The sequence below is a fragment of the Vespa mandarinia genome, unplaced genomic scaffold, assembly GCF_050613455.1.
Source record: "Vespa mandarinia isolate Hongniang unplaced genomic scaffold, ASM5061345v1 scaffold_47, whole genome shotgun sequence".
In the NCBI taxonomy this organism is placed as follows: Eukaryota; Metazoa; Arthropoda; class Insecta; order Hymenoptera; family Vespidae; genus Vespa; species Vespa mandarinia.
Genome location: NW_028197181.1, coordinates 304,998 through 377,086, shown reverse-complemented (window position 1 = coordinate 377,086; position 72,089 = coordinate 304,998). Strand labels below are relative to the sequence as shown.

Genomic DNA, 72,089 nt, shown 5'->3' with positions numbered 1-72,089 from the left:
CGTAGGGCCTAAAATGGAACCGTATGGGACCCCACAATGCACCTGTCTTCCCTCGGCGAGTCCATGTCTGCCTGTATGTTATGGCGCGTTTGTCTAAATAACTCCTGATGATACTCACCAGGCAGCGTTGAATGTTCTTTCGTTCCAACGCCCTAACGATAACGGCTCACGTTAAGGAGTTGAAAGCGTTAGTGATATCCAGACTCACAAGAAAAACCACTTTCCTGTCCCGCGTCGATGCCTCAACAGATTTTTTTAACAACGAGGACGGCATCTACAATGAATCCGCTCGTCTTAAATCCTTACTCTTATTACTCCCGTGTCTGAGGCTCCTCTAAATTGCTGTTGATCCGGTCAACAACTACACGCTCGAATAGTTTCCTCAGTTCGCCAATCAGTCTTATGGATCTATATAGATTCGTTGTGTCCGACGGCGTATCCCGTTTCTTTTTGATCAGGACTAGCCTCGCTATGTACCATGCTATCGGGAAACTTCCCGCCCTCAAGCATGCGGAGAAGCATTGTGCCAACCATATCCCAATGTCTGTCACCCTAGTTCGAACATCCACAGCCGTTACCTGTTCCAGGCCAGGATCCTTCTTCCTTTTCCTTTCCTCGAGGCAACCCAGACCTCCTCCGCATTTATAGTCATATCTGAGAGTGTAAGTTCCCGCGGCTCATCAATTGCAAGTCCTCCTCAGAAGAGTTCAGAGAGGATATTCCCCAGTACCTCATCCTCCAGTGTTATAGTTTCTGGTGGCACACAACGCCAAAGTTTCCCTAAGACCAATTTGTGCGGACATCCCCATAGATCATTCTCTATTCAGTCTATCATGTTCCTCCAGGAGTGGCTACATTACTTACCCTAATCTTTTCCCCCACGCGTCCCTTCGGGGTTCCAGGCACCGAACTATTTCCACCATGTTCTCCTTTTTTCTGGCTCTGGAAAATTTCATTACTGTCTAAATCGCAACACCCCTAAGATTCGCTATTTCGTCCGACCTCCAGTGAGTACATTTACTACACCGGGTTTGTACCCTCAACCGAGACATAGCCATGTCGCACGCATGATTCAGAATAAACTGTGCCCTCTTCACAAGTTTGTCTGCACAATCCGCACAGGCCGCATTTTACCAGCACAAAGTTCCACGGGTCCACTCCACTTAAATGTGAGCCGCATCTAATCTAACATATTAGTGATCCGACAGGTACTCAGCCTCAACCACCTACCAGTTCGAGAGGCGAAAGCCAACTACCGGCACGCCCCACATTAAATATATACCGCTCGACAACTTTGGTCGAACGCACGTGGGATAGCCAACCCAGATCAGCAGACCCATGTTTATTCTGTCGGCCCAGAGCAACTCTTCCCTACGGTTACTCCAACCTTCTGTATCCTTTCTGTTGATGCGGGCATTGATATCGCCAACCTCCAGCGCTGGGAGAGCGAGGATTGTTCCTAAGAGGTCTTCGAGCTCATCAAGTAGATTGCAAAACATTTTAATTCTCTCGCTGGGAGGTAAGTAGACCGAAACTACCAACGAGTCCCTCCATTTTACAGTTACGTAAGATATCACCGTCGCAAAACGCTACAGGTTCTTTTACATTTCCCACAAGAAACGCGGAGAGTGAAGTCTGTCCTACGGATGAGAGGTCTCCTAGAGGCCCCTCCAATCCAAGAGGAACCTACCATAGATCAGCAATAACCGGAATCTCCACTCTGTCCGCGCGCATGCACTGTGCTAGTAAGTCCTGCGCACGGCGATGATGGTTGGTCTTCTTCCGGCTGGCGTCTGCACAAACAGGACACTCAGGTTTATCTGTGCATGCCTTGGACAGGTGACCCGGTTACCCACATATATAGCATAGGTCTGTCCTAGGCTTTATGGCAAGACACAATACAGCACTATGTCCTCGCGCCAGGCACCTGTGGCATCTGCTGGGCCGCTGCCAGAGTCCGTGTACTCTCACTGATGTCCAACCCACGTTTATCCTGCCTTTCTCCAGGACCGCCCGTATGACGGGTACCAGTGCCGAGACTGACACTAACCAATGCTTCATCTTCTTTCTTCACTGCGCGAAACGCCATCTCTTCCCCCTTTACCTGCGGCCGTGCTCCCGCAAAGGTTCAGAGTAATTTTCTCCCTCCTTTAATGAATCCAGGGGGGATGCTTTCACTTCACACCTCTGAACGCGTCTCGTTTTCCAGCTAGTCACCTCATCAAAATACTCTTGCGGGATTAGTGCCTTACTCACACTCACCTGTTCCGCAAGTGGTCGAGTGGTATTAGCACGGAATCTTGGGCTTTTGAGTGGTACACCAGCTGAGGTCGTGCTCTATTCGATTTATGCTGCCGTTGCTGTTGGTTGCTGTTGCTGCCGCTGCGGCTGGAAACTGCAGCCTCCGTCAGCAACTTCACAGACTCGATTACCTGATATATTTCCGGAGTCGTTGTTTGGCTCCTCTCATCCAATGGGATTGCCGAAGTTTTCATCTAATCTTTATTGAGATGGGCAAGTTCAATCGTCAACTCACTATTTAGCAGTACCAAGGCCCTAAGTTCTGCCTTTTACCGCGCCATGCCATCCTTGGTTGATGGAGGATTCCCAGCTTATATTCGAAGCTTTTTCATTAAGGTTTCATTATGTTTAGCACAACATTATCGGATCGTTTCATATTTCCTGAAACGGAGCCTTTAATATTGGTGGATTTTCACCTCTCATTATTGGTTGCTAAAGTATTCTTCATGGCCAGTTCTAGTAGCCAGCAAGTCTTTACCTGAGACAAGTGGATCTCTGCCAGTACTTCCTTGTTCCACTGAACAATGATTTCCCATAACTCCTCTTCCGCTGAGGAGTAGATAACGGGCCTCGTACGTTTGAGCGTTCTCTCCATGATTGGAGATTTCAAGCCGGAGCGCTGCATGCACTCCACAACCCTGATGGTCCTTTGTCACTCCTCCATGTGGCTTTCTTCCCTTCCTATCTTTCCTGGCGAATTAGAAACTCCCCACGCCAGGTCAACTACCTGTGGTGCCCTTCCTGATGCAGTATCCGTAGTTCGGACCTACTTGCATATCCCGGGGCTTCTGGCAGAAACTGTTGACAACGTCGGGTGGCTTGCTCTACCACCACCGACACCGCCGAAGCGTGGGTATCCTCCCATGTCCGCTTATACATTTAGCTCTACTGTACATTATAATAAGGTAGTAGTAGTGGGATGCCATCTACCCAAATGAAAGGAAGGGAAAAGGAAGGGAAAGGTTGGGAACGGTAGGGTGGTGTGCTAGAGAGAAGGAGAGAAAGAATGGAAAAAAATATGACAAAAGAACAAAGAAAGAAATGGCCGTACATGCCCATGCATTCACCATTCATACAGTCCCTTTTAGTCGCTTCATACGACAACCGGTGTAAATTGAGGGCCTATTCTACTACCCCCTACCCACAGGGTCATGCATTACTTTCCCCAGACAAGGCGAAATATATCCAAATCCTACAATCGAATTGGTTAAAGAGGCACCGGCATAACTTTCCCTCGACTAGTCGGAACATTTTCAAGTCCAACTGTCGGATTGGTGTAGAAGACAATCGCATAACTTTCCCCCATCTTGTAGTAATATTTCCAAATGCGAAGGCAGCGTTGGTTCGAGATCATTCAAATGAATTTCTAACGACTCATTTGTATATTTCCAAAACTGACCTCCACATTGGTTCGAGAATAACTCGTACAATTTTCCTTCAACTATTCGTAATATTTCAAATTCCTGTAGCTGCATCGATTTGAGAGGCACTTGCATTACATTCTCCGACTAGTCGGAATATCTCCTACACAAGCGGCCGCATTTCTTTGAAAGGCTCTCGCATAACATTCCCGGAATAGTGGAAGTATTTCCTAGTACAACCGTCGGACTAGATCTAGAAACTATCGCTCAAATTTCCCTTGAGTAGTCGTAATATTTCCAAGTCCGATAGATGCATTGGTTAGAGAATAACACGCATAACTTTCCCTCGACTAAACGGGATATAACCATTCCAACTGTCGCATTGGTTTCAATGTACCTTGCATAACATTCCCTCGACTGGTCGGATATTTTCAAGTCCGATAGCTGCATTATTTCTAGAGTTACTCGCATATCTTTCAATCGGATGTTCGGAATATTTCCATGTCTGACCATTGCATTATATCTAGAATCATTCCCATAACTCTACCCGACTTGATGTACTATTACCAATTCTGACAGGTGAATTGGTTCGAGAAACACTTGAATAAATATACATCGACTAAAAGGGATATTTCCAAGTCCGACCTTCGCATTCATTCCAAAATAACACGCGTAACATTATCACGGATGTTCGTAATATTGATATTCCAATAGCTGCATTTGTTCGATTGGCACTCGCATAGTTTTCCCAAACAGGTAGAAATATTTCCAAGTCCGACCGTCGGATTAATTCTAGAATCACTCGCATAACTTCCCCACATCAAGTCGGAATATTTCCAAGGCCGACAGCCGAATTTGTTCGAGAGGCACGAGTATATTATTCCCTGACTCGTCAGAATAGTTCCAAATCCGATAGCCTTATTTGACTGTGATGCTCTCGCATAGCTTTTACCGACAAGTAGGATTATTTCCACGTCCAACAGAGGCATTGGATAGTGAGGCACTCGCATAACTTCTCATCGACTAGTCGAGAGAATTCAAGGTCCAACAGCCACATTTGTTCGTGAGGCACCGGCATATATCTCTTCCGACTAGTCGGAATATTTCCAAGCCAGACATTCGCATTGTTTACAAGACTCTTGCATAATGTTTCCTAGATTAGTCGGGATATTTCCAAGTCTGATATCCGCATTGGTTCGAGAGACACTTGCCAAACTTTCCCTTGTCTAGTCGGAATGGTTCCAAGGTTGCCAGTCGTAATGTTTTGAGGGGCACTCGCATAACTTTCCATTGACATTTCGGAATATATTCAGTTCCATCAGCCGAATTTGATCGTGTCGATCTCGCATAACATTCCCTTCGACTTGTCAGAATATTTCCAAGGCCGACAGTCGTATCCGTTCTAGAGGTACTCGCGTAACACTTCCTCGACTGTTCGGAATTCTTCCAAGTCCGATATCCGCATTGGATCTCGCATAAAATTCTCTCGACTACTGGGCATATTCCGAACACCGACATTCGCATTTGCTATAAAAGTTACTCGATTAAAGTTTCCTGGATAAGCCGAATGTTTCCATTTCCCATATTCGCTTTGGTTGAATGGTATTCGCATTAAGTACCCCGACTATTTCCTAATCTCACAGCCGCCTTTGTTCGTGTGGCTCTGGCATAAATTTCCCTCGATTAGACGTCATATTTCCATTTCCATCAGCCGCATTTTTTCGGGAGTAACCTATATAATAACCTAACATAACTATCGCAGTGTAGTCCGAATAATCGGAATTCCATTGTCGCCAGTCGCATTGGTTTACCGGCTGCCGCATATCTTTCTTCGTTTAGTCTACACATATGCGAGTCGAACAGCCGAATTGGTTCGAAAACTAGTAGCATAACTATCCCACGAGTGGTCAGAATATTTCCAAGCCCGACAGTCGCATTAGTTTGCGAAACACTCGTATAACAGTCCCACGACAATTCGTGATATTTTCAAGACATCGCCACATTGACTCTATAGTCATTAGCATCACTTTTCCTCGACTATTCGGACTATTTCCTAGTCCGACCGACGCATTAGTTTTATAATCACACGCATACATTTCCCTCGACTAGTTGTAATATTTCCAAGTCCGATAGCTGCCTATGTTCGAAAAACATTTGCATAACTTTCCCATGACTGGTCGGTATATTTGAAAGTACAACAGCCGCATTGGTTTGAGAGGCAACCTTATAACTTTCCCCAGGCCGTTAGGAATATTTCCATCCTCGACAGTCGTTCTAGTTCGAGAGATACTCGCGTAACTATTCTATGTTTAGTCTAATTATTTCCGAGCCTGTCTGTTGCATTAGTGCACTAGTTTCCCGCATAGCTTTGCATCAACTATTCGTGATTTTTCCAAGTCCGACAGTTGCATTAGATCTAGATTCATTCGCATAACTTTCCCTTTACAAGTCGGAATGGTTCCAAGATCGCCGGTCGTTATGTTTCTAGAGGAACACGCATAACTTTCCATCGAATAATACTGATATCGAAGTCCGTCATCTGCATTTGTTATAGAGTCGTTCGCATAACATTTCCTCGACTTATCGGTATATTTCCAAGTCCAACCGTCGAATTCGCTCCAGAATTACCTGCATAACTTACCTCAACCCGTCGGAATAGTACTAAAGCCGACAGCCATAATTGTACGAGAGGCACTCACATATCTTTCCCCGATTCTTCGGAATATTTCCAAGTCCGACAGCGGTATTTGTTCGAAAGGATCTCGCATAAATTCCTACGATTATTCCGATTATTTCCAAATCCTACAGCCGCTTTAGAACGAGAAGCACTTGAATGTCTTTCCTTCAATTATTCGTAATAATTCCAAGAACTACAGGCGCATTGGTTTATATGTCGCTGGCATATCTTTCCATCGCCTGTCTGTAATATATCCAAGATCGACAGCTGCATTGGTTCGAGAAGAACTTGCACAACCTTCTCCGAATAGTCGGCATATGTCATGTCCTACAGAAGTATTTGTCCGAGAGGTGTTCGCCTATATTACTATCTACAAGTCGTAATATTTCCTTGTCAGACAGCCATATTGGTTCGAGAAGGACTTGAATATCTTTCCCTCGACTTGTAATATTACCAAGAACGACCTTAGCATTGAATTACATGCCACTCGCATATTTTTCCCATTTCGCATAACTTGTCATCGACATGTCGTGATATTTCGAAGTCTTACAGTCGCATTGGTTCACAAGATACTCGCAAATCTTTCCCTCGAATTGTCGTAATGTTTCCAAATGCGACATCCACATTGGTTCGTAAAGTACTCGCATAACTTCCTCTCGACTAGCCTTAATATTTCCAAGCCTGAAAGTCGAATGGGTTCACAAAACAATCGTATAATCTTCCCTTGACTAATCAGGATAGTTCCAATTCCGACAGTGGCTATGGCACACAAGTCGCTCTAATAGCGTTCCCTTTACTAGTCGGGAGGAATCTAAGTTCGCCTGTTACTTTGGTTCGAGTGGCAGTCGCATTAGTTTCCCTTGACTCGCTGTTATAATTCCTACCCAGACAGTCGCATTGGTTCACATGATAGACCCTTAATTTTCCCTAGACTTGTTGAAATGATCCCTCAACCGACGTCAGCATTGGTGATAGAGGCACTCGGTAAAAGTCCCCGAACCCTGGGAATATTCCTTATACCGTCAGTCGCTTTGGTTCACATGTCACTCGTATAACGTTTGCTCGACTGGTCGGAGTGTTTCCAAGTCAGACAGACGCTTTGGTACGATAATTATTCGTATAAATTTCCTATGACAAATAGAGAGATTTCCTAAACCAACCGTCGCAATTGAGCGAAATGCACACGCATAATTTACCACCACCAATCGTTATATCTCAATACCGACAGCCTGAATAGATCACAAATCACTCGCATAACTCTACCTCGATTAGTCGGGATATTTCAAAGTCATACAGCCTCAATGGTTCACAAATCACTCGCATAACTCTCTCCCGACTAGCCGGGGTATTTCAAAGTCACACAATCGTATTAGTTCAGAAGTTGCTGTTATAAATTCCCTCGACTCATCGGAATGTTTTTAATTCCGACATCCGCAATGGTTCTAGAACCACTTGATAACATTCCCTCAACTACTGGGATTATTCCAAACACCGACAGTCGCTTAGGTGCACAAGAAACCCGCATAACATCCCCTCGGCTAGACGAGATATTACCAAATCCGATCTTAGCAAAAATTCACTTGCATATCTTTTCCTCAAATTAGAATCTTTCCTTGTCCGTCAGCCTAATTTGTTCTAATTTCACTTGCAGAAATTTCTTCGACTAGTGGGAATATTTCCAATTCTGACGGTCGCTATTATACTAAATGACTATAAATCCTTCCTTTGACTAGACGAAATCATTGCAAATCCGTCATCCGCTTTACTTCGAGAAGCACTCGCATAACTTTCCAGACTATTCGGCTTATTTCCATGTCCCATATTCGCATTAGTTCGAGAGGCACTCTCGTAAGGTTCCCTCGACCTTTAATATTATTCCCAATTCCGATAGCCGATTTGGTTCACTATTTAATCGAATAACGTTTCATCTTCTAGTCAGAATGTTTTCAATACCATCAATCGTTTTGTTTCGAGAAGTGCTCGCATAACATTCCATCGACATATACGGTTATCTCAAAATAAGTTGTCGCATTGGTTTACAAGATACTCGCATAATTTTCTCTCAAGTAGTTGAAATATATCTAGGGCCGACATCCGCTTTGGTACGAGAGGAACTTTAATAACTTTCCTACGACTGGTAGGCTTTTTACCAAGGCAGACTCTCGCATTTGTTCGAGAGGACCTCACATAACTGTCCCGGCGTAGTTGGAAATTTATCAAGTCCAGCTGGCGCTTCGGTTGGAGAATCACTTGTATAACTCTCCCTCGACTATTCGGGATATTTCTAAGTGACAGTCGCATAGGTTCCAAAATGACTCGCACAACTTTCCCCATCTAGTCGAAATAATCCAAATCCGACAGTCCTATTATTCGGAGAGACACTCTCGTATAATACCCACCAATAGTAGTAATATTTTTAAGACCGACAGCCGCATTATGTCTAGAGTTACATACATAACATTCCTACGCTTAGTCGGTATACTTCCAGGTCCGATAGCAGCATTGGTTCGAGAGACATTCGCATATATTTCCCTCAATTTACCGGAGTATAAATATTTCAAACATATCCTTTGGAGGACAGTACACTCGCATAACTCGACCTCGTCTAGTTGGAATATTTCCGAGTCTGTCAATCGCATTCGATCACATTCCACTTGTATAACTTGCCCTGGACTAGATGATATTTTTCGAAGTCCAAGGGTGGTATTGGTTCCAGTGGTACTTGCATTACTTTCCCTATTCTTGATTGAATATTTCTGAGTCCGACTGTTATAACGGATCTCATGTCACTTGCATACGTTTCCCCTGTCTAGTTGAAATATTTCCAAGTTAGACAGTCGCATTGGTTCACAAGTTGCTCGCATAATTTACTTTCGAGTACTCTGGAAATTTCCATGTCAAATATCCATATGGTTTCAAGAGTCTCTTTCATAATTCTCCATCGACTAGCCTGTACATTTCAGGGTACACCGGCCGCTTTGGTTCAATAGGCAATCGCATGACATAGCCTCGGCAAGTTGTAATATTCACAAGTCGGACAGCCATACTTGTTAGAGAGGCACTTGCATAACTTAATCCCGAACAGACGCAATATATACAATTCCGACAGATGTATTGACTCGAGAAGCACTCACATATCTTTCCATAGATTAGTCATGATTTTTCCGTGTCCGACTGTCGCATTGGATCACAATACACGCATGACTTTTCCTGAACTAGTTGTAATATTTCCAGTTCCTATAGCCGTGTTGGTTCGAATGGTTCTTATATATCTTTCCCTCGATTAGTAGGAATATTTCGAAGCCCGACGGTCGCTTTGGTTCATATGTTACTCGCATGATATGTCCCTCGTCTGAGTGGAATTTTTACAAGTTCCACAGCTGCATCGATCCCATAGTCACTCATATAAATATCCCGAGACAAGTCTGAATATTTCCAAGTCCAACAGTCGGCTTGGTTCAGAAGTGTCTCGCATAACTTTTGTTGGTCTAGTTGGAATACCTCCAAGTCACCCAGTCGCATTGTTTCTAATGTCACATGCATATGATTCCCTGTACTAATCGGAATATTTCTAAGACCGACAATATTAAAGTTTCGAGAGGCACTCGAGTAACTGTCCCTCGCTTATTCGGAATATTTCCAAGGCCGACAGTAGCAGAGGATCACATCTCACTCGTAAAATTTCTCCGGCAATTTGGAATGATTCCAATTCCGGCAACTCTATTTGTTCGAGAGTCACTCGCATAACATTCCTTCGACAAGTATGTATATTTCCAAGTCAGACAGCCGCATTTGATAGCAAGTTATTCGCATTTTATTCGTTTGAATAATCGGAAAATTTCAAAGTCCGACAGCCGCATTGCTTTGAGAAACAATTACTTAACTCGAACCAGAGTTCTTTAATGGCAGTGTTATCAACTAATGGGCTTCTGAGGAAAAAACCTAGTGCTCTCTAATAGTAGCACTTAAGTCTAGCTTGGAGTGGAGAAGAACGCGTTGTCTAAGATCTTTGGTAAGAATACTTTAAGTTCTAGTGATCAGAAAATGGAGGGGGACGTATAAACCTTTGCTTTCATTAAGGTACTTAGGCGGAAGGACTTGAAGAAGAGGAGAAAGTTTATGTGATAGCGTACTTTGCCTGAAACGTTTATGTTAACTCTCAGGAGGAAAAGAGAGAATTTTTCGCACATTACATAGTGGATGCTCCATGAATAAGACTTAAAGAGAGAGTAAGGAATGAACAATGCCCTCCATCAGAGAACTTGAGTAGGAGGATGATGGAAAGAAGTGGGAACAAAACCAAGGACGATATGCTCACATGTTTTAGTAAAGAGTCTTTTATGACAGGACTTAAAAGAAAAGGGATTAGTGAATGAGTGTATGAGTGAATTGTATCATTGTACTTTATTGGGACAACTTTAAGTGAAGGTGCTCGAGAGCGGGAGAGACATCAATCTAGCACGATAAGTGATGAAGTTACCTTAGGTGGAGCTACTAATAAAAAAAAATAGTGACAATTAATCAATAATTTTCCATAGGGATACTTAGTTACGAGACTATGGGAAAAGGATATTCATTTGGTCATTGTCCCACGGTTAGAATACGTTGTAGAGAAAAGTGTATAGAAAGGGTAGAAAACATATCTCCAACGTGCTCTAGTAAGTGACGTTGGGCATGAGAGTCTGGAGAAGGAAAGTGTGGTTATTACTTCCCATTATCTGAGTGCTTAACCAAGGCTCTCCATGTGAGAGGGTTTAAAGTGGCCAGAGGGTGCAGACAGTCAAGGTAATTTAGTTGGTTCTCTAGAGAAGCACTTAAGGGGAAAAATAAAAGCATAGTTAGTGTCATTGTGAAACTATTTTAGGCAACCTAACCTCAACGGGTAAAATGCGAAAAGAGCATCTTAATGAGATTAAATGTAGTGGGGAGTTCAGCAAGGTGCTTTCATATGGAAGATTTGGAGGTAGGAGCATAACCTAAAACGTATATGCGGTGTGCTTTAGAGTGTGTCTTAGATGTTTCGTTATATAGAACGATCTTATAGGGTTGGAAGGAGATCATTTAGCTGAGGTCTCTAGTTGGACAATCATAAGTGAGAAGAATTTATTGAGGGAAGGAACATTTCATCGAGGCGTGCAGAATATGTTAAGGAGTCTTGGATGGAAAGGGGAACATAACCTAGCGAAATGTGATCCAGTTTTTAGTCATATTTCTTTTAATGACAGGACTTAGGTGATCGGTAATAATGGGTATGAATGATTAAGGTGGACTTGTAAACGTACTTTAGCGGAGGGGATTTGTGTATGGATGAAGAACATAATTAACCTGATCTATGCGCCATAATAATGGTGGCCCAATAAAACGCCTTTTGTTTTAAATATTTATTTATTCATTCATTATTCATTATTAGGTATTCGGTCATGCAGAGGACCCCACCATCAGTTTGGATGAGCTCCATTATGGCTCTACTATCGCAGTTCCGTACTTTGAGTAGCTGAAAAATTCGAATTTCGGATAACGGAATATTTAATTACTTTTCCCGTGTGACAAGGACTGTGAAGCCATGATTGGTTTAAGTATGTTTCTCACGCTTCTAGTTTTTAAGGTTAGGAGTTAGCATGTGGGCATATAATCGGTTAATGAATAATGTGCATTCGTACCACTGCAATTTTTCTTGTCCAATCACCCAGCCTATAGCAGTGCAGCGTGAGTCTATTTACAAAGCCAGATCTGTATTGGAGTTTAGATCGCCAGGTGGCTCTACATTCGTCCATAAAGAATGAATGACATACACTACTGAGTAATCAAACAAGCGAAGTAAAGTAGCACACCTTTCATTAGTTATGCACTAACTAAACGATCACCACTATTGATTTATATATCTTTTAGGCCTCTGCAATTTGAATAACTATTTGTTTATGAACTTTGACCGGCAAGCGGCGTGGATTGGAGAATTTTGACAAAAACGGGGAAAGCTCGGCGATGCATCATCCTTCCCATATCACAGCCATGATGGAACTTGCCCAAACCGTACATTCAGGATTATCCGTGCACGTCTTGGCCAAGTGGTCCCTCTTCCCACAAAAATAGCATAGGTCTATTCTAGGACTTGTAACCGGGCACATTGACTTAACATGTCTTTGCGCAAGGCTCCAGTGGTACTTGAGGAGCCGCTGCCTGAGTCCATACACAGTAACCGATGGCCACACCACGTTTATTCCGCCCCTCTCAAGGGACGCCCGGATGACGGTCATCGAGGTCGAGACAGTGGTCTCGCCAAGTCTGCCCCTGCCAATCCTTATCTCTCCTACCTTAATGAGGTTAGGTTTGTTTGATTGCATCTCCAGCTGCACGTTCCTGATGACGGTCCCGTTAGCGGCCGCATCCATTCCCACCAAGCTTTTGGTGCTCGTGCGTAAGGGCGCACTCCAGGGACGGCACTCTTCAAGGCCTCCGCCACCAGGTCGGCCTTCTCGTTTGTCTCCTTGATTAGTACCTGCCATATAAAAGCACCCGTGAGGCCTCTTCTGCACGGCATGCTGCCGATCCCCAGGTCTTTGAGGTTGATCCCCTCCGTGGCCCAAGTGCATGACTGTACGTCTCCTCGATACAGAATAGGGAAATTGCAGCCACTTCTCTTTCCATTTGCATCCTCTTCTTCCGTCGTTGCGCAAGTCTCCTCCCTTTCTTTCTAGTCCTAGGGGGCGCCTGACCCCGCAAGGGTGGATGGTCGTTGAATACATGCTTTTATGTAGCCAGGGAGAGTGCTTTTGCTTCCCTCCTCTGGTCCCGCGTCTTCTTTCGGCCGAGCACCTGCACAAAATCATCCTGCGGGGTTAGTAACCTAACTGTACTTTCCTGCTTCGTAGTGGGGCTAGTGGACTCACCACGGAGTGTGGGGCCCTTGTGTCGTCCACCAGCCACAGTCGCTGCTCCACTCAACGTCTGATGCCGCTGTTGTTGCTGCTGTTGTTGTCTCTGCGGCTGCTGCTGAGGCTGTTGCCGTTCCCGCTGCTGTTGTTGGTGCAGCTGTTGCAGTACTTGTTGCAGCTGCTGCTGCTGCTGCTGCTGAACTTGCTGCAGCTGTTGCTGTACACTGCGGACAGCCATCGCCACTGCCTTCACCGACCCATCTGAGTGGATTGAGGCCGGGGTCCTTTCCTTGGTTTTCGCAACCAAGGGAGTCTCCCTCTTCCTAATTATTTTCTTGAGGCGGTTGTTCTCCTCCGAAATTTCTTTATTGCACAGATCCATGGCTCTCAATTCAGCCTTCAGCTGCTCAATTGTATCCTTCGCCGACGGAGGATCATTTCCCCGTGTTTGGAGCCTTAATTTTAGGATCTTGAGCCCCTCTATAGTTATTCTATGGGTTCGTTTCATGACCCCCGAGATGTCTTCCTTCAGGTTGCGACATTTCAACCTGCCGCTTTCGGCTACTATGGAGGCTTCTCTCAGCGTATCGATCACCCTACCAGTCTCCACCTGAGACAAGGCAGGGGTCTCTGCCGGTCCTCCTTCTCCTAGCACGGGTCAATCTACCACAGACTTATCCTCCTCGGACGAATACACCGAGTGCCTGGCACGCTTAGCCTCTCTGTCTCCCTTCTAATGGTCAGGCCGGATATCCCCATGCCCTCAGCGTCCCTGGCAGCCTTTTGCCTCTCCTCCAAGTGACATTCATCCCTACCTACACTTCCTGGCGCATTAGATATGTCGCAGGCCAGGTCGCCTACCTATGATGCCCTTCCTGACGCTTTATCCAGAGATGGGACTAGGTTGCCTACCCCAAGCTCCTGGCAGTTTTGGTTGACGACGGTGTGTGGCCTGCTCTACCACCACCTGACACTGGCGTGGCATGGGTATCCCTCCCATGGCGGATTATCACACTGGTCGTACTATCCATATTTTTTTCTTTAATGGATGGGAGCCATGCTCCACAAAGGAAGGGAAATGAACGGAAGAAAGCAAGAGAGAGAGAAAGAGTAGAAAATAATGTGACAGAAGAGTAAAGATAGGAATAGCCATACGAAAACATTCATACACCATTCATACAATCCCTTTTTGTCGCCTCATACGAAAAGCAGGGTATGCTGTGGGAGTATTCTGACCCTCTACCTACGGGGGAGCCCTGACGCAACCCTGACGCAACCCTGACGCAACCCTGACGTGGTGTCAAATACAATAATTAAATAATTCATATAAATAGGATGAATGTCGCAGAACTGGAAAATGATAATTTTTATGAATAGCCTTTTCAGATTACCACAAGTCATTTCAGATTACCACAAAGTGATGGAAAATAGATGTAAGAATTTCAAAGTTATTACAAAAAATTTACAAAAATAGCCACAATGGGGTGAAAATACAACTGGTATGTAACAAGTTTCACGAGCGGCTTCAATCGTAGAGTTTCCACCATTGCAGATAAGTTCCTTATTTCTGTTCTTTTTTATTTTTCAATGATTTGGACTGAATTAGAAAATATTTGAATTTAATGTTATTGGTGTCGATAAAAATTGCATGGTCGAAAGCAGTGGGGTGATGTTAGCAACATTACTCACTATTTGTTTCGGATTTCCTTTCCTTGTGTTGCCTTTTATAAACTTTCCTTTGTTAGATCGGACGATAATAATTCAGTAGGATGTTACGTCATTTATTCGTTGTTCTATTTCTTTCATTTAAATTTCAAATCACTATATAAACTATTGTCCTCTTATTATTATTCATAATGAATTCAATTTTGATCTTTGTTTACTATAAAAGGAAAATGATAAATGAAGACTTCTCGTCGTATAGAATTATATGTCACAATTCTCTCTGATTTCTCTCATAGTAATGAAGGAACTAAGATAGTTGATAAAATTTATCAACTTAAAAGGTGATTCGAATATTGTACAGATTTATACGGTATCCGACTTGTTGATATTTGTGTCTTGTCACGAGACTATTAGGTTAGTTCTTAGTTAAAAATTTTTAAAAGCTATTAATGAATTCTTGCACGAATAAGTGTTAGTGCACTTATATTTGTTCTTGTTATGTGTATCGCTTAATTTAAGATCACTACAATATTATTTTTTATCGATTGGGGAAATAAATGTCTCTCTAGTATAATGAATTTCATGTTATCGGGTAATTAAAATCGTACTACAATAACTTCACGGATTTTTGAAGTATTCTTATTAAATATCGATTCTCATGCGGCTTTTGAATTTTCATTGCAATGATTTTCCTTTTATTCTTCCAATCAATGAGATAAAGAAGAGACGGCACCCGAGCGCCGATAAGGGTAAGAAATGTTTATTATTCCCTTTTATTTCGAATAGTTATTCGTTTAATTCTTCTATCGTCAACTGAACCTTGTTAGAAAATTATGTACGCAGTAAACGGTCATGAACATCATAAATTAATTATATCTTAATTTTTATTTTTACTAACTACACAATTACAACTAACTGTATAAATGGTTCATTTGTTGATATAATTTAAATATATTGCATAGTGCATGTTTAGTTCTCTTTTAATTAATCCTCATTATAAAAGTTCTTTTATTTTTTTTATAATCTGTACGTAAAGAAACGATAAAATGTCCAACAATTATAATATTGTTTTTCATCTTTCTAAATTGCATCTATTTATGAGATTTAATGTGAATTAACTAACATTGAGCAATGCTTATACAGTGAGTGACAAAATTATTGAGACACCATAGTTTATTTGAATAAATCGATATAATTTCAATTGTTCATTATTAAAAAATATTTTTTTTCCAATTATGTATCGCCTATTGTGATTAACAAGCCTAATCCAATTTAATGTATCTATATTCAGCCATTTAACCATTTCGTTAAAACGGGAATTACATCGATTTCAATAAGCAGAGACAGTTTTAATAGAAGAAGGTGAGCTCAAATTCAAGATGGATGTGATAGAAAGGGATAATCAAAACTTATCTAAGAATTATAATTAGGCAAAACAATTGACTGTAGACATGACATTACCGAAATGAAAATTGAATAAATTAATTAGCAAATTACAAATGAAAATGATATTTATCACAAACGAAAGATAGTTATAGATATCAAATGGATTTGTATGATAATAAATAATCATTATGACAATAGCAATGACATGCATGAGAGAGATCTGGCATTAGAATGTTCTATCGAAAAACGCAGGTTTCGAGACAATTCAATCGCTTCATACAATGCCGATGCAATAAAAGTAAATTATGATTTATGTTATGATTAATTCGAAACTTAGTAGCCAAGTTAGAATCAGATCTGGAATCTGTAAAATAATCAAAAGGAGGAATGCAATAAATTAAGAGAAATGATCGAATATTTAAAATTAGAAATGGAAAACCAAGCTTTGAAAGGTGACTTTAACAGTAATCCTAGGAGGTTATACTTTATCATAAATCTTGCTGCAATAGAAGAACAGCAGGCAGAAGATGAACAACAGTTCATATTACGTATGCTTGAACAACTGAAAGCAAAAGTTACTTCAGGCGTTGCTGAAACAATAGCATCTCCGGTACAAATAAAGAATTTTTATTATATCGTCAATTGTTGCATATTATTATACTATTAAACGTATCATTTAATGTGCTTGTAGATATTTTGTTATTTAAAAACTGCTGAGGTTAAGCAAATTAATGCCATACAGAGCACCGAAGTAATGACATAAATATCGTCTCAAAAACCCCTTTAATAGGTCTTCTCAAGGATATAGGTAAATGTGTTATCGATTACTTGGTCAGAGAGTCGACAGGACTCAAGATGGACGTTACAAATTGTCCAGTCAATACGCCGATTCGCACGATAAATTTTTCATATTTCACGTTGGAAGGGTAGGAGATGATTGGAACTCTATTTTTTGCAAAGATGACAAAAATCATGAATTAATTTTAATTATATCATAATCTTCATTTACGATTCATATTCTTTTTCGAGAATAAGAGAGCTATCTGAGCCATTGTCTAACGCCTCGCAAGATACCTGATTTCGATTACATGATTCTGAATAGTCATAATATGTTTCTCTTTCGATATTATCTAAAGGTACCGAGGATTCATTGCGTGTTTCTTTCTCTAATCCTGACTATAGATCATTTGAATCAATTCATCTGCACAAATTTTCTAAATCTGTAGCATACGAACGACTACAGTACAACGATTCGCTGGAATAACTTTCATTTGATTTACGAATGGATAACATATGTTATCCTTCTGATTTCTTCATAATGGATCGGCATTTGTGTTCCCGTCTTATACAATATTTTATTAGTGTATTCTATTAATTTTAATTAGGTTAATTTTAGTGTTGGTTCTTTGAAAAAATTTAACCAGATCAATGATTCCATGTCTATCGTAAATTTCCGATTGTATAAATAAAGTCGAAAATAATATACATCATAAACAATCGCCAAATATTTTCTATTTATAATGAAATAACATTTCTCTATTCTGTTTAATAATTTCGAACAATACGAATTTGGAAAGTCTTTCCTTATAGACCCAGGAATTGAACTATTTGCATGGCATATACTGACCCATCCGTAGTCACATTAAATTTTCTATTGAAGTTAGAATAGTGGAAAACTGATTTCTTACTTAGCGCATCTAGGAGAGTAACAAATGAGTTACCCTATCTTTTGTTCTGATTGAATGTTGACTCTTTCTTTAATAATACGGTTGCTATTTCCGATAAAACTGTGATAAAGCTACTGTAATATCCAGCAAGACCTAAAAATTGGGGATAATTTTTAATATTTGGTGGACCATGGAATTCTCTGATCGTTTCAAGGCTCTTTGGATCCGGGATAACTTCACATTACTTCCTGACATGGCCTAAATATACGAATATCCTTTTTAGGAATATACAATTATCTGGTTGCTGTTCTTTGTCGATCGAATAACATATTAAACTTAATATCATGTTTAACTTAATTGCATAACTTCAAATTGTTTTGAGAGTAGGTACATATTTACATTAATTAGCAAGGTATGTGATTTTAAAAGACGGAAGGTTAAAGAAGAAGTTTTGTGACTTACAAATTTTTCCTCGCTGTTTTACAGAGACATTGTAAAGAAAACTTATGACATTTCCACCGAAGAAAATATACAAATTGCATCGAAAGAAGAATATGTACGTTCAGCGTAAAACTCTCATTATGTTATATGAGAATCGGATTCCTATCATCTAAGTCGATATTCTACCATAATTCGAAATTGATCTAGATCAAAAGTCCGTCGCTCCTGGAAAGTTATATTCTCGACCGACGCTTACCACGTTGCAAGATCGTAAAGAAATAAAAAGAAAATTAGTAACAAGTGGGTATGCGTTATCTAACGATAGGAGAATCTATCTGAAAAGGTGAATCTCGATCGCTTGGATAGAGAACGTTCGTGTTTTGAAAAATGTTGTGTTTTCGAAACTAACGATATGTCCTGAATGATCATCGTAAGACACTCTTGCGCGCATTATAAAGAAGCGTTTGAACACGTAATCGTAAAATTGTACAATATTTTTTGAAAATTATGCTTTACGAACTTTTTTATATTTTTATTGTTAATATTAATACACATACACAACACGAATTTTTTATATTCGTTTATGCTCACGCCATTAAGCTATATAATTACTCTTGACTTCTTGGATCGAAGTATATACTCGATTTAGCGTTGATCGTAAATGTACTTCCCTCGTTCATTATACAACCAACATTATTTTCTCGATGAAACTCGCGCATACACGGCGCCAAAGCTTAATTAACCTCCATCTGGAAAGTCATTTGGTCGATGTTGTGCGTGTCAATAGCAAATAACGCGTGCTAATTTCTTATGCAAATGTAAATTCTATCGCGGAATGAAAGTCATTGCAGGCTAATAAAAAAAGATAGATCATGAGTATAAGTATATAGAAAAGAGATAAGAATAGAAAAAGGACATAACAACAAACACTGTCATAAGGTAAAATCATTTCGCGTTGGAAACGAAAAAAAGCTCATTTCTCATTTCGACATTTGCTTTTGCGTAACGAATTAAAGCCGGTGAATGGTAGTATATAAAGGAAGTATATATTTCAGAGATGATTTCTATGATAATCAGATCTATCCCACTGTTCGTTAACTCATCGTAGATACTAGTGAGCGCATACCTAATGACGTATATGCCTACACATGCATGAAATGAATTTGCGGCACTCGTGACTATTTAATTCCGCTATTAAGATGAATGTAATGATTCGCAAACATAACACGAATCTACCAGTAGACAAAAGCTTTCATGAGATGATAATAAAAATAGCCTTTTTCCATTTCTATTTTCGCACTCGATCGAAAATGGCTCAAATTATAAATAATAGTTTTCAGGAATTCTATATAGACAATATAGACTGCATATTAAATAGATTTTTATGAAGATGGGCTAAAATGTACTTTATCTTACAGAGAAGTTTATGATCGAGAAATAGTCGCAATATCGTGCTGATAGAACGAAAATAAATTTGCCAACGATAAGTTGATATCTGCAATAAATTTGGAAAACTTAGTAAGATCATGTACAATTTTAGAATGACTGAAAGAAAGAAGGAGAAAGAGAGTTAGAGAGAGAAAGTGAAAGATACTACTTCGTTCGGCCTGGAATAAACTAAGAAAATTGACGATGAACATACAGAAATAAAAGAAAGAGAACGGATTCGAATGTATACAAATAGATTCCATTTTGCATCTTTCTTATGCGAAGGGCTAGTATCTTATTTCGGTTAAGAAATAACGATGAGACAACTATTCAATAAAAGTGGCAAAGCCAAAAAGAAGAAGCAAGAAAAAGTTATGGTAACCGCATGCATATTGAATGCTCATCCCACGGTTACTCTGTAGTTATGACATTCAAATAAAGTTTAAAATGACTAATACAGGATTATCTATCGTGATAGGTTACATATTGGCCGTATTGAGAATAAATCGCAAAAGATAAAGAAGGGAAAGGAAATCAGTTATATCGAGTTCTTGGCCAGAGGTGGAAATTACAAGTGATTAACAATGCGAACCTACGATGTCCTAAAGGTTTCTCTCTCGCTTTAATTTTTCCTTTTTTACTTGGCACTTCCTTCGCATTTATTAGTTTCGTGGCACTACTTTACGTTTCCAAGCCACATTAAAAGATGCAAGAACAAAGTTCAATAATCTAAAAAAAGTAAAGTCGGTTTTATTACCGCTAGTCATGTGGGAAATGAATGTAGTGCTGTTCATACTGCTAAAACGCTAACGACACTTTTACTTTCTTCCAAAGACGAGCGTTGAGTCAAAGTCAAAAAATTGAAAATCGACTTGGTGAGATCTTTAAGAATATATGGATTACTCTGTGTTTCTGTTTAATACACAACTGTGCATTTCATGGGAAAGTAATTAATTGCGCGATGTCCGGAATACATTTTCTCCCTCCTTACTGCCGAAATGTTGCATCTTCATTTTTGTATATTGCGTATCGTTTTCGTAGGGACTAAAAGAAATACATGTTCATGCACGCGTCCGATCATCATTGTATGAAAATTTATCGCCTACTTCATCTTCTTTAAGCGTTGATGTATTATAGAAACGCTTGAATATAGAAACGCAAAAAAAAGGAAGAGAGAGACGGAGAAGGAAAGAGAGAGATTATTTACATTCCGCTTTTGAAATAGTATATGCATTTAATAGTAAGTTTAAATTTAATTACTTTTAATATGTATCCAATAGTTTTATTATTTAACTATTTCTCAATTTTATTAAGGAATATTTCCATTCACATAACAGTTTCAGAATGTTTCTAAAATAAATTCTTCTTCATTAATTTTAATTGTTTTCTCTCCTTTTAACTATTTTCAGCAATTATGCAAATATAAGATAATAATAAAAAGATAAATATAAATATAAATATAAAAAGATAAACATAAAAGAAAGCAATGTACATGAGGAGAAAGTTGTGTTCTGGGCTATACCAATAATGAAAGTAACAATGTTGAATTCTTGGATCGATAGATACATCTGTAATATTTCTTTCTCTTTCTCAGAATTATCTTTTCGCTCGAATATAGAGAATTAGTTTTTCCGTACTTTTCATTTCTGTTCAAACTATCTGTTCTTCCCTCTATCTATCCATCTAATGATCCATCCATCTCTTTCGCTTAGGATAGCTTGAATGAGAAGGGATGAATGACCGATACTTTCATCTTAAATTCATGGTGGCACCCCGTGGGTTCTGTATTAAGACATATTATACGGTGTACTCCGTCAGTTACTTCACGTGTACCTGAATGCATGATTGACCAGCACCCCTCAATCTTACTTATACGTTCGTGATTTGTATACCGACCTTCTCTGTTTTACTCTTCCCAGCATCCAAGAAGCTATGTGGGAAATTGTGGGTAAGAAAAAGAAAGTGTTGGTAGGAGGGCGATGGAGCAGAAAGATGGTAAGAAAATACTACTCGACGTATTCTCCTCTAATAGCAACAACAAATTTCATTAGCGAAAATAATTATTTTTTTTGAGTTGGGAAGTGAAATACCTATGTTTATTTCAAATAAGAGATTGAAATTTGCGAATTCATCTATAGGTATGGTGAATAAAATCATCATCGCTTATAATAGATAATTTAACAATTGTCATTACGAGAGAATACTATTTAACTTAACGTGCCTGCTTTTTGCGTGCAAACGTAGACAGTATTATTTATTGTACTTGTAATATATGTTCAATAAACGTTTCTGTATCCACTTACTTCAAGTCCTTGTATTCTCATAATTCTATGTTTTCACTTATGAAATTTCTATCGACATTTATACTCTTCAATAGACTCTCTTTTGAATATATTACATTCTATTTGTAATACTAGATAGCAACTCAGAATGAAATAATCAAACGACCTAACAAGATATATAAATGTCAAACTGAGCAATATAGCATGCTATATAGTATGTAAATGAAGGATAGTATGTAAAAGGTATATAATAAAATAATTCTAGTCGCACATTTATCAAAAATATTAACTTATATTCGAATGCGAGAGAATTGCAATATAATCAATAATTAATCACTTTCCACATTCTCTATGTAACAAAGAAATGTATTCGACTGATCTTTTAAGAAGTCTTCTTACAGTTGAAATTGTTACAACAATCTGACAACATCATTCGTCCATGAATTGATCTTCTCGATTTTACCAAGAGCCCAATTGAGTACTGATAATTTATTCTGTATCAAAAGTACAAATTAGCCTACCATTTTAAGATTCTCATCCCCGAATCTGGATATTTTATTAAATTCAGTCCGATTAAATATATTTAAAATACTTCTATCTCATCGCACGTATTTTTAATATTATTCTCACTTTACATAATATCGTTAAAATATAATATTATACAATTCCTTAACTTTTATTTTGCATGTTAATTAGTGAGTATAAATTGTATTTTGTATCATATAATAAATTTCTACATTGTTTGTTAATTGCAAAATTGCATCTCAGTATTTTCTTTCAATACATTGCAAGTTGTTAGTTGTCGATAAATTCAGAAATTTATTTCCAGAAGCTAAATATGTTCACCTCTTCACGGGAAAAGGATTATTTCTGTTTTTAGGGAAGAAAAGAATTTTCTATATTTCATTCTTCCGCTAAAAAAGGGGAAATTAAAAGTAAATAATAAAATAATAAACGATGCCAATTTAACATACGTTAAAAAGGAATAACATTACGTTCCATTATGAGTAATAAATTCTAATATATAAATATACACATTCGTCTATAATTTAGAATCGATTTTCATTCTTGTGCAGATAAGTATTATACTTATACCTGTGAACTTTCAACAAACATATGATGAACATTTAAATAAACGTATAGTAAAATTATATTTCCTTCGTTACACAATATACTCTCTTACGTCATTTTTGCCGTGTTTTTTGCTGGATTCTTTCAGCAATGATTACAATTACTTAGATTTTAATGCTATTCTTCATTCACTTACATAATTTGGGAAAGCGAAGCGATTTGGTTGATTTGATTATATTTAGTACACGCAATATGAAATGATATAAATAAATTTATTTTTCGAAAAGCTTATAAGATATATGGGAATTTGTTTCATTCTGAAATAAAAGAAAATAACGATTGCCATAATTTTTAAGGAATTATATTAATTTAAGATATCTATATAAATATTTTAGCATATAAATGAACCAGTTACTTTCACTTAAAACTAATTGACATAAAATAAATATAATATTGCTTTCATAAAGTATTGGAATGTAAGTTTAAAACATATAATATTAATCAGTACAAAATGTAGATTAAGTGATTTACTTTTATTATTAGTTTTATACGTTAAATATCAATTGTATAAATGTGTAATTTTGTCTATTCAATCATTGATTATGTATATATACATATATGTCCATGTTGCATGTATGTAACTATTTTTTAAGTTATTGAAAGAACGAAAAGAAAAAAAATACGCAAAAGTGATATATGACTTAAAAAATATAGCACTGTACTGTTTACGAGATAAATATTATAAATAAAGATTTTAAAAGCCATCTTATTAAATTCAAATGGTACTTGTGCTTATATAATTACTATTAGTGCTTACTTGTATCATTGTTAATTATTAATTTATTTTTATAATCCTTTTACCTTTTTATACCCTTTTACTTTTCTTCATTTATTATTATAATCACGTTAAAAGGAATATAGATATTAACTTTTGCACTATAAATCTTCAGTACATTTCATCTTAAAGTATTTACATGAGCGATGCGAATTAACTAAAATGTAAACGACAACAATGCATAAATACAGTTTTTCTTATATTCTTTTCCTTACTTTCTTTTCATTTTTAAATGCCCTTAATAGCCTAGGAAATAATTGTGTGAATATATATTTTAGTTTAGACATAGAGTATACGCATATATATGGCCAAACATTTTTCTCAACATTTCATCTTTACATTTTTCAAATATTACATAAATGCCATAGAAAGTATAAATATTTTCGTTTTTATAATTTATAATAACGAACAGTATCTTCATACACAATGAAACTTCTTTACATTTATTACTTCATACATTTACAATGAAATTTCTTTAAGCAGTAATATACAAACTCGGATAAACTTAATAATTTGCTTATTTAGATTACTTCTCATTAGATTTTGGTCATTTCTATCAATCGTAAGACAAATGCACTGTTTTCAATTAGATTAACTAAGGATTATTTGAAAAATTGTATCATAATTTTTATAAAATTTCGTGAAAAAATAAAAATAAAAGGAATTTCATTTTTAGTGTTTAACATATTCAGGATTTATAAAAATAAATGTGCATATTAAAAAAACAATTCCTTAAGAAGAAGAAAATTAATACGATATTAGCGTTAGAGATAATACAAATGCATTATTTGTGGGCACGTTATCCATGCGTTATGTAATATAACAAATATATATAAATATCTCATTTAACGTGTGTGATTGTGTATTTATATATTTTTTCCTTTACTAATTTGTTTTACTTAAAAAAAATTGTTATTGTGATGCTTTCATTGAAATAATCATAATGTTCAAATGCAGTATTCAAGTATAATTGCACACGTCTGGATAAGATCTTTTATCATATTACACTATTTCCTTAAGACTATAGTGACTACGTGAATTTATTATATGGTGATATACGCTATTTCCTAGAGTACTTTCGCGTCTTAAATCTTCTAATGACGAAGGGTCTATAATTTCCGACTCGTTTGCTGCTTTTTTTTATAAAAAAATTTCACTGATTCATGGCCAATTATTACGTGCTACTTACAGTTCAGTAGTAATTACATATAATTGGCGTTTCAAATCCTATATTATATTAACTTTATATTAGATTATATTTTTATAACAATTCTACAATAATATTTAATTATATATCTTATACATACGCATACATGTATATATCCCTTAATTTTATCTGATTTTTACTTTCTGTTTCCACATACGCTAATTTGATCTGTACCAATTCTAATTCTATTTATTTTACACTTTCTCGTACTCTACCCAGCATGGGGTCAATTCGATTTTCTAAAAGATGTATTATATCTGGTAATATACCAAATTTATACAATATGCGTGCTCTACATTTGTTACATCTTGATACGTTAGAGTGTAGAAAGTGTCTTATGTATTACCATGATTTCTACATGTAACAAATTTAATAGAATTTGAAAACAATTATTTACTTGTATTTCATTTAAAGTTGCTTCTGCAGCATTATAGTCATTTTACAAACGTTGACAAATCTATTTACAAAAGATTCACCATGATGCCGATGCACTTAAACATTTTGCAAATGACTGATTCAGTGTTTTTATTCAGCAATAATTAAATTACTTTGACAGCCCTCTGCTTCGGCTCCTGGTACCTCACGTTGCAACATTTTTTTAACTTTTTGCTTTCAATTACTGTCTTTCTTTCTCATTTCTTGCAACTGTATCTCTTAATTGTTCCACTTTATTACTGCACTCATCTGCATTTTCTTGAGTATCTGAATGAAAATAATTTATACAAATAAATCATGAATCCTTATATTGTATTTATATTATATCATTTATAATATTTTGTTTAAATAGGATTATTTTATCTATATGTGCAATGTCTATGAGTTGTCTTAATATATAATATCTTATGGTAATAATCCTTGAACGGAGATTAAAGTTTTTGATACATTATCTATTTATTTTTATAAATAATTTAGAAATTTTTAAAAATAATATAGAATTTATTTTTAAAAGAATATTATCACTACCGATATTCATTTAATCGCAATAAAGCATCATAATCATGCTGCAATTGTATATCAGTAACATTAATCTACATTATAAACTATTGATTTTTACATATATAAATTATTCATTGATTATAAATTATATATAAGATATTTATATATATTAATTTTTGATTTTAAAGTCTAACAAGGCTCATGCAACTAATGGTTATATAAGATAATGTAGCGTTACATATAATTTTTCACTTCTCTCAGTCACTCTATTTATTCCCATATTTTCATGTAATATAATTATTAATTATATTTTTTTTAGGGATTTCAAGAAGCAAACCTGACGCAAATCAATTGCAAATGAGACACAACCCTGTTCTCAATAGTAACACACGAGATTTAAGGTAACAACTATAGGAGAGTGAATAAGAATAAATATGAATGACAACGAAATAAATGCGGTAGGAAAGTATCCCAGGAAGTGATTTTAGAATCACACTATAGCCAATCATCATATATAAAATGGAATGATCAGCAATGTAAAATGTCCATATTTCGATATATTCGAATTGAAATCAGATTCAAAATATTTTATGGAAATAACACAAGGCGGACACAAATAAATGTAAATAAAATGCAACTGTGATGTTTACATAAAGATGCGACTAAAAAGCAACTAGCAACATAAGACTAACTAGGCGCAAATCTGACGCAATCTTGAAGGAACCCTATGCTCAAACGTCCCACCCGGGATATATAAATAATAATAACTATAACAGTAAATAAGAATGACAACGAAATTAATGCGATAGATAAGCCATCTTTGAAATTATTATAGAAGTTTACTTTAAATGATCTATTTATCAGATGAAGTATGAAGAGCAAAGTAAAATGTTCGAACTTCGATATTATCGAGTTGAAATCAGATTCAAAAGATACTATTAAAATATCGCAACACAGAGGCAATTTAGACTGAACCAATCGATTGAACAATGCAACTTGACACTCACACTTGCAACTAAGAAGCAACTAAGAAGTAACTAAAAGGTAACTGAAACGCATGCAGGGAAAACTATAGGAAGCGAATGCACTCCAGATGCAAATCAGATCCAAATCAGATGAAAACCAGACATAAACGAGACATAAACGAGATTCATCCATATTCTCAAAATCCTACGCTAGACGTATAAAGCATTATCCGTGGGAGATTCAAAAAGAATAAATATGTATGACAACGAAACAAATGTGACAGAAAAGATGTCTACGAAACAAATTTAGAATTCTAATATATCAAATCGATTTATTTGATGAAGTAAGATTTATTTTTTAGAGTGGAATTTATTTGAAGTAAGATTTGCAACGTAAAATATACGTAATTCGCTATATTCCAGCTGAAATTAGTTTCAAAATATTTTCTTAAAGTAAAGCAACGCAGATGCAACTAAACAGATGTAAAATGCAACTTTGACGCATACAGATGCAAATAAGAAGTAACAAAAAGGTAACTAAAAGGCAACTGAAATATATGCAGATAAAAATAAGGCAACCTCACCCCAGATCCAATCAAGTCGCAAGAGTGATGCAAACCTGATGGAAGCATGAGGCGACCCGACTGACAAAGGTCCTACCCGTGTCTTACATATATTTGTCAATAAGACAAAATAGGAATGAAAATAAATGCGCAAAAAATATTTATAAGAAATTATTTTTGAGTGTTCTATATCCAATCAATTAATCTGTTCAAATAAGTTCTGAGAAGTAAAGTGTACGTACTTCGTTTTATTTGAGATAGAATCAAATTAAATAGATATTCTTCAAATTATATAATACAGATGCAATTCAGATTCAGTCTATTTGTCCTAATATGCAAATGTGACGCTTACAGGAGTCATTAAGAAGCTACAAGGTTGTTACTGAAAGTTATCTGAAACGCATGCATAGATAACTAAACCTAGCAAACATAACAGATACAAACTAGATGCAAATTAGACGAAAACCAGACGCAACCCTACGCAATACAATTTTTATAGTTCCTAAACGAGACTTATACATAATAATTAATACGAGATAAATCAGAGTAAATAGGAATGAAAACAAATTAGGTGCGTTTAAAAAGTTTTCTAAGTAATATTATTAGAATTCTAATATTCCCTTTCTATTTATCTGATGAATTATGATCAGCAACGGAAAATGTACGTACATATATATATTCAAGTTGGAATCAGGTTCAAAAATAATTTTTAACCCTTTACACTCAGTTGTACCATCTCATGGGACATCGTAATTCTAGCGTATCACTCGGATGTCCACTCTCGTGAGACATTAAATTTGATTAGTCATTACGGGTAATTGAGTTATTTCAGCGCAACTTTTTAAAACATTCATGCTTCTTTGAAGCTTTCTCTTAAAATGGCACAAGAAATCAAATCAAAATATAATAAAATTACTAACATATATACAAAGAAATGTTAGCGAGTTTTATGTCATACGAGAACGCGATATGCGTGCTCACTATGGTCCGAGCACTTCAAACGCGCCACTTGAATAAAGGGATAAGGCAAGTTGGTAGAAGAAATGTCGGTATATAACATAGCACGCATTGTATAGTGAAATTTATAATCATAAATATGATATCGTCCAAGCAACAAGGTGACGAAGAGAGTGTGTAGATATTGATAGTAGTTCTGAAGAACACACACCGCAACATGACGGATTTCTTGAAAGTTGGAAATGTGTGTAATTAACTCTTACATTAATTATCGTATCTCAAAACAAACAAATTATAAGACGCCAATTACGCACCACAAGTTTGTCAAGGCCAGTTGAAGGGTGATTTTCGTGATTCTAGAAACGCGTCCATTCACATCGTCTGCAGACAATAGATTAGAGAATATACTACATATTCCTGATGTGGGACAAAAAAAGTGGGATTGCATTGTTTGTTCTGACAGGAAAACATCTGGTGGTAGGTGTCAAACTACTTATTATTGTCAAACGTGCGCTAATCAGTCTGCAATGCATTTTGGGGAGAGTTTCAAAGTTTATAACGCTGTACAAAATTATATCAAATAAAATATTAATTTTTTGCAAATATACATTTCTCGATTTCAACCAATTCATGTAAGTCCAATATCATTATAGTGTATTAATTAGTTCCGAAACCATACTAAATAATACGAGGGTCTGTAAATGCACATTTCTGTTACAAAGTATCGCTGAGTAACTGGTAGCTAACGTCCAGAATTGATCGGAGTGCAAAAAATTAAAATAAAAAAGCAGACACAATTTAGAGTCAACCAATCGTGTGCAAAATGAAACTGTAACGTAAACTGGCGCAACTAAGAAGCAACTATGAGAAAATTGAAAGGCAACTGAAACGCACGAAGAGACAACTAAACCAAGCAAACACATACCAGACACATACCTGTCGAAAAAAAATTGTAAACATATTCTCAGAGTTCCTACCCGTGACTTATTAATAATAACTGATGGGAGAGTAATTACGAATAAGTAGGAATGATAACGACATAAGAGCGATAGAAAAGTTTTTCAAGAAATTATTCCAGAATTCTACCATATCCAATCTATTTATCAGTTGCAGTATGATTAACAATGTAAAATGCATTTACTTCGTTATATTTCAGTTGAAATTAAATTCAAAAGATGTTCTTCAAGTAATAAAACAGAGACGCAATCCGGTCTAATCATTTTAGACATAAAATGTAACCGTGACGCTAACACACGTAATTAAGAAGTGACAAAGAAGTAATTTAATAGCAACTAAAACGTAGGTAGACACAACTAAACCAAGCAAACATACACTAGACGCTAATCAATGGCGAACATGTCGCAACCAAATTTACAAAGGTCCTACCCCAGAATTATTAATAATATTAACCATTTGGCTGCTGACGTATTTTTTCGGACATATGCCAAAACTGCGGCACTAAATGCGCGTGTATGGGAAAAAATGTAAAGCACTTTTCATACAATGAGCTTACATCTATTGCAGTCCAACAAGAAAAATTAAGAAATACCAGATATTTACATAAATTTGTTTTAATTAATTTTGTGAATAAAATTGGTAATAAGCACTTATAATTCAATCAAATTTACACAAAAAATTTCTTATAATCTTTTGGCATAAAAAAATTCTTTGCATTTTTGGCACAACATAAGAAGAGTGCGAAAGCATTTCTCGGCAGTCAAACGGTTAAATAGGACTTTAAGTAAGATTAAATAGCCATGACAACGAAATAAATGCGGTAAAAAAATATTCAATGGGATTATTTCAAATTTCTACTATTGATAAAGTATTTATTTGTAGAAGTGCGATTAGCATTGTAAAATATGCGCACTACAATATATTCAATATGAAATCAGACTAAAAGTACCTTATAGAAATAACGCAACGCAAAAGCAAGCAAACAAATATAAATGTAAAAGTGATACATCTAGACTCTCCTAAGGAACAATTACGAGGAAACTAAAAGGCAAAACAAGCGCATGCAAACATAATAGTAGCAAGCGATAGCACACCAGACGCAAATCAGACAAACAAGTTGCAATACTATTCCCGTAGGTCAGAACCGATACACATAAACAATTATTAATATGAGAGTAAATATGAATATGAAGAGTAGACAGCGAAATATATTCGATAGTATAGTTCCCTATGAAATTATTTTAGAATACTAATATATTCAATCTATTCATCGGTTGAAGTATGATCAAATATGTGAAATGTATGTACTTCGATGTATTCAAGTTGGAATCAGACACAAAATATATCATAGAAAGAACGCAACCCAGATGAAAGAACGCAACCCAGATGAAACAAAACGGATATAATGTGTAACTGTGATGATTCCAGACGCACTTAAGAAGCAATTGAGGGGTAACCAAAAGGCAACTAAAACGGATACTGGTACAACTAATACTGGCAAGTCCATTCCAGTCGCACAACAGATGCAAACTAAACGCAAACACATTCAAACGTGATGCAACCCTATTCTTATAGATCCTACCCGAGATTTATAAATAATAATTAATAGGACAGTAAACGAGAGAAAGTAGGGACAACTACGAAGTAGGTGCGTTAGAAAAATTTTCTGAAAAACTGTTTAAGAATTCTACCATATCCTATATATTTATCTGTTTAAATATGATTAGTAGTTTAATATATACGTACTATTATATTTTCGTGTTGGAATCAGATTCAATAAATATTCTTAAAATAAAGCAACCTAGATGCAACCGGACACAGCCATTTGGATGTAGAATACAAATATGACTCTAGCACACGCTAATACGAAGCAAATAATACATAACTATAAGCAACTGAAATTCATGCAGATACAAATATAGCAAGCTATCGCAGAACAGATGCAAATCAGACGCACAAATGTTGCAATCCTTTTTTCAACGATTCTAATAGATAATATGGTCCTACTCTGGTACAATTGGAAGTAAAATGTGACTATGAAGCTTAGAGACGCAATTAAGAACTCACTAAGAAGTAACTGAAAGACACCAGAAAAGCAATCAGACAAAACTACAACAAGCGATACAAAACCAGACGTAAATCAGACGCCAATCAGACGCAAAGAATTCGTTACCCTATTCACAATGGTCCTATCCGATATTTAAATACAATAATAAACAGGTCAGTAAATATGAGTGATAAAGAAGTACGTACGAAAGTGTTTTCTAAGAAATATATTTAGAATTTTACTATACCCAATGTATTTGTTTGTTGAAATGTGATTAGAACATTTAAATGAACGTAAATTGATATATTCGAGCTAGAATCAGATTCAAAATATATTATAGAAAATGCCATGCAGTCCCAAATAAACAGATGTAAGATGTAACTGTGAGGATTGCAGACGCAAATGAGAAGCTAAGGGGTAACTAAACGGAAGCAAACTCATGCAGACACAATTAATATGAGCAAACGCACCCCAGACGCAATCCAGACGCAAACTTGACTCACACAAAATCCGGACGAAAACGTACTACAGATACAATACAGACGTAGAAGTGACGTAACACCATTTTTAAAGGATTTATCCGAGACTAATAAACAATAATTAATAGGTGACTAATTAAAGCTAATTAGGAATAACAACTATGTAATAGAGATAAAAATGATTTAAAAGATATTATTTTAGAATTCTACCGTATCTAAACTATTTAGCTTTTGAAGAATACATAGAAATTTTCAATGTATATCTTTTGATTTATAAGTGTTTGAATAAGACTCAAAATATAATTTGTGAAATAATGCAATCCTGAAGCGATTAAATGTTTGTTAGATGCAACTGCGATTTTTAGAGACGCAACTGAGACGCAACTAAAAAGTAACAAACAATAACTGAAACTTATGCAGACAAAGATAATACGAGCGAGCGCACACAAGACGTAATTGTGACTCATCCCTAATCTCAGAGTTCCTACCCGAGAAAAGTATATAGTAATTAATAGAGGAGAACATAAAAATAATTAGGTGACAAGGAAATAGTGCGATAGAGAAGTTTTCTAACAAATTATATTAGAATTCTACTATTTCCAATTTATTTATCTGTTGGAGTATTATCTGCATTGTAAAATGTTTCGCCCTACATAAATGCGAATTGTAATTATATTCAAACTCTATTCTTAATAAAACGAAATCCCGACGCTACCCAGACGCAAATCTGACACAACCATATATTAAATAGGTAATACCCGAGACTTATAATAATTATAAATAAGTTAATAAAAAAGCATAAAAAGGAATGACAATTATATGAGTGCGATAGAAAAGTTTTTTAGTAAATAATTTTAGAATTCCTTTATGTTCATTCTATTAATCAGTTGATGATAGATGCAAAATATAAGTACTTGAGTATGTTCGATTTGAAATCATATTCAAGATATATACTAAACATAATTCCACCCTTGAGAAACTCTAATGAATCCCAGATGCATTTCTGAAGCTACTCTATCTCAACACCGATGCAATCCTGACGTATCCGAGACGCAGAACTAACAAAAACCAAACACAAACGATACCCAATTCTCAAAGTACTTTCCCGAGACATTTAAAAAATAATTAATTGAAGATAAATGAATAAATGTGTATGACAAGGAAATAAGTGCAATAGAATTCGTAAAGTAGAAGCAACCCTTTCCTCAAAAGTCCTACGTGAGAATAATAAATATTAATTAATAGGATAGTAAATATGGAGAAATTAGTTACATGGAGAAGTTTTTTAAGAAATTAGTTTAGAATTCTACTAAAGAACATCTATTTATTTGTTGATTTTTGATTGGAAATGTAAATGTATGTGCTTTCGATATATTCGAGTCGGTATGAAATTCAATGAAAAAGTTACAATAACGCAACACAAATACAATTCGGACTCAACCAATCAAATGTAAAGTTCAACTATAACGGTAACAATCGCAACTAAAGAGCAAGAAAAAGGTGACTAAAAGGCAACTGAAATGCACCCAGATATAATTATAGCAAGCAAACGCACACACCAGAAGAAGCACAGAGACAGACCTGACGAATATCAGTGCAAACGTCACGCAATCCATTTCTCAAATGACCTGTCCGAGAATTATATTTAATAATTTATAAGCGAGTAGATGTGAAAAAAAATAAATTACAAGTAGAAGTAGTGATGAAAACGAAATAAGTGCGACATAAAGGATTTCTAAGAAAATGTTTTAAATTTCCAATATATGAAAACTTTTATCTATTGAAGTATGATTAGCAATATGATAGTTACATACATCGATATATTCGAGTTAGAACATGATTCTATAATATTTCTGAAATACCGCAACCATGTATAGACTCTACAAATACAGACTCAACAAATCGTATGAGAGATGCAATTGTTACACTTACTGATGCTACGAACTAAGTAGAAAATTACAGATTGCTAGAAGGCATCTAAAACACATGAAGACACATCTGAAACAAGTGAACACACACCAGTCGCAGAAAAGACACAATACAGACGCAAATCTGAAACAAATCAACTCCAAACGATACGCAACTCAGTTATCAAAGGTTCTACACGAGATATAAATAATTATTAATGGGAGAGCAAGTCCGAATATATATGAATGACAACGAAACTAGTGCGATTGAAAAGTTTTCTAAGAATTAATTAAGAATTTTACTATTTCGTATCTATTCATCTGTTGAAGTAAGATTAGAAATTTCAAATGAACGTACACCGATATATTCGAATTTGAATCAGATTCAAAATATATTCTGGAAGCAACGCAACCCAGACTCAAATTATCCCATGTAAAATACTTCTATGACGCATACAGACGTAAGTAATACGTAATAAAGTGTTAACAAAATGGCAACTGGAACGGACGCAGATTCAACAAATAGAATCAAGCGCTTCCCGGAAGCAAACCAAACGCAAACATGACAAACCTTATTCCCTAATTTTCTAACCGAAACTTATAAATAATAATTAACAGGTGAATAAATAAATATAAATTGGAATGACAACGAAATGAAAGGGATGGTAAAGTTATCCTAGAAATTATTTTATTATTTTCGTATATATTTCATACTTTCATCTTAAAGAATAACTAGTAATGTAAACTACATCTACTTCGACATATTCAAGTTGGAATCAGATTGAAAATATAATCTTCGCATTATGCAACGCGGAAAAAACCAAGGGATGTAAAATCCAAAGGGAGGCTTAAAGTAAGAAGAAGGTAAGAGCTATCCAAAAGGCACTTGAAATGCATGCAGACACAAGTAATTCGATAAAACGAACAGCTGAAACAAACCAGATGAAGACGAGACGCAACGCTAAACACAAAGCTCCTACCAGAAAGTTACAAATATTTATAAAAAGAAGAACAAATAAGAATAAATAGGATGGCCAAAGAAATAAGTGCTATAGAAAAGTATTCCAAGTATTAATTTTCAAGTAAACTATACCATATACTTTCATCTGTTGAAATATGATAAACAGTGTAATATATACATACTTCGTTACTTTCCGATTGGAATGAGATTCAAATGATACTCTTAAAATAAAGGAACCCACACGCAACCCTGGCTCAACAATTCGAAAGTAAAATGAAACTAAGACAAAATCTGGCTCATCTAAAATGAAACTAAGTGGTGAATAAAAGGCAACTGAAACGCACGCAAACAAAATTATAACAAGCGACCGCTCCTTAGGCGCAAACCAGGCGAAATCCTGACTCAAACCATAGGTAAACTTAACGCAAAAGTGATGTAAACCTATTTTCAAAGTTCAGCCTGATATTTATAAGTAATAATTAATAAGATAGTAAATAAGAATATAGGAATAATAAAGAAATAAGTGCGATAGAATAGAACTCTAAGATATTATTTTAGAATTCCACTATCTATTACATCTATATCTGCGACCTGTTTGTTCGGTGAAGTTTGAAAATACGTGTAAAATATACGTTCTTACATATTTTTGAGATTGAGTCAGTTTTTAAATTTATTTTCAAAATAATGCAACAAAGAAGCAAATCAAACTTAATCAATCGATTGCAAAATACAAAAGGACGCTCACCGATGGAACTAAAAAGAATCCAAGAGGTATCTAAAAGGCAACAGAAACGCATGCAGACAAAAATATAGCAACACACCTGTCGCAAACCAGACGCACACATGTAGTAACCCTTTTCTCAAAAGTCCCACCCCAAACTTACAAATTATAATTAATTGAAGAATAAGTATGTTAATATAAGAAAGACAACAAAATAAGTCGGATAGAAAATTTATCTGAGGAATCATTATGGAATTCTTCTATTTCCAATATATTTATATGATTAATTATGATTATCTATGAAAAATGTTCAAAGTTTAAATGGATAGTATATAATAGAATTCTAAAATTATTTCTTAAAAGATATTTCTGTCGCATTTATTTTCTTGTCATTCATATTTATACTACTATTATTTAATACGTATAAGACCCTAGAAGATCCTATGAGAACAGAGTTTGATCACGTTTGCCTTTTGCTTGCGTTTGGATCGTTTCTAATTTGCGCCTAGATTGGGTTTGACAGTACTATTTGTACCTGCATGCGTATCAGTTGCCTTCTGGTTACCTCTTAGTTACTTCTTAGTTGCGTCTGGAAGTGTCACAGTAGCATTTTACATACTACAGTTTGAGTTCGATTGAATCTTTGTTGGATTATTTAAATAAAATTCTTTTTTAAAAATCGAGATTTGATAAAACGAGATTTGAAATCATATTCAAAATTAATTCATGAAATAATGCAACGAATACGATCTGAAGTGATGTACAATTTTATCGCTAACAGAAGAAATTAAGTAGTAAATAAAAGGCAACTGATGTGAATGCGGAAGCGACTAGGTACAAGCAAACGAACACAAAAAACAAGCTAAACGAAACTAGACGCAACCGTGACGTAACCCTATTCTTAAAAATCCTACCTGCAATTTATAAATAATAATTAAATACTAGAAAATAAGTGTAAGTTGGAATGACAACATTTTAAACGATATAGATAAGTTTTCAAAGGATTTACTTTAGAATTCTACTATATCCAACCACTTTATCTGTTGGAGTATGATTAGCAGTGTAAAGTATAAGCTTTTTATATTTTTGTACTAGGATCTGACTCAACATATATACTTAAAGTAACGCAATGCAGATGCAACCTAACAAATATAAATGCGACTATTATCTTTACAGAGGCAACTATGAAGTTACTAAGAATTAGGAGAAAGGCAAGTAAAACGCATACAGGTACTACTTAAGCAAGCAATCAAACTCCAAAACAAAACGTTGTTGCGAGAAAGACCTCAACTAAACGCTACAATATTCTCAAAAGTTTTCAAAAAGACTAATAAATAATAATAAATAGCAAAAAATATAAAAATATACAGAAAATATAAGTCAATATGTACGGTAGAAAGTTTCTCTTAGGAATTATAATAAAATCATAATACATCCAATCTATTTATGTGTTTAAGTATGATAAGCAAAATGTACGTACATATATATGTTAGAGTTGGAATCACATACAGAATATGTTATCGAAATAATACTACCAGGCGCAAGCCAGTCTCTGCCAATCGGATGAAAAATGTAATTGTGGCAAATACAGACGCAACACCGTAGTAATTAAGAGATAAGTAAAAGGAAACTGAGACGCATCCTGATACTAATAAATTAAGTAAACGCACACCAGTAGCAATCTTGACGCATTCTATACGCAAACGTGATGCAAACCTATACATAAAGATCCAACCCGATACAAATGAATAATTATTAATAGGATAATAATTTAATGTACATAAGAAGGACAACTAAATACGATCGATATAAAAATATTCATACGAATTATTTTAGAATTCTACTATATACCATTTATTAATGTGTTGAAATATGATTAGGAAAATGTACGTAATTATATGAATGTGAGTTCGAATCAGATACAGAAGATATTCTTAAATTGACACAATACAGATGGAATTGCAACAATGAAGCGACTGAGAAGAAACTGAAAGGTAAGTGTAACAAACCGGACACAAATAAAGCAGGCAGACGCACCCGAGACGCAAACCAGATGTAAACCTATTCTCGAATATTCTAACCGAAACTTATAAATAATTGTTAACGAAAGAGTAAATAAGTTTAAATACGAATGACAACGAAATAAATGCGATGATAAAGCTATCAAGAAAATTATTTTATTAATCTACTATACTTATTCTATTTACCTGTTTCTGTATAACCGGAAAAGTAAAATGTATGTATTTTGATATATTCAAGTTGGAATGCGATCCAAAATATAATCCTTTCATTACGCAACGAATACATAAACAAGAGATATAAAATACAACTGTAAAGCTGAAAGACGCAACTAATTAGTGATGAAGAGTTTTAAAAAAGGCAATTAGATAGCATGCAGACACTAGAAATTCGGTTAAACGTACAGCAGACGCAAATAAGAAGCAAACAAGATGCAACGCTACTCTCAGAGGTCCTATCCGAAAGTTATATATAATTATAAAAGGGAGAAAAAATGGGAATAAATTGAATAGGAAACGAAATAAGTGCTATAGAGAAGTTTTCTGAGGATTAATTTAGAAATCTACTATATCCAAACCTTTTATATGTTGAAATATAATTAGCAGTGTAACATGTTCGTATTTCGTTATATTCGGATTGTATTCTGATTTAAATGATGCTCGTAAAACAACGTAACACATATTCAACCCTAAATCAACAAATCGAGGGTAAAATGCAACTATGACGATTCTAGTATCATCGAAGAAGCAACTAAAAGGTAACTAATATAAAACTGAAAGGCATGCAAACACAACTAAAGTTAGCAACCGCACAACAGACAGAAAATAGACGCGAGAATGACGCTAATCTGATGTAAAATAAATGTAATTCTATTCAAAAAGATCGTACACGAGATTTTTAAATAATAACTATTGAAAGGGTAAATAAGGATAAATAGGAATGATAACGAAATAGGTGCGATAGAAAAGTTTTCTAAGAATTTACTTTAGCATTCTACTATAATCAATTAACTTATACGTGGAAATAGGCTCTGGTTCTCTTCTTTTCTTTATGTTTTTTTTCTATTTACTCTTAACGCAATTATAAAAAATTCACTGTCACATCATTGTTGGAGAAAAGATGGTCTGGCTTTAACGAATGGTGTCTTATATCCTTCATGGAAAGCGTGTTGTCACGTATTGTTTTATTAACTACTACATTTCTTAGTATCTTTTGTATTGCTGGAATTAAACAAGAATAAAATATGTACTAATTACTGCATTTCTATTACGAGTTCTACGTGACTTTCTTCTCGATTGGAAAAATTTTCAGCGAACCGATTACATTTCCCTGAATATATTTTAAATGCAACCATGTCTAAATTTGTGTTCGTAACTTCTTATATGTCGTGTGCTTAACTACGAATTATTATATGAAAGGTGTTTATAATGGAGAAATCTACCAATTAGTTGAAATCATCGAGGACGGCACAAATGCTTGTCAAGCTGATAACCATCGTACGAATATTTATCGTTGCTTTTCTACACTCTGTACACCGTAAAAACGTTTGGAATATTATTTACCGTGCATACTCTCGATACATTCCTCGATAAACTTCGCGCCAATATTTTAATGTATGTAAATATATAATATAATTTGAAATGAATACTATTTAATAAACGGTTATTCACTGAAACCATGTAAGAACGAACAAATTTTAGTGAAGGTAAAAGCAAAACATACGATTAATAAAATATATATGATTATGCTGAACACTTTCAGATAAGAAGAATTTTAATGTAAATGAAAAATTAAATTATCAGTACTTAACGGCAAAAATTCGAGAGGTGAATATTAAGAACAGCCGTTGACAGGGTCGAATGCTGATCACAACTGAGAACGATGGAAGGTCATATTCATTCTATGTGGCAACAACCCAAGCGTCGAGCAGTCTCGTCTTCGCTTTTCGTTTCTCTTAACTTCGTCTTCTTCTCTCTTACGCCGATTCTGAAAGTATCATTATCTAGTGTTGGTGAAAAGGAGATGGTCGTGCTATGACAAAGGAAAACTTATTTCACTCAAGGCAAGCTCGGAGCCACGTTTTGTTTTAATTTTTTCCACCGTTGTCCTTTAACGAAATAATTTTTTATACGATCAAGATATTAAATTAATTACTAAGATAATTAAGAGAACATTAAAATGAATAAAACTAATAAGATGACGCAACTTTTCAGAATATTTATCTAAGAAGTTATTTTAGAATTCTTTTGCGTTTAATCATTACTTAACTTAATGTAATATGATTAGATTTGTAAAATAAGAGTATTTTAATGTCTCTTAAGATATTAGAAGGAAAAATTATGAAAATGCGTAATGACATGCAACCATTGGCACGATAGTACTTGCATTACATAATTTACAATTAGATTTCCCAAGAAATATCGACGTTAATCTTACTACGTGTATGGTGCTTTATATGGAGTTTCACGCGCTAACGCTGACTCAACTCTAAAATCCACCTACCGCGATATCGATGCTCGATGCCTTTCTGATTGGGGTGCTTTTCGATTTGCCCTACTAACAGGAAATGTAGTGAACCGCTCTTTCTGATAGCTGTCCGATATCCTCACCGTCAGATATAACGGATTATTAAGCACGATCGTTCGTGCTTTTCGAATTTCAGGCAATGAAAGTATAATCCTTGTTAGGATTTTTAAACACTTCCGCGATACTGACGTGTGTGTTAAAATAAAGCTGACTCTACTATAAAATTAGCGTTGGCGAGATATTCTAATCGAAATTTCAAGGAAATAAAACGAAGTCCACGATAGATCCTTCAATCGCATCCGAACGCCCAAGCGAAAGTTACAATAATATTGATTCTACTCAATAATAAGCTAATAGTAAAACTGAAGATAATAATCACCATTTGTATTTGGAGACATAATAGGAGATGAACTTGAAGTATATTTTAGAGAATGTTGCGTATTTCTGAAAGGATCTTTAAACAATGCGAATAATATGATTCAAGACATTGGGAATAAGATAAATATCGTTGTTTTGAGTTGGTTAGCAATTCGTGCCATTATGTCGTACAAAAATTCGCACAAGCAATCATTATTTAGCACAATTTTCTTTTCCTAGATTTGTATTGAAACATTAATTCTTTATTTTCTATCGTTTTAACATACTATGAATGAATTCTCATCGTGACTGTGATAGAATTACAAAATTCTCTTTGTCTCATCGTATTTATTTACCTCCAATGAATGTCGAATCGTACACCATAATGTTTCATTATGTTTTTTTATGGACTTTTAAGCCTAAAATATTAAAATTCTGTCTAAATAATTAGGGAGTTATATTATCACCATGTTCGAGTAATAATATAAATAGAGGCATTTCTCGTTGCCCTGTTTTCTTCCACTTTTATTCATTTTTTTACATAATATTTCATTTAATTCTAGCCAATTGAGCGTAATGCTTTATCAGGTTTTACAATGTGAATATAACATATAGAACACGTTCATTCCAGATATAAATATGTAGTTTAGTATTATTGTCAAGACTGTGGAGTCAGTTGGTAGCAGCGATGAATAGGAATTCCTGAGTGAATAAAGTACAAAGAAGGTTACTTGTCAAACCGATGTTAAAAACTGTCAATAGCAAAAATTTCGATGATCTGCAAAGTAATCTTCATGAGGTATGAAAAGAGAGTTAATCATATGAAAAATTACAAGATATATGATTGTTTATTTACTCATTCAAATGTCTGAAGGTGTTAAGGGAAGATTCAATAACGGTGTGTAGAGATTAAAATGTAACGTATCCTGGTCCACAAACTGCTAAGAAAAGGGGAGAGAGGAAATTTTATAAAGTTAGTTCCTGTATAAATGCTACAGAAATGCAAGAATTTATGAAGCCAAATGATTTTAAAGAGGAATGGTAGTATATGTATTTATTCTACGTCTAAGCAGATTCAGTAGATTTGATATAAAAGTAAATTTAATCGTCGCAAAAGGAAAATATGTTTGTTTTAGAATTAAACAAATTACAGTATGATCAACAAAAATGCATAATTTTCAATCGTGTTACGTATCTGGGAGCTGCAGCAGTGAATGCACCAAAATCATAAAGTGAAATACAACGTAATATGAATATTTTAAATGCCGAACAATATCCTAAACTGGGTATTAAAATTTCAGTCTTTGTACAAAGTAGATCCCAAGGATCTTTTAGGATAAAAGTTCGATATGCTGAAGATGAAAATTGAAGTGGAAGTTCTTTTTTTAATTACGATATAATAAAACGTACTTTACGATTGATTAAAATACATAATTATCTTCATTTGTCTAGTTTATACGATGTTTTCATTTAGCAAATAAATGCTCAATATGAAATATTATTAATTTCAATTTATTCACGTGGAGAAAGTTCCGGACTTTGTCCCGCGTGCTTTACTTTCAGATGGTCTCATTGTAAAAGCGTGGAAACTGCTATTTATCAATATCATGTTTTTAGATGTGATATACCAAGCGCAGTAAGTGTTATATTAAAATCAATTACATTGCTTTTCTCGATTACCACAAAATTCATTATTAATTAATCATTTGTACGCAGGATGGACAAGAGTCAGATTCTTTTTCTAAATCCTTCCTCAGAACACAACGACCAATGACAAATTAATTAACAGTGTTTGACTATAATAATTATGACTCAGGCGATGAAACATTTAATTCTCATGTATTTATTCATGAAATTATCGTGGAAGTAAAGGAGGAAGTTGGCAAAAATGAAGTAGTACAGTTCCTAAGGATAGGAAGTATTTCAAAGGTTGGATTAATTTAGTAACGCATAGTTGTTTGATTATGAATATTACGAATATTGAAGCAACGGTGTATAATTATTGTAGACGAAACATTTATTGGTTTTCCTGATAACACTAGACGTGAGGTGAAACATAGCAATATGCGTTAATTTGAAATGGTATACAATATTAATTTGACAATAAATTTATATAAAATTGATTTAAATAATTATACGACATCAAACCATTTCTTCTGCCTGTGAATCTACTAAATATTTTTAATAGACATGTATGTCGTATTTATAATAGTTGTTATTGTTACATCAAGTCAGCATTGGCTCATTATTCCAGGATCGCTTTTACCATATATATGACAAGGGAGATCCAGCTAACCCAGTTTTGGAAACTCTTAATATAGGGGTATCTTAATATAGGGGGAAAATGTTTTAAATTTCCAATATATGAAAACTTTTATCTATTGAAGTATGATTAGCAATATGATAGTTACATACATCTATATATTCGAGTTAAAACATAATTCTATAATATTTCTGAAATACCGCAACTATGTAAAGACTCTACAAATACAGACTCAACAAATCGTATGAGAGATGCAATTGTTACACTTACTGATGCTACGAACTAAGTAGAAAATTACAGATTGCTAGAAGGCATCTAAAACACATGAAGACACATCTGAAACAAGTGAACACACACCAGTCGCAGAAAAGACACAATACAGACGCAAATCTGAAACAAATCAACTCCAAACGATACGCAACTCAGTTATCAAAGGTTCTACACGAGATATAAATAATTATTAATGGGAGAGCAAGTCCGAATATATATGAATGACAACGAAACTAGTGCGATTGAAAAGTTTTCTAAGAATTAATTAAGAATTTTACTATTTCGTATCTATTCATCTGTTGAAGTAAGATTAGAAATTTCAAATGAACGTACACCGATATATTCGAATTTGAATCAGATTCAAAATATATTCTGGAAGCAACGCAACCCCAGACTCAAATTATCCCATGTAAAATACTTCTATGACGCATACAGACGTAAGTAATACGTAATAAAGTGTTAACAAAATGGCAACTGGAACGGACGCAGATTCAACAAATAGAATCAAGCGCTTCCCGGAAGCAAACCAAACGCAAACATGACAAACCTTATTCCCTAATTTTCTAACCGAAACTTATAAATAATAATTAACAGGTGAATAAATAAATATAAATTGGAATGACAACGAAATGAAAGGGATGGTAAAGTTATCCTAGAAATTATTTTATTATTTTCGTATATATTTCATACTTTCATCTTAAAAGAATAACTAGTAATGTAAACTACATCTACTTCGACATATTCAAGTTGGAATCAGATTGAAAATATAATCTTCGCATTATGCAACGCGGAAAAAACCAAGGGATGTAAAATCCAAAGGGAGGCTTAAAGTAAGAAGAAGGTAAGAGCTATCCAAAAGGCACTTGAAATGCATGCAGACACAAGTAATTCGATAAAACGAACAGCTGAAACAAACCAGATGAAGACGAGACGCAACGCTAAACACAAAGCTCCTACCAGAAAGTTACAAATATTTATAAAAAGAAGAACAAATAAGAATAAATAGGATGGCCAAAGAAATAAGTGCTATAGAAAAGTATTCCAAGTATTAATTTTCAAGTAAACTATACCATATACTTTCATCTGTTTAAATATGATAAACAGTGTAATATATACATACTTCGTTACTTTCCGATTGGAATGAGATTCAAATGATACTCTTAAAATAAAGGAACCAACACGCAACCCTGACTCAACAATTCGAAAGTAAAATGAAACTAAGACAAAATCTGGCTCATCTAAAATGAAACTAAGTGGTGAATAAAAGGCAACTGAAACGCACGCAAACAAAATTATAACAAACGATCGCTCCTTAGGCGCAAACCAGGCGAAATCCTTACTCAAACCATAGGTAAACCTAACGTAAAAGTGATGTAAACCTATTTTCAAAGTTCAGCCTGATATTTATAAGTAATAATTAATAAGATAGTAAATAAGAATATAGGAATAATAAAGAAATAAGTGCGATAGAATAGAACTCTAAGATATTATTTTAGAATTCCACTATCTATTACATCTATATCTGCGACCTGTTTGTTCGGTGAAGTTTGAAAATACGTGTAAAATATACGTTCTTACATATTTTTGAGATTGAGTCAGTTTTTAAATTTATTTTCAAAATAATGCAACAAAGAAGCAAATCAAACTTAATCAATCGATTGCAAAATACAAAAGGACGCTCACCGATGGAACTAAAAAGAATCCAAGAGGTATCTAAAAGGCAACAGAAACGCATGCAGACAAAAATAAAGCAACACACCTGTCGCAAACCAGACGCACACATGTAGTAACCCTTTTCTCAAAAGTCCCACCCCAAACTTACAAATTATAATTAATTGAAGAATAAGTATGTTAATATAAGAAAGACAACAAAATAAGTCGGATAGAAAATTTATCTGAGGAATCATTATGGAATTCTTCTATTTCCAATATATTTATATGATTAATTATGATTATCTATGAAAAATGTTCAAAGTTTAAATGGATAGTATATAATAGAATTCTAAAATTATTTCTTAAAAGATATTTCTGTCGCATTTATTTTCTTGTCATTCATATTTACACTACTATTATTTAATACGTATAAGACCCTAGAAGATCCTATGAGAACAGAGTTTGATCACGTTTGCGTTTTGCTTGCGTTTGGATCGTTTCTAATTTGCGCCTAGATTGGGTTTGACAGTACTATTTGTACCTGCATGCGTATCAGTTGCCTTCTGGTTACCTCTTAGTTACTTCTTAGTTGCGCCTGGAAGTGTCACAGTAGCATTTTACATACTACAGTTTGAGTTCGATTGAATCTTTGTTGGATTATTTAAATAAAATTCTTTTTTAAAAATCGAGATTTGATAAAACGAGATTTGAAATCATATTCAAAATTAATTCATGAAATAATGCAACGAATACGATCTGAAGTGATGTACAATTTTATCGCTAACAGAAGAAATTAAGTAGTAAATAAAAGGCAACTGATGTGAATGCGGAAGCGACTAGGTACAAGCAAACGAACACAAAAAACAAGCTAAACGAAACTAGACGCAACCGTGACGTAACCCTATTCTTAAAAATCCTACCTGCAATTTATAAATAATAATTAAATACTAGAAAATAAGTGTAAGTTGGAATGACAACATTTTAAACGATATAGATAAGTTTTCAAAGGATTTACTTTAGAATTCTACTATATCCAACCACTTTATCTGTTGGAGTATGATTAGCAGTGTAAAGTATAAGCTTTTTATATTTTTGTACTAGGATCTGACTCAACATATATACTTAATGTAACGCAATGCAGATGCAACCTAACAAATATAAATGCGACTATTATCTTTACAGAGGCAACTATGAAGTTACTAAGAATTAGGAGAAAGGCAAGTAAAACGCATACAGGTACTACTTAAGCAAGCAATCAAACTCCAAAACAAAACGTTGTTGCGAGAAAGACCTCAACTAAACGCTACAATATTCTCAAAAGTTTTCAAAAAGACTAATAAATAATAATAAATAGCAAAAAATATAAAAATATACAGAAAATATAAGTCAATATGTACGGTAGAAAGTTTCTCTTAGGAATTATAATAAAATCATAATACATCCAATCTATTTATGTGTTTAAGTATGATAAGCAAAATGTACGTACATATATATGTTAGAGTTGGAATCACATACAGAATATGTTATCGAAATAATACTACCAGGCGCAAGCCAGTCTCTGCCAATCGGATGAAAAATGTAATTGTGGCAAATACAGACGCAACACCGTAGTAATTAAGAGATAAGTAAAAGGAAACTGAGACGCATCCTGATACTAATAAATTAAGTAAACGCACACCAGTAGCAATCTTGACGCATTCTATACGCAAACGTGATGCAAACCTATACATAAAGATCCAACCCGATACAAATGAATAATTATTAATAGGATAATAATTTAATGTACATAAGAAGGACAACTAAATACGATCGATATAAAAATATTCATACGAATTATTTTAGAATTCTACTATATACCATTTATTAATGTGTTGAAATATGATTAGGAAAATGTACGTAATTATATGAATGTGAGTTCGAATCAGATACAGAAGATATTCTTAAATTGACACAATACAGATGGAATTGCAACAATGAAGCGACTGAGAAGAAACTGAAAGGTAAGTGTAACAAACCGGACACAAATAAAGCAGGCAGACGCACCCGAGACGCAAACCAGATGTAAACCTATTCTCGAATATTCTAACCGAAACTTATAAATAATTGTTAACGAAAGAGTAAATAAGTTTAAATACGAATGACAACGAAATAAATGCGATGATAAAGCTATCAAGAAAATTATTTTATTAATCTACTATACTTATTCTATTTACCTGTTTCTGTATAACCGGAAAAGTAAAATGTATGTATTTTGATATATTCAAGTTGGAATGCGATCCAAAATATAATCCTTTCATTACGCAACGAATACATAAACAAGAGATATAAAATACAACTGTAAAGCTGAAAGACGCAACTAATTAGTGATGAAGAGTTTTAAAAAAGGCAATTAGATAGCATGCAGACACTAGAAATTCGGTTAAACGTACAGCAGACGCAAATAAGAAGCAAACAAGATGCAACGCTACTCTCAGAGGTCCTATCCGAAAGTTATATATAATTATAAAAGGGAGAAAAAATGGGAATAAATTGAATAGGAAACGAAATAAGTGCTATAGAGAAGTTTTCTGAGGATTAATTTAGAAATCTACTATATCCAAACCTTTTATATGTTGAAATATAATTAGCAGTGTAACATGTTCGTATTTCGTTATATTCGGATTGTATTCTGATTTAAATGATGCTCGTAAAACAACGTAACACATATTCAACCCTAAATCAACAAATCGAAGGTAAAATGCAACTATGACGATTCTAGTATCATCGAAGAAGCAACTAAAAGGTAACTAATATAAAACTGAAAGGCATGCAAACACAACTAAAGTTAGCAACCGCACAACAGACAGAAAATAGACGCGAGAATGACGCTAATCTGATGTAAAATAAATGTAATTCTATTCAAAAAGATCGTACACGAGATTTTTAAATAATAACTATTGAAAGGGTAAATAAGGATAAATAGGAATGATAACGAAATAGGTGCGATAGAAAAGTTTTCTAAGAATTTACTTTAGCATTCTACTATAATCAATTAACTTATACGTGGAAGTAGGCTCTGGTCCTCTTCTTTTCTTTATGTTTTTTTTCTATTTACTCTTAACGCAATTATAAAAGATTCACTGTCACATCTTTGTTGGAGAAAAGATGGTCTGGCTTTAACGAATGGTGTCTTATATCCTTCATGGAAAGCGTGTTGTCACGTATTGTTTTATTAAACAAATACTACATTTCTTAGTATCTTTTGTATTGCTGGAATTAAACAAGAATAAAATATGTACTAATTACTGCATTTCTATTGTTTATTATATTACTGTTATTCGTTATATTAAAAAAAATATATAACATTAAATTTATATTCTAATTCTATGCGTTGGTAGGGGATCATTAATTAATATTTATCACGTCACAAATATTGTCTGAGAAGTTTCTTGAAAAATTGTCTTCATTAATTAAGTGCAATGTTCAAGAAACTATTTGTACATGTCAAACCTATCCAATAAACAATTCTATATTCATTATAGAGAGGAAATACACACTGACAGATATTGGCTTTGTAGTAATGTGTAAAACAAGTATGATTCCTCGAATGGGTTGTAGAAATATTCATAAATATCTATATACATAATTAATTCGTTCAAGCATAATGTATAAAGTTACATTTCAATATTATGATTTCTGCTTCGTATGTCTCCAATTTCTTTAATGTAACGGAATAGGCCAGTTCCATTAGATAACGTGGTATTTCTACATATCTGCAACGGTTAGGTAAATGCACTTTAAACTAATTTAAAATTCTTTCAAAATCCATTTGTAATAACTCCTTTTTGGATAACAGTAAATAGATTACAAAAGAAAATCGTATTTGCCATAATAAAATGATTATTTTATCTAGACGTATATGCGAAGAACAACTTACTATAAACAACGCACATAAAGTTACATGGAAGAGAATGTCGAGTCCGTGAAAGTTGAAAACATTTAAAATGTGGAATACAAGATACAATGGAAATCACGTTGTAAACAGAGTCAATAACCATTGTGCTGCAAATATAGCTGTTTCAACACCAAGAATGCAGAAATGTATATAATGTTCGGAAAGTTGGTCCTGAAGAGAAAAAAGTATTAATAAATTATAATTAGAGAAGATATGTTTATATCACGGTATTGGGTATGAAAATGATTTGACAAACTTTTATCTCACGTTTCAATTGATAAAATTACATGTTAAGATTATCATATCTGTCTTTAGATTATTCTCGTATACTATAATTGTACTTTCACCTTATCAGGATGCCAAATGTTTGTTTCCGGCATTTGCAAAAGCGCAAATTTTGTTAATTAATGTCAAATAATATCAAGCAATAAAATTAATCGATAATATTACGGTATATGTATGATGCAAAAATGTTTAGGTTGCTTCAATTAATTATTTACAAAGATTACAATAAACTAGCATCTTAAGAATTAAAACTTTGGCAATCTGCAACTTCTACTTTAAATGCTGCATAAACTTTACGCATTTTGTTCAAAGAATGATGGCCTAAACTATCGGTCCCTTTGAGAAAATCATGCACTGGAATAATTCCGTTGATGTCCCTCAATATAACACATTCTCAGTAACATTTCTGTTAATTTATTTCATATACGTTTCGCTAACAATATCGCATTTCATTATATATTATACATAATGTCACATTAACAATGTAAAAGCAAAGTGGTGGAGTATGGTGGGAAATTAATCTAATATGATAAACCTAGTAATCATTGTTCTATATTTGTACATCATCTCTTGGGAACTGAATCAATTACTTAAAAGTTGACATACCTCTATGCGTTATGTTCCATGAATTCCTTGTTTTGTCAGTAATATTAAAAAATCGGACAGTTATCATTTTTTCCCAACATCTCCACGGCTTGCCAATTCATCTGCAGAAAAATCTTTCGATACCTCTCCTGTTCAGCATAACATTTGTTCATTTCCATCTATAGGTACATAAATAAAAATATATATTATTGACATTATAGAAATTTTATTACATTATATTATAATAAAATCTGAATATTATATCATAATATTTTTAAGACCTGAATTTATTCTCACCGTGAGATTTAATGTGACGACGCATATTGTTGAAGCTCATTAAAGAGCAATATTTTTTCTGCTCCTAACCAATTCTTCTGATGTTTCTATATCTTGTACGTCGTAATGAAATTCCATCGCCAGATATTATCTGTATTAAAAAAGTCAGCCTTAAAAAATTTATAATGCTAATAATTTGTGTAATGATAAGAATACTATTGGATGTGAAAAGCAATTTACGTTTTTAGAGATAAGAAAAATTATTGTACTAAATATCTCTTATTAAAGTAAGAAAATATATCATTTTTGGAAATACTTCATCAGGAGAATCGAATCAAACTAATTTCCTGGTACTTCTTATAACTGAATCAACTGCTATTTTAATGAATATTTTGCCCTCTCTTGATACCCCTATATTAAGAGTTTCCAAAACTGGGTTAGCTGGATCTCCCTGGTCATATATATGGTAAAAGCGATCCTGGAATAATGAGCCAATGCTGACTTGATGTAACAATAACAACTATTATAAATACGACATACATGTCTATTAAAAATATTTAGTAGATTCACAGGCAGAAGAAATGGTTTGATGTCGTATAATTATTTAAATCAATTTTATATCAATTTATTGTCAAATTAATATTGTATACCATTTCAAATTAACGCATATTGCTATGTTTCACCTCACGTCTAGTGTTATCAGGAAAACCAATAAATGTTTCGTCTACAATAATTATACACCGTTGCTTTCTGGATACTAGTTGTATAATCAAACAACTATGCGTTACTAAATTAATCCAACCTTTGAAATACTTCCTATCCTTAGGAACTGTACTACTTCATTTTTGCCAACTTCCTCCTTTACTTCCACGATAATTTCATGAATAAATACATGAGAATTAAATGTTTCATCGCCTGAGTCATAATTATTATAGTCAAACACTGTTAATTAATTTGTCATTGGTCGTTGTGTTCTGAGGAAGGATTTAGAAAAAGAATCTGACTCTTGTCCATCCTGCGTACAAATGATTAATTAATAATGAATTTTGTGGTAATCGAGAAAAGCAATGTAATTGATTTTAATATAACACTTACTGCGCTTGGTATATCACATCTAAAAACATGATATTGATAAATAGCAGTTTCCACGCTTTTACAATGAGACCATCTGAAAGTAAAGCACGCGGGACAAAGTCCGGAACTTTCTCCACGTGAATAAATTGAAATTAATAATATTTCATATTGGGCATTTATTTGCTAAATGAAAACATCGTATAAACTAGACAAATCAAGATAATTATGTATTTTAATCAATCGTAAAGTACGTTTTATTATATCGTAATTAAAAAAAGAACTTCCACTTCAATTTTCATCTTTAGCATATCGAACTTTTATCCTAAAAAGATCCTTGGGATCTACTTTGTACAAAGACTGAAATTTTAATACCCAGATTAGGATATTGTTCGGCATTTAAAATATTCATATTACGTTGTATTTCACTTTATGATTTTGGTGCATTCACTGCTGCAGCTCCCAGATACGTAACACGATTGAAAATTATGCATTTTTGTTGATCATACTGTAATTTGTTTAATTCTAAAACAAACATATTTTCCTTTTGCAACGTTTAAATTTACTTTTATATCAAATCTACTGAATCTGCTTAGTCGTAGAGTAAATACATATACTACCATTCCTCTTTAAAATCATTTGGCTTCATAAATTCTTGCATTTCTGTAGCATTTATACAGGAACTAACTTTATAAAATTTCCTCTCTCCCCTTTTCTTAGCAGTTTGTGGACCAGGATACGTTACATTTTAATCTCTACACACCGTTATTGAATCTTCCCTTAACACCTTCAGACATTTGAATGAGTAAATAAACAATCATATTTCTTGTAATTTTTCATATGATTAACTCTCTTTTCATACCTCATGAAGATTACTTTGGAGATCATCGAAATTTTTGCTATTGACAATATTTAACATCGATTTGACAAGTAACCTTCGTTGTACTTTATTCACTCAGGAATTCCTATTCATCGCTGCTACCAACTGATTCCATAGTCTTGACACTAATACTAAACTACATATTTATATCTGGAATGAACGTGTTCTATATATTATATACACATTGTAAAACCAGATAAAGCATTGCGCTCAATTGGCTACAATTAAATGAAATATTATGTAAAAAAGTGAATAAAAGAGGAAGAAAACAGGGCAAAGAGAACTGTCTCTATTTATATTATTACCCGAACATGGTGATAATATTGCTCCTTAATTATTTAGACAGAATTTTAATATTTTCGGCTTAAAAGTCCATAAAAGAACATAATGAAACATTATGGTTTACGATTCGACATTCATTGGAGGTAAATAAATATGAAGAGACAAAGAGAATTTCGTAATTCTATCACAGTTACGATGAGAATTCAAGCATAGTATGTTAAAACGATTGAAAGTACTAGAATTAATGTTTCAATGCAAATCTAGGAAAAGAAAATTGTGCTAAATAATGATTGCTTGCGCGAATTTTGGTACGACATAATGGCACGAATTGTTAACCAACTAAAAACTACGATATTTATCTTATTCCCAATGTCTTGAATCATATTATTCGCATTGTTTTCAGATCCCTTCAGAAATACGCAATATTCCCTAAAATATACTTCAAGTTCATCTCCTATTATGTCTCCAAATACAAATGGTGATTATTATCTTCAGTTTTACTATTAGCTTATTATGGAGTAGAATCAATATTATTGTAACTTTCGCTTGGGCGTTCGGATGCGATTGAAGGATCTATCGTGGACTTCGTTTTATTTCCTTGAAATTTCGATTAGAATATCTCGCCAACGCTAATTTTATAGTAGAGTCAGCTTTATTTTAACACACACGTCAGTATCGCGGAAGTGTTTAAAAATCCTAACAAGGATTATACTTTCATTGCCTGAAATTCGAAAAGCACGAACGATCGTGCTTAATAATCCGTTATATCTGACGGTGAGGATATCGGTCAGCTATCAGAAAGAGCGGTCCACTACATTTCCTGTTAGTAGGGCAAATCGAAAGCACCCCAATCAGAAAGGCATCGAGCATCGATATCGCGGTAGGTAGATTTTAGAGTTGAGTTAGCGTTAGCGCGTGAAATTCCATATAAAGCAACATACACGTAGTAAGATTAACGTCGGTATTTCTTGGGAAATCTAATTGTAAATTATGTAATGCAAGTACTATCGTGCCAATGGTTGCATATCATTACGCATTTTCATAATTTTTCCTTCTAATATCTTAAGAGACATTAAAATACTCTTATTTTACAAATCTAATCATATTACATTAAGTTAAGTAATGATTAAACGCAAAAAAATTGTAAAATAACTTCTTAGATAAATATTCTGAAAAGTTGCGTCATCTTATTAGTTTTATTCATTTTAATGTTCTCTTAATTATCTTAGTAATTAATTTAATATCTTGATCGTATAAAAAATTATTTCGTTAAAGGACAACGGTGGAAAAAATTAAAACAAAACGTGGCTCCGAGCTTGCCTTGAGTGAAATAAGTTTTCCTTTGTCATAGCACGACCATTTCCTTTTCACCATCACTAGATAATGATACTTTCAGAATCGGCGTAAGAGAGAATAAGACGAAGTTAAGAGAAACGAAAAGCGAAGACGAGACTGCTCGACGCTTGGGTTGTTGCCACATAGAATGAATATGACCTTCCATCGTTCTCAGTTGTGTTCAGCATTCGACCCTGTCAACGGCTGTTCTTAATATTCACCTCTCGAATTTTTGCCGTTAAGTACTGATAATTTAATTTTTCATGTACGTTAAAATTCCTCTTATCTGAAAGTGTTCAGCATAATCATATATATTTTATTAATCGTATGTTTTGCTTTTACCTTCACTAAAATTTGTTCGTTCTTACATGGTTTCAGTGAATAACCGTTTATTAAATAGTATTCATTTCAAATTATATTATATATTTACATACATTAAAATATTGGCGCGAAGTTTATCGAGGAATGTATCGAGAGTATGCACGGTAAATAATATTCCAAACGTTTTTACGGTGTACAGAGTGTAGACAAGCAACGATAAATATTCGTACGATGGATATCAGCTTGACAAGCATTTGTGCCGTCCTCGATGATTTCAACTAATTGGTAGATTGCTCCATTATAAACACCTTTCATATAATAATTCGTAGTTAAGCACACGACATATAAGAAGTTACGAACACAAATTTAGACATGGTTGCATTTAAAATATATTTAGGGAAATGTAATCGGTTCGCTGAAAATTTTTCCATTCGAGAAGAAAATCACGTAGACCTCGTAATAGAAATGCAGTAATTAGTACATATTTTATTCTTGTTTAATTCCAGCAATACAAAAGATACTAAGAAATGTAGTATTTGTTTAATAAAACAATACGTGACAACACGCTTTCCATGAAGGATATAAGACACCATTCGTTAAAGCCAGACCATCTTTTCTCCAACAATGATGTGACAGTGAATCTTTTATAATTGCGTTAAGAGTAAATAGAAAAAAAACATAAAGAAAAGAAGAGGACCAGAGCCTACTTCCACGTATAAGTTAATTGATTATAGTAGAATGCTAAAGTAAATTCTTAGAAAACTTTTCTATCGCACCTATTTCGTTATCATTCCTATTTATCCTTATTTACCCTTTCAATAGTTATTATTTAAAAATCTCGTGTACGATCTTTTTGAATAGAATTACATTTATTTTACATCAGATTAGCGTCATTCTCGCGTCTATTTTCTGTCTGTTGTGCGGTTGCTAACTTTAGTTGTGTTTGCATGCCTTTCAGTTTTATATTAGTTACCTTTTAGTTGCTTCTTCGATGATACTAGAATCGTCATAGTTGCATTTTACCTTCGATTTGTTGATTTAGGGTTGAATATGTGTTACGTTGTTTTACGAGCATCATTTAAATCAGAATACAATCCGAATATAACGAAATACGAACATGTTACACTGCTAATTATATTTCAACATATAAAAGGTTTGGATATAGTAGATTTCTAAATTAATCCTCAGAAAACTTCTCTATAGCACTTATTTCGTTTCCTATTCAATTTATTCCCATTTTTTCTCCCTTTTATAATTATATATAACTTTCGGATAGGACCTCTGAGAGTAGCGTTGCATCTTGTTTGCTTCTTATTTGCGTCTGCTGTACGTTTAACCGAATTTCTAGTGTCTGCATGCTATCTAATTGCCTTTTTTAAAACTCTTCATCACTAATTAGTTGCGTCTTTCAGCTTTACAGTTGTATTTTATATCTCTTGTTTATGTATTCGTTGCGTAATGAAAGGATTATATTTTGGATCGCATTCCAACTTGAATATATCAAAATACATACATTTTACTTTTCCGGTTATACAGAAACAGGTAAATAGAATAAGTATAGTAGATTAATAAAATAATTTTCTTGATAGCTTTATCATCGCATTTATTTCGTTGTCATTCGTATTTAAACTTATTTACTCTTTCGTTAACAATTATTTATAAGTTTCGGTTAGAATATTCGAGAATAGGTTTACATCTGGTTTGCGTCTCGGGTGCGTCTGCCTGCTTTATTTGTGTCCGGTTTGTTACACTTACCTTTCAGTTTCTTCTCAGTCGCTTCATTGTTGCAATTCCATCTGTATTGTGTCAATTTAAGAATATCTTCTGTATCTGATTCGAACTCACATTCATATAATTACGTACATTTTCCTAATCATATTTCAACACATTAATAAATGGTATATAGTAGAATTCTAAAATAATTCGTATGAATATTTTTATATCGATCGTATTTAGTTGTCCTTCTTATGTACATTAAATTATTATCCTATTAATAATTATTCATTTGTATCGGGTTGGATCTTTATGTATAGGTTTGCATCACGTTTGCGTATAGAATGCGTCAAGATTGCTACTGGTGTGCGTTTACTTAATTTATTAGTATCAGGATGCGTCTCAGTTTCCTTTTACTTATCTCTTAATTATTACGGTGTTGCGTCTGTATTTGCCACAATTACATTTTTCATCCGATTGGCAGAGACTGGCTTGCGCCTGGTAGTATTATTTCGATAACATATTCTGTATGTGATTCCAACTCTAACATATATATGTACGTACATTTTGCTTATCATACTTAAACACATAAATAGATTGGATGTATTATGATTTTATTATAATTCCTAAGAGAAACTTTCTACCGTACATATTGACTTATATTTTCTGTATATTTTTATATTTTTTGCTATTTATTATTATTTATTAGTCTTTTTGAAAACTTTTGAGAATATTGTAGCGTTTAGTTGAGGTCTTTCTCGCAACAACGTTTTGTTTTGGAGTTTGATTGCTTGCTTAAGTAGTACCTGTATGCGTTTTACTTGCCTTTCTCCTAATTCTTAGTAACTTCATAGTTGCCTCTGTAAAGATAATAGTCGCATTTATATTTGTTAGGTTGCATCTGCATTGCGTTACATTAAGTATATATGTTGAGTCAGATCCTAGTACAAAAATATAAAAAGCTTATACTTTACACTGCTAATCATACTCCAACAGATAAAGTGGTTGGATATAGTAGAATTCTAAAGTAAATCCTTTGAAAACTTATCTATATCGTTTAAAATGTTGTCATTCCAACTTACACTTATTTTCTAGTATTTAATTATTATTTATAAATTGCAGGTAGGATTTTTAAGAATAGGGTTACGTCACGGTTGCGTCTAGTTTCGTTTAGCTTGTTTTTTGTGTTCGTTTGCTTGTACCTAGTCGCTTCCGCATTCACATCAGTTGCCTTTTATTTACTACTTAATTTCTTCTGTTAGCGATAAAATTGTACATCACTTCAGATCGTATTCGTTGCATTATTTCATGAATTAATTTTGAATATGATTTCAAATCTCGTTTTATCAAATCTCGATTTTTAAAAAAGAATTTTATTTAAATAATCCAACAAAGATTGAATCTAACTCAAACTGTAGTATGTAAAATGCTACTGTGACACTTCCAGACACAACTAAGAAGTAACTAAGAGGTAACCAGAAGGCAACTGATACGCATGCAGGTACAAATAGTACTGTCAAACCCAATCTAGGCGCAAATTAGAAACGATCCGAACGCAAGCAAAACGCAAACGTGATCAAACTCTGTTCTCATAGGATCTTCTAGGGTCTTATACGTATTAAATAATAGTAGTGTAAATATGAATGACAAGAAAATAAATGCGACAGAAATATCTTTTAAGAAATAATTTTAGAATTCTATTATATACTATCCATTTAAACTTTGAACATTTTTCATAGATAATCATAATTAATCATATAAATATATTGGAAATAGAAGAATTCCATAATGATTCCTCAGATAAATTTTCTATCCGACTTATTTTGTTGTCTTTCTTATATTAACATACTTATTCTTCAATTAATTATAATTTGTAAGTTTGGGGTGGGACTTTTGAGAAAAGGGTTACTACATGTGTGCGTCTGGTTTGCGACAAGTGTGTTGCTTTATTTTTGTCTGCATGCGTTTCTGTTGCCTTTTAGATACCTCATGGATTCTTTTTAGTTCCATCGGTGAGCGTCCTTTTGTATTTTGCAATCGATTGATTAAGTTTGATTTGCTTCTTTGTTGCATTATTTTGAAAATAAATTTAAAAACTGACTCAATCTCAAAAATATGTAAGAACGTATATTTTACACGTATTTTCAAACTTCACCGAACAAACAGGTCGCAGATATAGATGTAATAGATAGTGGAATTCTAAAATAATATCTTAGAGTTCTATTCTATCGCACTTATTTCTTTATTATTCCTATATTCTTATTTACTATCTTATTAATTATTACTTATAAATATCAGGCTGAACTTTGAAAATAGGTTTACATCACTTTTACGTTAGGTTTACCTATGGTTTGAGTAAGGATTTCGCCTGGTTTGCGCCTAAGGAGCGATCGTTTGTTATAATTTTGTTTGCGTGCGTTTCAGTTGCCTTTTATTCACCACTTAGTTTCATTTTAGATGAGCCAGATTTTGTCTTAGTTTCATTTTACTTTCGAATTGTTGAGTCAGGGTTGCGTGTTGGTTCCTTTATTTTAAGAGTATCATTTGAATCTCATTCCAATCGGAAAGTAACGAAGTATGTATATATTACACTGTTTATCATATTTAAACAGATGAAAGTATATGGTATAGTTTACTTGAAAATTAATACTTGGAATACTTTTCTATAGCACTTATTTCTTTGGCCATCCTATTTATTCTTATTTGTTCTTCTTTTTATAAATATTTGTAACTTTCTGGTAGGAGCTTTGTGTTTAGCGTTGCGTCTCGTCTTCATCTGGTTTGTTTCAGCTGTTCGTTTTATCGAATTACTTGTGTCTGCATGCATTTCAAGTGCCTTTTGGATAGCTCTTACCTTCTTCTTACTTTAAGCCTCCCTTTGGATTTTACATCCCTTGGTTTTTTCCGCGTTGCATAATGCGAAGATTATATTTTCAATCTGATTCCAACTTGAATATGTCGAAGTAGATGTAGTTTACATTACTAGTTATTCTTTAAGATGAAAGTATGAAATATATACGAAAATAATAAAATAATTTCTAGGATAACTTTACCATCCCTTTCATTTCGTTGTCATTCCAATTTATATTTATTTATTCACCTGTTAATTATTATTTATAAGTTTCGGTTAGAAAATTAGGGAATAAGGTTTGTCATGTTTGCGTTTGGTTTGCTTCCGGGAAGCGCTTGATTCTATTTGTTGAATCTGCGTCCGTTCCAGTTGCCATTTTGTTAACACTTAATTACGTATTACTTACGTCTGTATGCGTCATAGAAGTATTTTACATGGGATAATTTGAGTCTGGGTTGCGTTGCTTCCAGAATATATTTTGAATCTGATTCAAATTCGAATATATCGGTGTACGTTCATTTGAAATTTCTAATCTTACTTCAACAGATGAATAGATACGAAATAGTAAAATTCTTAATTAATTCTTAGAAAACTTTTCAATCGCACTAGTTTCGTTGTCATTCATATATATTCGGACTTGCTCTCCCATTAATAATTATTTATATCTCGTGTAGAACTTTTGATAACTGAGTTGCGTATCGTTTGGAGTTGATTTGTTTCAGATTTGCGTCTGTATTGTGTCTTTTCTGCGACTGGTGTGTGTTCACTTGTTTCAGATGTGTCTTCATGTGTTTTAGATGCCTTCTAGCAATCTGTAATTTTCTACTTAGTTCGTAGCATCAGTAAGTGTAACAATTGCATCTCTCATACGATTTGTTGAGTCTGTATTTGTAGAGTCTTTACATAGTTGCGGTATTTCAGAAATATTATAGAATTATGTTTTAACTAGAATATATAGATGTATGTAACTATCATATTGCTAATCATACTTCAATAGATAAAAGTTTTCATATATTGGAAATTTAAAACATTTTCCCCCTATATTAAGATACCCCTATATTAAGAGTTTCCAAAACTGAGTTAGCTGGATCTCCCTTGTCATATATATGGTAAAAGCGATCCTGGAATAATGAGCCAATGCTGACTTGATGTAACAATAACAACTATTATAAATACGACATACATGTCTATTAAAAATATTTAGTAGATTCACAGGCAGAAGAAATGGTTTGATGTCGTATAATTATTTAAATCAATTTTATATAAATTTATTGTCAAATTAATATTGTATACCATTTCAAATTAACGCATATTGCTATGTTTCACCTCACGTCTAGTGTTATCAGGAAAACCAATAAATGTTTCGTCTACAATAATTATACACCGTTGCTTCAATATTCGTAATATTCATAATCAAACAACTATGCGTTACTAAATTAATCCAACCTTTGAAATACTTCCTATCCTTAGGAACTGTACTACTTCATTTTTGCCAACTTCCTCCTTTACTTCCACGATAATTTCATGAATAAATACATGAGAATTAAATGTTTCATCGCCTGAGTCATAATTATTATAGTCAAACACTGTTAATTAATTTGTCATTGGTCGTTGTGTTCTGAGGAAGGATTTAGAAAAAGAATCTGACTCTTGTCCATCCTGCGTACAAATGATTAATTAATAATGAATTTTGTGGTAATCGAGAAAAGCAATGTAATTGATTTTAATATAACACTTACTGCGCTTGGTATATCACATCTAAAAACATGATATTGATAAATAGCAGTTTCCACGCTTTTACAATGAGACCATCTGAAAGTAAAGCACGCGGGACAAAGTCCAGAACTTTCTCCACGTGAATAAATTGAAATTAATAATATTTCATATTGGGCATTTATTTGCTAAATGAAATCATCGTATAAACTAGACAAATGAAGACAATTATGTATTTTAATCAATCGTAAAGTACCTTTTATTATATCGTAATTAAAAAAAGAACTTCCAGTTCAATTTTCATCTTTAGCATATCGAACTTTTATCCTAAAAAGATCCTTGGGATCTACTTTGTACAAAGACTGAAATTTTAATACCCAGTTTAGGATATTGTTCGGCATTTAAAATATTCATATTACGTTGTATTTCACTTTATGATTTTGGTGCATTCACTGCTGCAGCTCCCAGATACGTAACACGATTGAAAATTATGCATTTTTGTTGATCATACTGTAATTTGTTTAATTCTAAAACAAACATATTTTCCTTTTGCGACGATTAAATTTACTTTTATATCAAATCTACTGAATCTGCTTAGACGTAGAATAAATACATATACTACCATTCCTCTTTAAAATCATTTGGCTTCATAAATTCTTGCATTTCTGTAGCATTTATACAGGAACTAACTTTATAAAATTTCCTCTCTCCCCTTTTCTTAGCAGTTTGTGGACCAGGATACGTTACATTTTAATCTCTACACACCGTTATTGAATCTTCCCTTAACACCTTCAGACATTTGAATGAGTAAATAAACAATCATATATCTTGTAATTTTTCATATGATTAACTCTCTTTTCATACCTCATGAAGATTACTTTGCAGATCATCGAAATTTTTGCTATTGACAATTTTTAACATCGGTTTGACAAGTAACCTTCGTTGTACTTTATTCACTCAGGAATTCCTATTCATCGCTGCTACCAACTGACTCCACAGTCTTGACAATAATACTAAACTACATATTTATATCTGGAATGAACGTGTTCTATATGTTATATTCACATTGTAAAACCTGATAAAGCATTACGCTCAATTGGCTAGAATTAAATGAAATATTATGTAAAAAAATGAATAAAAGTGGAAGAAAACAGGGCAACGAGAAATGCCTCTATTTATATTATTACTCGAACATGGTGATAATATAACTCCCTAATTATTTAGACAGAATTTTAATATTTTAGGCTTAAAAGTCCATAAAAAAACATAATGAAACATTATGGTGTACGATTCGACATTCATTGGAGGTAAATAAATACGATGAGACAAAGAGAATTTTGTAATTCTATCACAGTCACGATGAGAATTCATTCATAGTATGTTAAAACGATAGAAAATAAAGAATTAATGTTTCAATACAAATCTAGGAAAAGAAAATTGTGCTAAATAATGATTGCTTGTGCGAATTTTTGTACGACATAATGGCACGAATTGCTAACCAACTCAAAACAACGATATTTATCTTATTCCCAATGTCTTGAATCATATTATTCGCATTGTTTAAAGATCCTTTCAGAAATACGCAACATTCTCTAAAATATACTTCAAGTTCATCTCCTATTATGTCTCCAAATACAAATGGTGATTATTATCTTCAGTTTTACTATTAGCTTATTATTGAGTAGAATCAATATTATTGTAACTTTCGCTTGGGCGTTCGGATGCGATTGAAGGATCTATCGTGGACTTCGTTTTATTTCCTTGAAATTTCGATTAGAATATCTCGCCAACGCTAATTTTATAGTAGAGTCAGCTTTATTTTAACACACACGTCAGTATCGCGGAAGTGTTTAAAAATCCTAACAAGGATTATACTTTCATTGCCTGAAATTCGAAAAGCACGAACGATCGTGCTTAATAATCCGTTATATCTGACGGTGAGGATATCGGACAGCTATCAGAAAGAGCGGTTCACTACATTTCCTGTTAGTAGGGCAAATCGAAAGCACCCCAATCAGAAAGGCATCGAGCATCGATATCGCGGTAGGTGGATTTTAGAGTTGAGTCAGCGTTAGCGCGTGAAACTCCATATAAAGCACCATACACGTAGTAAGATTAACGTCGATATTTCTTGGGAAATCTAATTGTAAATTATGTAATGCAAGTACTATCGTGCCAATGGTTGCATGTCATTACGCATTTTCATAATTTTTCCTTCTAATATCTTAAGAGACATTAAAATACTCTTATTTTACAAATCTAATCATATTACATTAAGTTAAGTAATGATTAAACGCAAAAGAATTCTAAAATAACTTCTTAGATAAATATTCTGAAAAGTTGCGTCATCTTATTAGTTTTATTCATTTTAATGTTCTCTTAATTATCTTAGTAATTAATTTAATATCTTGATCGTATAAAAAATTATTTCGTTAAAGGACAACGGTGGAAAAAATTAAAACAAAACGTGGCTCCGAGCTTGCCTTGAGTGAAATAAGTTTTCCTTTGTCATAGCACGACCATCTCCTTTTCACCAACACTAGATAATGATACTTTCAGAATCGGCGTAAGAGAGAAGAAGACGAAGTTAAGAGAAACGAAAAGCGAAGACGAGACTGCTCGACGCTTGGGTTGTTGCCACATAGAATGAATATGACCTTCCATCGTTCTCAGTTGTGATCAGCATTCGACCCTGTCAACGGCTGTTCTTAATATTCACCTCTCGAATTTTTGCCGTTAAGTACTGATAATTTAATTTTTCATTTACATTAAAATTCTTCTTATCTGAAAGTGTTCAGCATAATCATATATATTTTATTAATCGTATGTTTTGCTTTTACCTTCACTAAAATTTGTTCGTTCTTACATGGTTTCAGTGAATAACCGTTTATTAAATAGTATTCATTTCAAATTATATTATATATTTACATACATTAAAATATTGGCGCGAAGTTTATCGAGGAATGTATCGAGAGTATGCACGGTAAATAATATTCCAAACGTTTTTACGGTGTACAGAGTGTAGAAAAGCAACGATAAATATTCGTACGATGGTTATCAGCTTGACAAGCATTTGTGCCGTCCTCGATGATTTCAACTAATTGGTAGATTTCTCCATTATAAACACCTTTCATATAATAATTCGTAGTTAAGCACACGACATATAAGAAGTTACGAACACAAATTTAGACATGGTTGCATTTAAAATATATTCAGGGAAATGTAATCGGTTCGCTGAAAATTTTTCCAATCGAGAAGAAAGTCACGTAGAACTCGTAATAGAAATGCAGTAATTAGTACATATTTTATTCTTGTTTAATTCCAGCAATACAAAAGATACTAAGAAATGTAGTAGTTAATAAAACAATACGTGACAACACGCTTTCCATGAAGGATATAAGACACCATTCGTTAAAGCCAGACCATCTTTTCTCCAACAATGATGTGACAGTGAATTTTTTATAATTGCGTTAAGAGTAAATAGAAAAAAAACATAAAGAAAAGAAGAGAACCAGAGCCTATTTCCACGTATAAGTTAATTGATTATAGTAGAATGCTAAAGTAAATTCTTAGAAAACTTTTCTATCGCACCTATTTCGTTATCATTCCTATTTATCCTTATTTACCCTTTCAATAGTTATTATTTAAAAATCTCGTGTACGATCTTTTTGAATAGAATTACATTTATTTTACATCAGATTAGCGTCATTCTCGCGTCTATTTTCTGTCTGTTGTGCGGTTGCTAACTTTAGTTGTGTTTGCATGCCTTTCAGTTTTATATTAGTTACCTTTTAGTTGCTTCTTCGATGATACTAGAATCGTCATAGTTGCATTTTACCCTCGATTTGTTGATTTAGGGTTGAATATGTGTTACGTTGTTTTACGAGCATCATTTAAATCAGAATACAATCCGAATATAACGAAATACGAACATGTTACACTGCTAATTATATTTCAACATATAAAAGGTTTGGATATAGTAGATTTCTAAATTAATCCTCAGAAAACTTCTCTATAGCACTTATTTCGTTTCCTATTCAATTTATTCCCATTTTTTCTCCCTTTTATAATTATATATAACTTTCGGATAGGACCTCTGAGAGTAGCGTTGCATCTTGTTTGCTTCTTATTTGCGTCTGCTGTACGTTTAACCGAATTTCTAGTGTCTGCATGCTATCTAATTGCCTTTTTTAAAAACTCTTCATCACTAATTAGTTGCGTCTTTCAGCTTTACAGTTGTATTTTATATCTCTTGTTTATGTATTCGTTGCGTAATGAAAGGATTATATTTTGGATCGCATTCCAACTTGAATATATCAAAATACATACATTTTACTTTTCCGGTTATACAGAAACAGGTAAATAGAATAAGTATAGTAGATTAATAAAATAATTTTCTTGATAGCTTTATCATCGCATTTATTTCGTTGTCATTCGTATTTAAACTTATTTACTCTTTCGTTAACAATTATTTATAAGTTTCGGTTAGAATATTCGAGAATAGGTTTACATCTGGTTTGCGTCTCGGGTGCGTCTGCCTGCTTTATTTGTGTCCGGTTTGTTACACTTACCTTTCAGTTTCTTCTCAGTCGCTTCATTGTTGCAATTCCATCTGTATTGTGTCAATTTAAGAATATCTTCTGTATCTGATTCGAACTCACATTCATATAATTACGTACATTTTCCTAATCATATTTCAACACATTAATAAATGGTATATAGTAGAATTCTAAAATAATTCGTATGAATATTTTTATATCGATCGTATTTAGTTGTCCTTCTTATGTACATTAAATTATTATCCTATTAATAATTATTCATTTGTATCGGGTTGGATCTTTATGTATAGGTTTGCATCACGTTTGCGTATAGAATGCGTCAAGATTGCTACTGGTGTGCGTTTACTTAATTTATTAGTATCAGGATGCGTCTCAGTTTCCTTTTACTTATCTCTTAATTATTACGGTGTTGCGTCTGTATTTGCCACAATAACATTTTTCATCCGATTGGCAGAGACTGGCTTGCGCCTGGTAGTATTATTTCGATAACATATTCTGTATGTGATTCCAACTCTAACATATATATGTACGTACATTTTGCTTATCATACTTAAACACATAAATAGATTGGATGTATTATGATTTTATTATAATTCCTAAGAGAAACTTTCTACCGTACATATTGACTTATATTTTCTGTATATTTTTATATTTTTTGCTATTTATTATCATTTATTAGTCTTTTTGAAAACTTTTGAGAATATTGTAGCGTTCAGTTGAGGTCTTTCTCGCAACAACGTTTTGTTTTGGAGTTTGATTGCTTGCTTAAGTAGTACCTGTATGCGTTTTACTTGCCTTTCTCCTAATTCTTAGTAACTTCATAGTTGCCTCTGTAAAGATAATAGTCGCATTTATATTTGTTAGGTTGCATCTGCATTGCGTTACATTAAGTATATATGTTGAGTCAGATCCTAGTACAAAAATATAAAAAGCTTATACTTTACACTGCTAATCATACTCCAACAGATAAAGTGGTTGGATATAGTAGAATTCTAAAGTAAATCCTTTGAAAACTTATCTATATCGTTTAAAATGTTGTCATTCCAACTTACACTTATTTTCTAGTATTTAATTATTATTTATAAATTGCAGGTAGGATTTTTAAGAATAGGGTTACGTCACGGTTGCGTCTAGTTTCGTTTAGCTTGTTTTTTGTGTTCGTTTGCTTGTACCTAGTCGCTTCCGCATTCACATCAGTTGCCTTTTATTTACTACTTAATTTCTTCTGTTAGCGATAAAATTGTACATCACTTCAGATCGTATTCGTTGCATTATTTCATGAATTAATTTTGAATATGATTTCAAATCTCGTTTTATCAAATCTCGATTTTTAAAAAAGAATTTTATTTAAATAATCCAACAAAGATTCAATCGAACTCAAACTGTAGTATGTAAAATGCTACTGTGACACTTCCAGGCGCAACTAAGAAGTAACTAAGAGGTAACCAGAAGGCAACTGATACGCATGCAGGTACAAATAGTACTGTCAAACCCAATCTAGGCGCAAATTAGAAACGATCCAAACGCAAGCAAAACGCAAACGTGATCAAACTCTGTTCTCATAGGATCTTCTAGGGTCTTATACGTATTAAATAATAGTAGTGTAAATATGAATGACAAGAAAATAAATGCGACAGAAATATCTTTTAAGAAATAATTTTAGAATTCTATTATATACTATCCATTTAAACTTTGAACATTTTTCATAGATAATCATAATTAATCATATAAATATATTGGAAATAGAAGAATTCCATAATGATTCCTCAGATAAATTTTCTATCCGACTTATTTTGTTGTCTTTCTTATATTAACATACTTATTCTTCAATTAATTATAATTTGTAAGTTTGGGGTGGGACTTTTGAGAAAAGGGTTACTACATGTGTGCGTCTGGTTTGCGACAGGTGTGTTGCTTTATTTTTGTCTGCATGCGTTTCTGTTGCCTTTTAGATACCTCTTGGATTCTTTTTAGTTCCATCGGTGAGCGTCCTTTTGTATTTTGCAATCGATTGATTAAGTTTGATTTGCTTCTTTGTTGCATTATTTTGAAAATAAATTTAAAAACTGACTCAATCTCAAAAATATGTAAGAACGTATATTTTACACGTATTTTCAAACTTCACCGAACAAACAGGTCGCAGATATAGATGTAATAGATAGTGGAATTCTAAAATAATATCTTAGAGTTCTATTCTATCGCACTTATTTCTTTATTATTCCTATATTCTTATTTACTATCTTATTAATTATTACTTATAAATATCAGGCTGAACTTTGAAAATAGGTTTACATCACTTTTGCGTTAGGTTTACCTATGGTTTGAGTCAGGATTTCGCCTGGTTTGCGCCTAAGGAGCGATCGCTTGTTATAATTTTGTTTGCGTGCGTTTCAGTTGCCTTTTATTCACCACTTAGTTTCATTTTAGATGAGCCAGATTTTGTCTTAGTTTCATTTTACTTTCGAATTGTTGAGCCAGGGTTGCGTGTGGGTTCCTTTATTTTAAGAGTATCATTTGAATCTCATTCCAATCGGAAAGTAACGAAGTATGTATATATTACACTGTTTATCATATTTCAACAGATGAAAGTATATGGTATAGTTTACTTGAAAATTAATACTTGGAATACTTTTCTATAGCACTTATTTCTTTGGCCATCCTATTTATTCTTATTTGTTCTTCTTTTTATAAATATTTGTAACTTTCTGGTAGGAGCTTTGTGTTTAGCGTTGCGTCTCGTCTTCATCTGGTTTGTTTCAGCTGTTCGTTTTATCGAATTACTTGTGTCTGCATGCATTTCAAGTGCCTTTTGGATAGCTCTTACCTTCTTCTTACTTTAAGCCTCCCTTTGGATTTTACATCCCTTGGTTTTTTCCGCGTTGCATAATGCGAAGATTATATTTTCAATCTGATTCCAACTTGAATATGTCGAAGTAGATGTAGTTTACATTACTAGTTATTCTTTAAGATGAAAGTATGAAATATATACGAAAATAATAAAATAATTTCTAGGATAACTTTACCATCCCTTTCATTTCGTTGTCATTCCAATTTATATTTATTTATTCACCTGTTAATTATTATTTATAAGTTTCGGTTAGAAAATTAGGGAATAAGGTTTGTCATGTTTGCGTTTGGTTTGCTTCCGGGAAGCGCTTGATTCTATTTGTTGAATCTGCGTCCGTTCCAGTTGCCATTTTGTTAACACTTTATTACGTATTACTTACGTCTGTATGCGTCATAGAAGTATTTTACATGGGATAATTTGAGTCTGGGTTGCGTTGCTTCCAGAATATATTTTGAATCTGATTCAAATTCGAATATATCGGTGTACGTTCATTTGAAATTTCTAATCTTACTTCAACAGATGAATAGATACGAAATAGTAAAATTCTTAATTAATTCTTAGAAAACTTTTCAATCGCACTAGTTTCGTTGTCATTCATATATATTCGGACTTGCTCTCCCATTAATAATTATTTATATCTCGTGTAGAACCTTTGATAACTGAGTTGCGTATCGTTTGGAGTTGATTTGTTTCAGATTTGCGTCTGTATTGTGTCTTTTCTGCGACTGGTGTGTGTTCACTTGTTTCAGATGTGTCTTCATGTGTTTTAGATGCCTTCTAGCAATCTGTAATTTTCTACTTAGTTCGTAGCATCAGTAAGTGTAACAATTGCATCTCTCATACGATTTGTTGAGTCTGTATTTGTAGAGTCTATACATGGTTGCGGTATTTCAGAAATATTATAGAATCATGTTCTAACTCGAATATATCGATGTATGTAACTATCATATTGCTAATCATACTTCAATAGATAAAAGTTTTCATATATTGGAAATTTAAAACATTTTCTTAGAAATCCTTTATGTCGCACTTATTTCGTTTTCATCACTACTTCTACTTGTAATTTATTTTTTTTCACATCTACTCGCTTATAAATTATTAAATATAATTCTCGGACAGGTCATTTGAGAAATGGATTGCGTGACGTTTGCACTGATATTCGTCAGGTCTGTCTCTGTGCTTCTTCTGGTGTGTGCGTTTGCTTGCTATAATTATATCTGGGTGCATTTCAGTTGCCTTTTAGTCACCTTTTTCTTGCTCTTTAGTTGCGATTGTTACCGTTATAGTTGAACTTTACATTTGATTGGTTGAGTCCGAATTGTATTTGTGTTGCGTTATTGTAACTTTTTCATTGAATTTCATACCGACTCGAATATATCGAAAGCACATACATTTACATTTCCAATCAAAAATCAACAAATAAATAGATGTTCTTTAGTAGAATTCTAAACTAATTTCTTAAAAAACTTCTCCATGTAACTAATTTCTCCATATTTACTATCCTATTAATTAATATTTATTATTCTCACGTAGGACTTTTGAGGAAAGGGTTGCTTCTACTTTACGAATTCTATTGCACTTATTTCCTTGTCATACACATTTATTCATTTATCTTCAATTAATTATTTTTTAAATGTCTCGGGAAAGTACTTTGAGAATTGGGTATCGTTTGTGTTTGGTTTTTGTTAGTTCTGCGTCTCGGATACGTCAGGATTGCATCGGTGTTGAGATAGAGTAGCTTCAGAAATGCATCTGGGATTCATTAGAGTTTCTCAAGGGTGGAATTATGTTTAGTATATATCTTGAATATGATTTCAAATCGAACATACTCAAGTACTTATATTTTGCATCTATCATCAACTGATTAATAGAATGAACATAAAGGAATTCTAAAATTATTTACTAAAAAACTTTTCTATCGCACTCATATAATTGTCATTCCTTTTTATGCTTTTTTATTAACTTATTTATAATTATTATAAGTCTCGGGTATTACCTATTTAATATATGGTTGTGTCAGATTTGCGTCTGGGTAGCGTCGGGATTTCGTTTTATTAAGAATAGAGTTTGAATATAATTACAATTCGCATTTATGTAGGGCGAAACATTTTACAATGCAGATAATACTCCAACAGATAAATAAATTGGAAATAGTAGAATTCTAATATAATTTGTTAGAAAACTTCTCTATCGCACTATTTCCTTGTCACCTAATTATTTTTATGTTCTCCTCTATTAATTACTATATACTTTTCTCGGGTAGGAACTCTGAGATTAGGGATGAGTCACAATTACGTCTTGTGTGCGCTCGCTCGTATTATCTTTGTCTGCATAAGTTTCAGTTATTGTTTGTTACTTTTTAGTTGCGTCTCAGTTGCGTCTCTAAAAATCGCAGTTGCATCTAACAAACATTTAATCGCTTCAGGATTGCATTATTTCACAAATTATATTTTGAGTCTTATTCAAACACTTATAAATCAAAAGATATACATTGAAAATTTCTATGTATTCTTCAAAAGCTAAATAGTTTAGATACGGTAGAATTCTAAAATAATATCTTTTAAATCATTTTTATCTCTATTACATAGTTGTTATTCCTAATTAGCTTTAATTAGTCACCTATTAATTATTGTTTATTAGTCTCGGATAAATCCTTTAAAAATGGTGTTACGTCACTTCTACGTCTGTATTGTATCTGTAGTACGTTTTCGTCCGGATTTTGTGTGAGTCAAGTTTGCGTCTGGATTGCGTCTGGGGTGCGTTTGCTCATATTAATTGTGTCTGCATGAGTTTGCTTCCGTTTAGTTACCCCTTAGCTTCTCATTTGCGTCTGCAATCCTCACAGTTACATCTTACATCTGTTTATTTGGGACTGCATGGCATTTTCTATAATATATTTTGAATCTGATTCTAGCTCGAATATATCAATTTACGTTCATTTAAATGTTCTAATCACATTTCAACAAACAAATACATTGGGTATAGTAAAATTCTAAATATATTTCTTAGAAAACACTTTCGTACGTACTTCTTTATCACTCATATTTACTGACCTGTTTATTATTGTATTTAAATATCGGATAGGACCATTGTGAATAGGGTAACGAATTCTTTGCGTCTGATTGGCGTCTGATTTACGTCTGGTTTTGTATCGCTTGTTGTAGTTTTGTCTGATTGCTTTTCTGGTGTCTTTCAGTTACTACTTAGTGAGTTCTTAATTGCGTCTCTAAGCTTCATAGTCACATTTTACTTCCAATTGTACCAGAGTAGGACCATATTCTCTATTAGAATCGTTGAAAAAAGGATTGCAACATTTGTGCGTCTGATATTTAAATACAATAATAAACAAGGTCAGTAAATTTGAATGATAAAGAAGTACATACGAGAGTGTTTTCTAAGAAATATATTTAGAATTTTACTATACCAAATATATTTATTTGTTGAAACGTGATTAGAACATTTAAATTAACGTACATTGGAATATTCGAACTAGAATAAGATTCAAAACAAATTATAGAAAATGCCATGTAGACACAAATAAAGGGATGTAAGATGTAACTGTGAGGATTGCAGACGCAAATGTGAAGCTAAGAGGTAACTAAAAGGAAGCAAACTCATGCAGACACAATTAATATGAGCAAACGCACCCCAGACGCAATCCAGACGCAAACTTAACTCACACAAAATCCGGACGAAAACGTACTACAGACACAATACAGACGTAGAAGTGACGTAACACTATTTTTAAAGGATTTATCCGAGACTAATAAACAATGATTAATAGTTGTCTAATTAAAACCACTTAGGAATAACAACTAAATAAAAGAGTTAATATGATTTAAAAGATATTATTTTAGAATTCTACCGTATCTAAAGTATTTAGCTTTTGAAGAATGCACAGAAATTTTTAATGTATATCTTTTGATATATACGTGTTTGAATAAGACTCAAAATATAATCGTGAAATAATGCAACCCTGAAACGATTAAATGTTTGAAAGATGCAACTGCGATTTTTAGAGACGCAACTGAGTCGCAACTAAAAAGTAACAAACAATAACTGAAACTCATGCAGACAAAGATAATACGAGCAAGCGCACACAAGACGTAATTGTGACTCATCCCTATTCTCAAATTTCCTACCCGAGAAAGGTATATAGCAATTAATAGAAGAGAGCATAAAAATAATTATGCATGACAAGGAAATAGTGCGTTAGGGAAGTTTTCTAACAAATAATATTAGAATTCTACTATTTCCTATTTATTTATCTGTTGAAGTATTATCTGCATTGTTAAGTGTTTCGACCATCATAAATGCGAATTGTAATTATATTCAAACTCTATTCTTAATAAAACGCATACCCGACGCTACCCAGACGCAAATCTGACAAAACCATGTATTAAACAGGTAATACCCGAGACTTATAATAATTATAAATAAGTTAATAAAAAGGCATAAAAAGAAATGACAATTATATGAGTGCGATAGAAAAGTTTTTTAGTAAATAATTTTAGAATTCCTTTATGTTCAATTCTGTCAGTTGATGATAGATGCAAAATATAAAGTACTTGAGTATGTTCGATTGAAATCATATTCAAGATATACTAAACATAATTCCACCCTTGAGAAACTCTAATGAATCCCGAATGCATTTCTGAAGCT

The 72,089-nt window shown here is 33.5% G+C and overlaps 2 pseudogenes; both read right to left on the bottom strand.

Moving 5' to 3' along the window:
- Nucleotides 1-24,988: 24,988 nt before the first annotated feature.
- LOC146872126 (rab GTPase-activating protein 1-like) lies at nt 24,989-49,096 on the bottom strand (annotated as a pseudogene).
- Nucleotides 49,097-49,231: 135 nt separating this feature from the next.
- Nucleotides 49,232-51,947, bottom strand: LOC146872125 (rab GTPase-activating protein 1-like; annotated as a pseudogene).
- Between the last annotated feature and the right edge of the window lie 20,142 nt (nt 51,948-72,089).